The 72,089-nt window shown below is 39.8% G+C and overlaps 3 protein-coding genes across 8 annotated transcripts in view; 2 read left to right on the top strand and 1 right to left on the bottom strand.

Moving 5' to 3' along the window:
- Positions 1 to 17,210, top strand: part of LOC134004383 (ubiquitin carboxyl-terminal hydrolase 15-like) — a 21,958-nt gene extending 4,748 nt beyond the window's left edge. Inside the window, exons 6-22 of one of the 6 annotated variants that reach the window (XM_062443622.1) lie at positions 1,329 to 1,390; positions 1,892 to 1,981; positions 5,779 to 5,926; positions 6,120 to 6,293; positions 6,860 to 7,018; positions 7,725 to 7,949; positions 8,049 to 8,132; positions 8,506 to 8,600; positions 8,888 to 9,076; positions 10,000 to 10,121; positions 10,321 to 10,602; positions 10,911 to 10,981; positions 11,688 to 11,803; positions 12,026 to 12,175; positions 12,680 to 12,783; positions 13,378 to 13,466; positions 14,180 to 17,210. In XM_062443622.1, coding sequence (XP_062299606.1) covers positions 1,329 to 1,390; positions 1,892 to 1,981; positions 5,779 to 5,926; positions 6,120 to 6,293; positions 6,860 to 7,018; positions 7,725 to 7,949; positions 8,049 to 8,132; positions 8,506 to 8,600; positions 8,888 to 9,076; positions 10,000 to 10,121; positions 10,321 to 10,602; positions 10,911 to 10,981; positions 11,688 to 11,803; positions 12,026 to 12,175; positions 12,680 to 12,783; positions 13,378 to 13,466; positions 14,180 to 14,659 — 2,640 coding nt within the window. In that variant the 3' untranslated portion in view covers positions 14,660 to 17,210. Of the gene's footprint in view, positions 1 to 1,280; positions 1,391 to 1,891; positions 1,982 to 4,936; positions 5,443 to 5,778; positions 5,927 to 6,119; positions 6,294 to 6,859; positions 7,019 to 7,724; positions 7,950 to 8,048; positions 8,133 to 8,505; positions 8,601 to 8,887; positions 9,077 to 9,999; positions 10,122 to 10,320; positions 10,603 to 10,910; positions 10,982 to 11,687; positions 11,804 to 12,025; positions 12,176 to 12,679; positions 12,784 to 13,377; positions 13,467 to 14,179 lie in introns of those variants that run through there. The other 5 variants (XM_062443620.1, XM_062443624.1, XM_062443623.1 and 2 more) reach the window with 5 other exon arrangements.
- A 7,683-nt stretch (positions 17,211 to 24,893) lies between these two features.
- Positions 24,894 to 45,515, bottom strand: LOC134004475 (protein phosphatase 1H-like). Its single transcript, XM_062443767.1, has 10 exons — positions 44,993 to 45,515; positions 37,582 to 37,771; positions 35,460 to 35,831; positions 33,409 to 33,521; positions 33,131 to 33,215; positions 32,076 to 32,194; positions 29,069 to 29,132; positions 27,211 to 27,318; positions 25,352 to 25,503; positions 24,894 to 25,277 (listed from the first exon to the last, which is right to left on the bottom strand). Exons 1-10 carry the CDS (start codon positions 45,226 to 45,228, stop codon positions 25,130 to 25,132), a joined length of 1,587 nt encoding a protein of 528 aa, XP_062299751.1. The 5' UTR covers positions 45,229 to 45,515; the 3' UTR covers positions 24,894 to 25,129.
- Positions 45,516 to 50,233: 4,718 nt separating this feature from the next.
- il17rel (interleukin 17 receptor E-like) lies at positions 50,234 to 63,020 on the top strand. The gene is made up of 18 exons (XM_062444219.1): positions 50,234 to 50,543; positions 51,623 to 51,650; positions 52,696 to 52,845; positions 53,947 to 54,053; positions 54,426 to 54,540; positions 54,878 to 54,922; positions 55,295 to 55,434; positions 56,261 to 56,332; positions 56,445 to 56,499; positions 56,602 to 56,765; positions 58,306 to 58,350; positions 58,927 to 58,984; positions 59,100 to 59,245; positions 60,737 to 60,802; positions 60,891 to 60,948; positions 61,740 to 61,868; positions 62,492 to 62,551; positions 62,663 to 63,020. Exons 1-18 carry the CDS (start codon positions 50,433 to 50,435, stop codon positions 62,782 to 62,784), a joined length of 1,671 nt encoding a protein of 556 aa, XP_062300203.1. The 5' UTR covers positions 50,234 to 50,432; the 3' UTR covers positions 62,785 to 63,020.
- Positions 63,021 to 72,089: the final 9,069 nt, after the last annotated feature.

The raw sequence follows: 72,089 nt of genomic DNA, 5'->3' as shown, positions 1-72,089 counted from the left end.
CATATTTGTGTTCTCTGCCAGTCAGGCGTTTTAGGTCACAAGAGGGCAAAACTGCATTAAAATATTTATTTTACTGCTCTGATCATAACCTGCAGAGGGCAGTCTAACTAATCCTACTGTCACCTTACAATAGGCATGAAAGCTGGTTTGAAAATGATCAAGTTTTCATGATGCACCATTAAATTATTTAAATATAATATAAAAATATACATAGATTATTTAAATGACTTGACACACGTAACACTGAGGCTGAGACAATACGGTTAAACTGTGTTGTAATGAGATGGTTACAAAATCTGCTCGTCACCCCACCTCCTCTTTTAAGCTGCTTAAAATGTGCACGCATGTCCTGGCATCCACCTGGCAGCCGACTAGAGAGCAGAATACAAGCCCAGATTAATTCAGACACCTGGACACAAAGAGCCAAAGAGACGGTGGGGCTGTCCTGTTTGTCAGCAGCTGTTCCAGAGTACAAATCCTCACTAAGTGAAGCTGCGGATAAGAGCCATCCAGCTCCCCCTTCCTTACCCATTACAAACCACTACAGGATTTTACTGGCAGTCGCAACAGGTTGTTTGTCCTCTCGGCGGCTTTTGAAAAATCGATTGTGGGTCATCTAAAGTAGGTGGAGAGACACAAAAAGCATCCTGTTGTAATGTCTTTTTTTTTTGTAAGATTGGAGTATAATCTGATATTTTGGTGAAATCTGAATAGCCCCTTCATTGCTTTCCTAAAAATATGTCTCTCAACATTCAATAAATCAGATTTTATTTGTGTAGCACTTTTCTTACATAGCGATGTAACACAAAGTGCTTTATATTATGAAAACACCAAAACATTCCAACCCCCAAACACACCACCCTGAACTGCACACAAACAATAAATAACTATGTTGTCAATAATGAGTCTATAAAACCAGGAACTGCATGAATGCTATCATAATCTCATGAATCTGCAATGAGGAAACACCAGAGGTCGGATTAAAAATGTACAAATCCAGAATAGCCAAATAAAATAAAGGACAACAAGAGATTCATAAAATATAATAGATATATAATGAAATAAAATAAAGTGAGTAAAACCAGAAGTTTAAGATGAGAGAAGTGTCCCTAATTAAAGGGAAAATAAAGACAAAACAACTAAGAGGAAATGTGATGACGTATAACCAGACATAAAATGTAGATTATTATTATTCATCCATCCTAGCATAAAAAAAAATCAAGATATTTGTTCAGAATGCAGATGAGCTAACCCTTCAATGTTTACTATCTTTAAACAAGCAACAGCAGACGGAGCCTCAGTTTCCTTCTTCATGCTGTCTCCTGCAGGTTCTGGTAATAGAGCAGAAGAATGAGGATGGCTCATGGCCCCGAGGCTCCACAGCACCCAAGTGAGTGAACAGCACATGTCCTGGCTTATGTTTCTTTCTTTTTTTTGACTGAAGGAAGGCGTTAGTTGTGTTTTACCACAGAAATAGAGCACAGTTTCCATGCTGTATCCAATCATTACCTTCCACTGACCAAAAAAAAAAGACATACAGGCAGAGTATTATTAATTTGGAAGGGAGTTTGGTTACTGTAATGCTAGATTTCCTCACACAGGAAGCTGTTGGAAACACTTTTCCGTCGCTTCCTCTTTGGAAACTCTAAGCTGTGTAAATCTTAAAGTTTTCCTGCTACAATCACCACAGCACCTCATCATCCTCCAAATGTTCTTCTCTCTATGACTTCTGCCTCAGGCTACCTCTTTTGCTTGACCTTTCGTTGCAGACACATCCCTCACTTTATTCATTTTTTTGATTCATCTCAGTTTGATTTTAATTAGCACCTTTCTGGAACAGCTCTTTATTTCCTCTTCTCTAACTCATGATCTATTCTTTATCTTTTTGAAGGTCATCTGGTGCTTCCAATCTCTCTGCTTTGCCAAAGATCTCGCCTTCATCTCTCACAAACAATCATAACAGCAGCTTCAACAGCAGGAAGTAAGGCTTAGTAGTGGGGTGAATAGCTGAGGGGTGGGTTTGGACACCAGCAGCCAGAGATGGAGCCTGGCTGGGTGCTGCCAGTGGCAACATAACTTATACAATTATAAAAAAAATTATAGCTGAAGTAAGTGACTTGAGTTGGATGAGTTTAAACTTTTTCTCAGCTCCTGTTTTGCTCAATTTATCCTCATTCCTCATTCATTCCCATTGATGCATTTTTAAACTTTCCCCAGTGTGAAGATTGTCAGACTTTGTTTTGCACAGGTCTATCTCTGGCTGTGGTTTGGGGCTTGAAGTTATCTCCCGATGTTGCAGTTTCAGCTGTAAGAGCTGATTGCGGGGAGGGGGATGGGGGCTGATGGGATTGATCTCTGGAATTTTCTTCAGCGACAGCAGTGCTCTCTATTAATGGCCCAATGGTGCCTCTGGGTGTCTTAGTCAGCATTTAATCATGACTGTTAATAGTTTACATCTGATTATACATAAATCCCACTGATTGATAGCTTTGGCTAGGGCTGCATGATTATGTTAAATGTGACCATTATTTTAATCTCATTATGAGCGCTACAAGGTCTTGATCTATCACTCTTAATGTCGATGTAGTTATAACATTAAAATAAAATATCAGCACTTTTTGGGGGGACGAGGCTACAAAGACACTGAAACGATTACAGAAATTCCCTGAGTTCACATCCATATGGATTAGAAGGATAAACAATATATTATAACAGCCACAGAAATAGCAGTAAAATGTTAAATGAAACAAATAACCAATAAACATTTCTGGCAAAGGCGATATACCGCGATTTAAAAAACAACAACAAAAAAGTCAATAACGACAAATAAATAACTACCAATCTGCCAAGAAGGATATACATCAACAATAAAAAAGAGAAATTGTAGAAAAAGGTGAATAAAAATAACAAATAGCGCTCATGTCTACAAATCAACCAAAGCAGGAACAGTGTACAACAACAGCAGACACTTAAAATGATCTAGTGACACAGACCTCTCCAATTTCAATACCACTTGTAATTTGTTCCATTTATTCGGTGCTAAAATATAATCAGCTAATTAAAATACAGTACATTATTCTTAATTTAAAAAAAGAAAATCACAGTGTATGATTAATCATGCAGCCCTATTAATCAGTGTTTTTAGTGACATTTTTTAAGTATCTTAACTCCTAACAAACATAATCTGTATTAAATCTTGGATAAGAGGCAGGTGTGATGTAAGTGAAACCTGCTGTAGCCTAAATAAACGTTTACAGCTGAAGCACCGAGACCTGGAGGCTCCGTCAGCCCTGCGCTAGAGAGCACTGCTCGACTGTGGGTGGAGCTGTCGCCTCTGCTGCCCAGTAGACTTTTTCTGTCCCCTCCTTCTTACTTTATCTGTGTGATTTACTGCATGCCGGTGTGTGTTTGTGTTAGATATAGATTCTCTGCATTAGCATTTCTGAACACTGTTGGTATGCAGAAATAATAGCCTCAAGCGCGGCCACCTGGAAAAAAATCAATATTGATAAAGAAGGAAGGTGTTGAAATAAGCTGAGCCTGATCCTTCCTACACTCAACTAGCCGTCCAGTGAAAGACAACCTTACTGGTTACTGGTTGGTGTCACATTGTTATTCAACAGCTCTGGATTGTACTGTATCTTCTGTACAGTGTCGTTGGGTTGACTTGAGGAAGGAGGGGGGCAGGGGGGGGGGGTGATTGGATCTCAAGTGACAGCAGCTCCTCTGTCCCTGATTCACTGTACTTCCAGTGCCATCGTTTCCTCTGAATTATGCATGGGGCTTCTTTTTCTTCTTCTACTTTTCATATGAAGTGTTCCCACATTACATAACACTCGTCTTTTCGATTATGCGGTTTTGACCTGGTCGGTTTAGCCTTCAGCAGCGGTGAGTGTCGCCGTTTTTACGAGGCGGTGTCCCCTTATTCTGGCAGGTTGTCCCCCCCTCCCCTCTTTACCTCTCCTCCACCCCCCCGAGCTCATTGCGATGCACACGTTCTGCAGTCTAAGTGACCTTCAGAATACATTTCATCTGCTCCCGCTCTTCTCATCGCTCGGCTTCACACGCACGCATATGGGCCAGTGTCTTTAAAAATCGTCGCTCTCTTTGGGTTTTTACCTGATTTTTCGAGAACCCCCCCCTTCTTTTTAAAAAAAGCTCTCATACAAGCGGCCATGGCATATGAAAGATGATGAAAGAGGGGAGTGCCAAAGTGTGTGTGATTACCTCAGGAGGAGTGTGTGTTTTAAAGGGGTGGAGCGGGAATGAGAGCGAGGGTTTGTGTGTTAGTGTGTCGAGATGAAAGAGGAAGCGATACAGTGCGTTACACAAGTGTGAGAAAAGGCGATAAATGGCGTGTCGGCATGAGTGAATGTGTGTGTGTGTGTGTGTGTGTTGAAGATAGTCAGGCCTGTGAATACTGCAGCCTCAGCTGGATGCAGTGGATCAGCTGCTCCCTCCATCCCCATCTCATTTCTCTTCTGTCAGCCCCCCCCCCCCCCCCCCAACCACCACCACCACCTCCACCATCCTGCCACCCCCTTCTACTGTCCGCCCCTCCCCCCTATTCTCTCTGCCTCTTCCTCCCTCTCTCCATATCCCTCTCTCTCTTTCCCTCTTCCTCTCTCTCTCTCTCTCTCTCTCTCTCTCTCTCTCTCTCTCTCTCCCTGTGCACCTCTAGCTTCAGTAGCAGTAGTCTTGAGCATCTTTTGCTGCTGCTGATGCTGCTATAAATATCTGCCGGTAGCCGTAGAGCGGCAGAGAGCAGCAGGCAGGCCAGAGGGAGGAGCAGACGACTAGAGGACAGGATAGGACAGCACAGGACAGGACAGGAGAGGACAGGATAGGACGCAGGGAAGGGATCTGAGGCAGAGTGGATAACAAGATGACAGGCGGTCGAGCCCGAAAAAGAAGAAGGGAGGAGAGGAGAAGAGGGGAGCTGCTTAGTTAGCTCTGAATAGAGTGGAGGAGAGAAAGAGTGTGTTTACTGTGTGTTTGCGTTCTGTGGTTTTGGTTGTTGGCCTGTGCTGGACTTGGAAGTCAAATTTAGGCCTAAACTTGTTCTGGACTGTACTCAAACTGCTAGTTGAGCTGGACTGGGTTGAGTCGGGTTAACATCAGTGGAGACTGGAACTGGACTTTTGTTCCCCACCTCTAAAATCCAAGCTCTGCACGTGACGAACCCGGGCCGAAACTCAACCGGGCTGCTGGTCGTTTGGTTTTGCGCGGACATGTGGGCCGGCATGGGCCGGGGCGGGGCTGAGATGTCATGCTCCTGTGTTGCTGGTGGTGCCTGAGGCCTGAGGCGGTGGAGCTGGACAGCAGGAGGGTCGATCACCGCGTGCTGAACTGCGAGGCCACTGCCTCCACCGCCATCACAGCTGTTTCACTTGACCAGTGGGAGCCAGAAACGACCAACGCTGCCTTGCAGTCCTCTCAGAGGTCTGCTCATTGCTGCAGTTGGGGAAGCCTAGCTTTATACTCTCTCTGGTTGTCTAGGAAGCCTGAGATTGACTTTGCGGGTGGGGGGCAGTGTAAAAGGAGGTAGTGGAAGTGTGTGGTGGTCTTTTTAGTGCTTTGTTGAATGTATTGTGTGTGTATCATAATGGTAAATAGACTATCATGTTAATGCAGTATATTCCTGGTTAACTTCACATATTGTAGATGTAGAAATGTGTTTTTTTTATGTGTGCAAATTGCTGTTCTTGACCTTTTCTTTTGCTTGCAGCAGTTTGACAAACCCTGTATAACCTTTGTGTTTGTGTGTTTCTTGCACAGTGTGAAGAATTCAAGCTATAGTCTGCCATCCTACCATCCTTACAGCAACAGCTATGACTACTCAGACCAGAGCAGGCAGAGTGAGCGCTCAGGCCTCTGTGGACTCTCCAACCTGGGCAACACCTGCTTTATGAACTCTGCTGTGCAGGTAACAGCACGTCTACAGGGATCCCTACACAGTCTATGAAAGCAGAGGAAGCTATTGTCTTTGTTTGCACACATTACGGCGGGTATTTGGCAAATGACTGCGATGGCTCGGATGTTTGAAGTGAAGAACGTGTAAGAAGCTTGAACCTGCTCTTTGCTTATTATCGTCTTCTCCTGTTATTGTGCCCTCTCAGTGTTTAAGCAATATCCGTCCACTGACGGAGTTCTTCCTCAAAGACAAGTACACAGACGAGCTGAATGAGGACAACCCACTGGGCATGAAGGGGGAGATTGCCAGAGCCTACGCGGAGCTCATCAAGCAGCTGTGGTTGGGCAAATATAGCTACGTCACCCCAAGGCCTTTCAAGGTGACTACCTGCAATAAACCTTTAATGGGAAAAACAACCGAAAGCAATTCTGTATATTGAGTTCTCTACAAAAACAGTGTACTGTTGATATATATATTAGGAAAGGAAGGCTTGTAAAAGCGGTATCTGAGCTGTTGCCTTTCAAATCTGTGTACAGGCAGTTTGAGCTGAAAGCCAAAATATGTCTTTGAGATGTAAAGATTTCTATTCTGAAAGATACAAACATGAAAGTAAGAAAGTAGCAGACCAAGAACTGCATAACATACAAGTGTTTATCCCTGTGGACGACCAGAAATGACTTGAATTCCCCAAATCTAAAAGATTTAGCAGTCTGGAAAGATCAGAAGTTTTCGTGAAGGCTTGCATGAAACTGTGGCGGGTAAATCTGCATTTCTGGGACTTAAAAGAGGTTGTGAATTATGTGAAGACTGAACTTTTAAGGCTAAAGACAGACAGATTGCATTGGACAGATGTCTAGTATAGGGGAGAAAATATCTCTGCTTTTCTTTTCCTTGCCCTCCCTCATGTCATTTGTTAACCCATGCGTGTGTTTTTACATATTGCAGACCCAGGTGGGCCGCTTTGCCCCCCAGTTCTCGGGCTACCAGCAGCAGGACTCTCATGAGCTGCTGGCCTTTCTCCTGGATGGCCTTCATGAGGACTTGAACCGCATCAGGAAGAAGCCCTACATACAGCTCAAGGATGCTAATGGCAGGCCTGATAAGGTGAGACCAAGTTTTTGAAGTGCCAGAAATTTATTAAATCAACCCTAGATCCTGGCTGATTATATTAAGACTGATGACAGAACAGTAGTCTGATCAAATACATTATTAAAAATTTTATTAAATAAAAAATTAAATATTGTTGGGCTTGACGATATGGATAAAATCAAATATCGTGATTGTTTTGATCAAATATTTCAATATCAATATTGCAGCAATATTTTAGGAATGACTATTGGTGCTTCCACAAAATTTTTTCACTATGAGATTTTTGGTAAATAATCATCAGTAATGTGGATATAATGACTAAGTGGGTAAAGGTAAATAATTACATTATGTTACTTTAATGCAGCCTTAAAAACCAGTTAAGACAACACTTATGTCTTAGATTTTGAATATCGTAAAATCATGTTATCACAATATTCACAATCTAAGACGGTATCTAGCCTCATATCACAATATCAATATAATATCAATATATTGCCCAGCCCTATGTTATTGTAATTATAGTTTTTTTTTTACCCTTTTTAATAAGTCAATGATTCAAGCTGTCATCACCAATTTCTCTCTCTTGTGTCCCCTTGTTATTTGAATAAAGGCACAAAGGGCCCCCTTAAAAATAAAAATGGAAACAAGTTCGATTGTATTCATGTTTTTGTTATTTTTTTGTACTTTGTTTTCTTAACATTTTGTTTTTTTTGTCTCTCAGGTGGTGGCAGAGGAAGCGTGGGAGAGCCACATCAAGAGGAATGACTCCATCATTGTGGACATCTTCCATGGCCTTTTCAAGTCCACCTTGGTGTGTCCCGTGTGCTCCAAGGTCTCCGTGACATTCGACCCTTTTTGCTACTTGACTCTACCACTACCCATGAAGAAGGAGCGCACACTAGAGGTTTATTTGGTCAGATTGGACCCTATGGCCAAACCCACACAGGTAATACACACACAGCATTGCCTGGAAAAGAACTGGAAGTTCACACTGTGAAGTGATGGTTTCAAGACAGCGGTTAATGGTGATGTGTTTCTCTTTCAGTACAAGCTGACCGTGCCGAAGGTGGGCTACATCTCCGACCTGTGTACCTCCCTCTCCAGCCTGTCTGGGGTGCCTGCTGAGAAGGTAATACCGCTGCAGCCAGTTCTGCTCTGGGCAGTAACCCTGCTCACTTATTATCTTATCACACTATAATGCTGACATTTCCTCAGACAGCACAGACCAAAATAGTCTACTCCCTTTAACACTGCCCATCCAGCCACAGTAGCTAGTAAGAAAAATATAGTATCCATTGCCTTTTGAACAAGCAGACTATAAACAACTAAATATAAAATGCAAAATAAGAGAGGAAAATAAATACTGACAGTATATCACACTTCTTTGAGAACTAACTTTCCATTCAACACCTTTGTTTAATCAGCTTCCAACTCAAATAGTTTTTGTCTCTTTCTATCGTGACTGACTTTGTTTCCCTCCAACACTCATCACCCCCGCCCAGATGATTGTAACTGACATCTACAACCACCGCTTCCACCGGATCTTCGCCACTAACGAGAACCTCAGCAGCATCATGGAGAGAGATGATATCTACGTGTGAGTGTCAAGCTTGGCTGACAGACATGCTGTGTTATCTGTACTCACATTACAACCTCAGTGTTATCTAAATTTGGACTACAACTAGATCGCATCCATGTGACCGACTAAATTCAAGTTTTTTTTTGCCTAATTCGTGTTATAATTTTACAAATGTGGATTTACCTCTGTCTTAATAACAGCTTTTTAATGAACAGTTTCTTCACTGACAGTATTTCTGACATGTGTGATTTAGCTTATCCAGTGTGCTTCCAATCTACTGACCACATTTCTCTCTTTTTCTATAGGTTTGAGGTAGCGGTGAACAGGGTGGAGGACACAGACCACGTAGTGATCCCAGTGCACCTGAGGGAGAAGTACAAGCAGTCAGGCTACAACCACACCAGCACGCCGCTGTTCGGACAGCCCTTCCTCATCGCCGTCCCCAGAACCCTCAGTGAAGACAAACTCTACAACATGCTGCTCCTACGCCTCTGGTAGGCTCGTGTTTCTCACCGTCTGATCACACATTCATCGACACTACAAGCCACTTTAGCTGTATTTCCACTCCGTGGTTCTGGCTCTGCTCTGACTCTACTCTACTTGACTCTTCTGGATTTCATTTTCCACTGCTGATAGTAACTTTTCAGTGGGGGCGGGGTTTGCAGGGATGACTGTCACTGATTTGTCAGCAGCATAGCTTCATTCATAAGAAAGAAGTACTCTTATGTCGATTTAGGAGGAGGAGAGGACATTGCTCTCTAAGTTAGACTTTGCAGGTTCCTGATTCATTTAAAAAAAAGAAAAAAAAGGGACAATGCAGTGGTGGTCGAATGAGGAAACAGATACTTTTATTGTTTAATTTCTCCTTTTCATTCATATATTTTCTACCGCAGAGTGTCTTGTGTTGTACAAGTGGCAATTCTCTCTAACCAATCAGTGGCTTGCAGTGTTTTCACGTCACCTTTTAATATCAGCTCAGCTCACATATAACCTCTGTGGAGGTGATACAAAAAAAGTACCAGATCCTATGTACAACTTTTGCCTGATGGAAGACCATCAAAAAAGGCAAGTTGAGTGGAGCCGAGTCATACCATGTGGTTGACAACATCTTTAGTGGCATTCAGAGAAACAGTGTAACAGAATTGGATTTGACTTGTTTGGAAACGTAAAAGACAATTTGACATTTTCAACCCAGCAGCCATTGTAAGAGAAGGACAGAATGGCTTGTGCCTTTGCTGTTTTAGTCTATGATAGAGCTTCTTATTTCTGACTCATATCCTCTCACACCAGTGTTCCAAGTTAAAGACAAAATTCGTGAACCTGCTGGTGAGCTAAAGGTAAACGATGTGTTTGACAATGCTAAAAAGTGTAAAACAGAAAACAGTTGCTATAAATGAGAACCGTTGTGTGTTTGCAGCCGGTTCGTGCGATGTCCTGTGGAGGAGGATGAGGAGGAGGATTGTGAAGAGACGCAGTCGTCCAAACAGCACACTGTCAACGGCAACGCCACTAATGGACTGATGGAGGAGGGGTCGCCAAGTGAGCGCACAAATACACCCACACACACACACACACACACACACACACACACACACACACACACACACACACACACACACACAAACACACAAACACACACACACACACACACACACACACACACACACACAACACACAAACACATCATAATGAAAGTTGTGACCTTTTGTGATGTCTTTTCTGCTCTCTCTCATTTCAGGTGAGATGGAGACGGATGAGCAGGATGACGAGTCCAGTCAGGATCAGGAGCTGCCGTCTGAGAACGACAACAGCCAGTCAGAGGACTCTGTGGGCGGGGACAATGAACTGGAGAACGGCATGGTCGCTCCGCAGAACTCCACCAAAGTTCAGCAGACGGCCGGGCACAACAGAAAGAGACTTTTTACATTCCAGTTCAATAACATGGGCAAAACTGACTTCTCCCTCATCAAGGAGGACACCAGGCAGATCCGTTTTGATGAGGGACACCTTCGACTCAGTGGTCAGTGGACCCAGAAATCCCAAATTCAAGCAAAATATATTTTTGCAATGATTTTAACCATTCCATACTCCATTATTAATTTATTTGTTTTTATATTTTCTGACATTTATTTGAAGTAGTTTCTAATTTTAATTGGATAATGATTAAATTCCTAATTTAATCAAAGCATAGAAAAATAAACAAATCATTTCAGTGCCTGAATAAATGACCCCGTAGATATATAGATGAAATAATGACAATAAGAGAAGCTGAAATGACAGATGGCTCATCTGATGGGATTTTTCTACATTCTGTCCACCTCCTTCCAGACCGCTCTTATCTCTCTTTGGACTGGGAACCGGAGATGAAGAAGAAGTACTTTGACGAGACCGTTGTCGAGGTAAAGCCAACAACAGAAACTGAAGATGCTCTCTGATACGGATATCACTGTAGCTGAGCAGCTGGTTCACTTAAATGCATGCACACAGACCACGTTATAAAAAATGGCACCGTGACCCAGACAGGAGCATCAGGAAGTCTCAGCGTCAAGCTCGACTGTCTCGTAATCAAAAGGTCACAGGTTTGTTTTCTGCAGCAGCCACTGCATCCTGAAGAAAGGCCTGAAATGTCTGCCAAGATGCAGTGATTCATTTGAAAACAAAAATAACTTAATTGAAAATGTAGCAATGCTCTTACTGATTTTAATCAAATGTTGTATATTCATAATTTTACATTTACACACATTTACACTCCACCAAATCAAATGGAAAGTGTGTAAGTAAACAGTAAGTGTTTGCATTCACGCTCTAATAGGCAGATTTGCTCTTTGTCTGCTCACCAAACCTTAAATTATAGTTTTAATTAGAATGTAATTATAGATAACACAATATCCTACAGTAGCTTGATGACATGTTTGCCTATATATATATAACTTGTGCACAGATATTGTTAGAGCACAATACTCATGTTTAAGCTGCTTCAGAGTAATGTATGATCTGTTTTGTTCTATTTTGGGACGGGGAAGTAATCCTTGTCCAGTGAGACACAGCAGTGCTATGAGAAGTGTTTGTTCAAACAGCTGCGTGTGTGTCTGTGACTGAAAACAGGACTTTGATAAGCACGAGAGCATGGAGTACAAGCCTCAGAAGAAGGCGTTCTTCAAGCTGAACGACTGCATCGAGCTGTTCACCACGAAGGAGAAACTGGGAGCAGAGGACCCTTGGTGAGAAACTGCCCATAGGCCAAACAAACATATAATGAGCAGGTTGCATGCTGCGTTTCCTAACGTGTGTGTGTGTGTGTGTGTGTGTGTGTGTGTGTGTGTGTGTGTGTGTGTGTGTGTGTGTGTGTGTGTGTGTGTGTGTGTGTGTGTGTGTGTGTGTGTGTGTGTGTGTGTGTGTGTGTGTGTGTGTGTGTGTGTGTGTGTGTGTGTGTGTGTGTGTAGGTACTGTCCGAACTGTAAGCAGCACCAACAGGCCACTAAGAAGCTAGACCTGTGGTCTCTGCCGCCGGTGCTGGTGGTCCATCTAAAACGATTCTCCTACAGTCGCTATATGAGGGATAAACTGGACTCCCTGGTTGACTTCCCACTCAGGTATACACACACACACACACATCACACCATGGTCACTTTTGGGGACACATAGATTTATATTAATTACCTGGAGTCTTACCCCAACCCGAAGCATTGCCACACTTGCCTAAAACTAACTCTTAACATTAACCACTGACCCAAAAGTGAACTTTTTCCCAATTGGATAGATGGCTTTTGTCCCTAATTGGACAAGCCACCCCTGATTTACTGGTCTTAAGTCTGAAATTCCCCAATGTCCCCAAAAGTAGCCTCTGACAGATCACATGCACACACAGAGAAAGGGCATTTATCATTGCAGTAGAACACTGATTTCAGCAGTTTTCCCATTGTTTCAGTATGTGCAGACTCAGTAAAATACAAATTTTTTTACTCAATACTTGCACTAAGTCATTTAAATTTAACACTTTGCGCACAATTAATTTTTGATTTTATTTGGTACCTTTTGATCCCATTTAGGCACTTTAAAACTGCTATGAGAATGATTTTCTGTTTTTTCGTCGACAGAGATCTGGACATGTCCGAGTTCCTGATTAACCCCAATGCTGGGCCTTGCCACTATGACCTCATCGCTGTTTCCAACCACTACGGCGGGATGGGTGGAGGCCACTGTAAGACTCGCCGCAACTGTCGCAGAGCCGTTTAATAACCCTCCCCATCGGTTTACTGCTCTACTCATGCAGCTTAATATCGCCATTAAACCCCCAAAACAAGACATGAGTGAGAACTCTGCTCAGCTCCATGTTTAATAGATGAGTTGTCTCTGTCCTCATCCTGTAATAGAGCTGTTAATGTGCTTTGATGAGTGGCAAGCGCTTCCATTTTTATTATAGCTGTGTGTTCCTTTGCAGCATCACCGGGAAATAAGCTGTGCAAATACAGTATTTATCATCACGCCTGAAAAGCAGTGATTGCAGAACGCTAACAAGCTTTATATTTACATCAGTCATGACTTGTGTTTGCTGCTCCTTATCAGCTTTGTTTCACTCTGATGCTCACGACAGGCATTACAGCAGGGTTTGGCTGCATTTCTAAAGACAGATTTACGTATATAAGTGAAATTCTTACGCTCTACCCAATTAAAACTGTGGAAGTTTTGTTAAAGTTTAAGCGCTTTACAACACCAAAACCAGTATGTAGAATGCCTATTAAAAGGAGAACCTGTGTAACACTATAGTTATGTCTCTTAATCTCTTCCTGTCCAGATACTGCTTATGCTAAGAACAAAGATGACGGAAAGTGGTACAACTTTGATGACAGCAGCGTGTCGCCTGCCAACGAAGATCAAATAGTGGTGAGTGTCCTCATTTTGCGAAAGCCAGGCACCAAGTTCTGCTCTTTTATTCATCAGAGGCAGTGTTGCTGGACTCAGACTAGAATGCTTCAGTTGATCAAAGTAATGTACTTCTATTAATTATTACATCCAAACAGCCTGATTTCTCCATGACATCTGGCTGTGCTCATGCTAATTAAGTACTGAGGACTCTTTTCTGGGTTTTAGGGGTATTTTGTTGCGGTTAGATGGTTCAAATGTACAGTAATTGGCAAGTAGAAAAAAGTTAGTGATTCAAGCCAAAGATTCAGCTAATGTTAAGTCTTGTTAAGATGAGTTGACAGTGGGGGGTGTTGGGAAAGTTTGTAAAGGCTTTTAAAACTCAGAAGATAAAAGACACTTGAAGTATCTAGAGGATTGTTGGCAGCACTTAAAATAAAGACTTTGATGTTCATTGAAGGTCACAAATGTTTCTTTCTATTGTTCTGCCTGCATCTGAAGTTTAAAAAGTTAAAGATTAATGAAGAAACATGTGCAATATCAAGCATGAATGTTACCGTTTGATGTATTGTATCAGTGTTAGGTAAAAGCTAACACTAATGTCCGCTGGAGTCTGCTGTAATGAATGCAGCGTGACTCAGTATCATGATCACGTGTGCAGCAAATGATCTGTAAGTGAGCCAGCCGCTGAGTAACTTCGGTGTGTGTGTGTGTGTTTGTGTGTGTGTCTGCAGTCCAAAGCAGGGTACGTGCTGTTCTACCAGCGCCAGGACACCGTGAAAGGCACCGGCTATTTCGCTCTCGACCGCGAGGAAGAGCAGGAGGAGGAGGAGGAGGGAGAAGAGGAGGAGAACGAAAGCGAGGAGAGGAAGGGCGCCTCGTCCGCTTTAGGGGCCTCATCTTCCGCAGCCGCCACCGCCACCGCCTCCGCCACTACCTCCGCCTCTGCCTCTGCTTCTGCTTCTGCCTCTGCTTCTGCTTCTGCCTCTGCCTCTGCCTCCTCTGCTTCCGCTGCCCTGAGTGACGAGGAGGACCTGAACGAGAACCGGCGCAGGAAGAACGACAATGAGCAGGAACAGGAGGAGGAGGAAGAGGAGGAGGAGGAGGAAGAAGAAGAAGAAGAAGAAGAAGAAGAAGAAGAGGAGGAGGAGGAGGAGGAGGAGAAGGAGGAGGAGGAGGTGCCCAATCCAGACGTCACCATGAAAACCAACTGAGGCAAATGAAATAAATGGAGAGAGAGAGATTGGGATCTTTCCATCCAAAGCCATATGGACACACAGCATGGCAGCGGGCGCCACCAGTCCCACCCAGCCGCTCGGATTCGACCTCTCGACAGGCGGAGCCGCTGTGGGGATGAAGGCTGTTTGGTCAGAGTGCTGCCGGGGTACGCAACAACGCTAAAAAAAAAAAAAAAAATCAGGGCCCTCTGTGGTTGGATCACTGTGTGTGTGTGTGTGTGTGTGTGTGTGTGCGCGCGCATGTGTGAGAGTGTGTTGCCACGTCCATCCATTTACTTTGTCTAAAGGATTTCGCTCACCCGCTCTCTGAAAAGAGTCACTGAACGTCACCTGCGGACCGACTCCGAGGCTTCACGCTCCTCCGTGTGGCGCTCCGAGTCTCCCCCTTTTGCTTTTTGTTTTCCTTTGTTGTTCTTTTATATATATATATATAATGTTTTTGAGAGCAATGCATCATTGGCATATCATTTTTAGTATCGTTTAGACCTTGTATATATTTTAAACACTGAATTATATGTGGTTTCATGATGCGCTGAAACATTTTGAACTTGCACAATCGCCAACCATCCACTTTTTTTTTTTAAACTTTATTATTGCCAGACATACTGCAAATGTTCAATGATGACTCAGAGGTTTTTCTCACATTTAAAAAAAAAAAAGGTTTAGGAAGCTGCCTTTAGTAAACCAGTGGTGAGACGCGTCTACCGTCTAGATTCAACATAGAGAAGTGATGCCTGTAGCTGTGTGAGTTTATTAAGTGTCAAACAGCCAAACTGTCCTAGCTCTGTGCTGCTGCTGCTGCTGCTGCAATGATCCTTCATATTTTGACAGACTATCAGTGTATCAGCATGAACCTTAATCTCTCAAGGTCCTGCTTTTCTCGTCTCTCTAGCCTCCTCCGTTGGAAATTACCGTAACCCTAAAATAAAACAGGATCAAGACGTCATCCAGCTAACTCCTGACAGACTCTGTAAGCGCATATCTTGAATTAGGAAAACATAGGGATGTTTCAGAAATCCCTCATGTTCATATCTACAAGCACTCTGTCTTAAATGGTGATAGCGTGCATGAATTGAAAGTTACTCAGAGATCCAAATGTAAAAAAACAACCTTCTCTTCAGCTCTCTCCGTAGGTGTTTTTTAAAAGCTTTCTCCTTCTTCTTCATCATCATATTGGAGGCACTGAGAGATTAGGAACATGGGTGACTTCGCCGACATCAGATGGCACCGTCTTTTGTTTGGATCACCTCGGCCTTAAATTCTTAATCTCAGACCGGTGGCCTTTTTCTTTGCACATCACAATCACGCGCCGTCTTTGTCTCACATCACCCCCTCCCCTCTCCCCCTTCATACACGAACACTCGAATGTCCGTATTATTTGTAAGACACTGCTTTTTATATCGCAGCCATGTTTTTTGTTTTAAATCCACACGAGGGCCAGAATGTATGCTGAATGAAATGAACACTGACCAGATGTATGTGGTTGATGCCTTTTTTTTTTTTTTTATTATTTCTTCATAGGGACAGATTTTTTCCTCTCTTTTTCTCTTTTCATGGCTCCCTTTCTTGGTTTGGTTGAATGTGATGGTAATGGGTTCTTCGCCTTTGATATTAGCCGTATGAATTCATGAGTAATGCTGAATGCGTCCCCCTTTTTTTTTTTCTTCCCAGAGGTGGAAAATGCTTCTTTGTGGTCCTGAGCTTTGAGGATGGGGAGGGAGGGAGACAAAAAACAGAACTTTTTTTTTTCAGGGGGGTGAGTCCGCTTAAAAGGCCTTTCAGCTTTTGGGATCATGATACAGTGAAAATATTTTGTGGCAGATGGTTGCAGGATATTCCTCCATCAGTGCAACTCATGATGAAACTATTCTCCATGGTGGAGTGCGCCTCTTACGTTTTCTTTTTCTACCTGTTCTTTCCATTGTAAACAGCATTAGCGTACCTGTTGTTGCCTCAGAATATTAGACGCGCTCCACGCCTTGATGAGCATCTCCGTGCTTCGACTTGAGTGGGCTTTTACTTCCTCAGCGCTGCCTTGCCTTTTGGGGGGCGACTCACCCCTCCCTCCACCTCCCCCTCTGCCTCCATCCTGACTGAGTGAGATGTGATTGCTACTATAGGCTTATACAATTCTGTACATAAGAGTTCACTCTGTGAGTGCACATTTGATAAAGTTTATTTATTTATATGTAAGCATTTAATAATAAACAGACAATATATTTAAAATCTTGACAAGACCTGAAATGTCGGGGTGGGAGGTGGGGATCTGTGGCTCCAGTCCACACAAACACACTAGTTTGCGAAGTCTTGCCTGTGCTATTGTCAGGGAGGGAATATTTTTTAAAAAACAAAACAAAGGATGGCTCTTGTTGATCTGGGACTTTTTTTGTAAAAAATAATCCAGACATCCTTGCATGATGACATTAAGGGGGTTTCCAGGTTTGGCTGCACTTGAGTTCACTTGGGTTTACATTTGAATTGTGCATGTGTATTTATACACAATCTTCAATAAAGTTGTGTAAAGCTTTCTGCGGGTCCTGCTCTGGTTTTCTTCACTGCGGTGTCTCTATCTGTGGCGTCTCTACAAATCTGCCAATCAAAGCTGCCCCTGATGTGTTCTGTGTACTTTTCATGAATAATAGATTAGATAAGAGAAATGATCTCCCCTAATCAGTCTCAGGAAAACACCAAATTATTGGTATGTAGACTATAATCAATATTTTTAGTACAAGTATAATGACGCAGAAAACCTTAACCTCCTGTTCTGCAGTGATAAATATTCATCGGCACAAGCATGTACTGACCATGCTGCATTCCCTGTTAAGAATATAAAGCTTTCAGCCTTCTGAACCATGTATGAAGTGTTGATTTATTTATTTATTTTAGCAAGAATTGAAATGAGATTTGCCCTCCATTTTATCTTTGCCTCCACCTCAGTGTGAGCAGCAGCAGCTGCAGACTGATCTGTGAGGAGGAACACAGTGTTCTCTCCGGGTTCTGACGGGTTCTCTGCCCGCTCACAGCTGGGAGGTTCCCCCAGCAGCGGCTCCATGCTGCTAGCCAATAGGAGGCAGGAGAGGAGGGAGCGACTGTGCAGAGCAGTGCATCACTCGCTCAGAGGAAACAGGGACCAAATTCCCACCAGTCAGTGGAAGTTATTGTCATTGTCTCTCAAACGTTGTGACGTCAAGGACCCCTAAACTGACACAAATTAGAGCACGGACCCCCACTTGGTAAGATTTTTGCTTTTATATGATTTATTGTGTTAATGTATGAAATGAATGACACCCATGGCCGAAATACCCATGGATACATTTCGCCTTTGTGTTGGAATCAAATAAATGATTCCCCTTTTTGCTGGGGAACCCCTCAGGGACCCCTGGGGGTCCCAGGACCCACTTTGAAAACCACTGTGCTAAACATAGAATAATTTTCTAAGAATTCATAAAAGATTAAGATCATTTTGAAATTTTATTTATGATAGTCCCATTATTCACCTGAACCCACCTACCGGATGTGTAAACTACTCATCCATTCATAAATTGGTTCACCAACATAAAATGAATCGCCAATAAGTTTAATGATCAATAACTAAGATTGAAGCTTTTCATATCTGAGGCTGTGCTGATTCTCTGTTTTGTACTCTGTTAATTAAATGTCTCGAGGTTTTGCAAATCACCTTAGGATCTGTGACAGTGTGAGGGCTGTTTGGAACACTTTTTATAGACATTGTTTTCACGGATTAATTTTCAGAAAGATAGATAATGCAAATAATGAATTGGTGTAAAAAGTTAAGATTTTTTAGAAATCTGTAAAAGCCACAGCAAGTTACTGTTTCAATATACAAAGGTGACTCTACTTAAACAGACATTTCTCATTGATTGGCTGTTGAGAGAAAAATAATAATCCGTCTACAAATAAGTACTATATGTGAGAAAAGTTAAATGTACATGTAGCCTACTGTAACTTGCTAGAATAGAAGTCACAATGTGCTTTACAATAAAATACAATACAAAGAAGCCACAAAACAAAACAGACAGTATAAAAATAAAAGTTAAAACAAGTTACAATTATTATTAGCTACTTTGTAATTAAACAAATTGAATCTACCATATTTAATTTCAACAAGCAAGGCAGGCCCTTTACCATTCTTTTATAGTCACATAAAGCTAAGAAATGCATTACAACAACATTAAAGACCAACAAATAGACAAAAATAGTATACCAGAAATACATTTATGGTGCAGTAAAATGTTGCTCCAAATGAATCCATGTCATAAAAGTGATGATCTGCAGGTACATGTCTATTTATTAATGATTCTCAGTTAAAACTCCTTCTGGATGAGTTCATTGTGATGAGTTGGATGCAGCCAGAGGATGGCGCACTCTGACCGGTTCTGTTTTACTGCTAGTGTTCACCGGTCAGAAAAAAACCCATCAGAGTGGGAGCTCTGTGTTTCCTCTCCTCTCTGGTCGCGCCTACACCCGTCCTGACGTTCCCCGCGAATTTTATCCACGCTGCTCCGACTAATCCACTCATTTTTCCACACCTACCTGACATGCGGCGTTTGTGGAAGAAAAGGGAAGCAACGAAACGCGCATATCGTTCAGATGTGGACTCGTGGACATGTTTGCGGTGGAAATGGAGCGGATCGGATGACGGGACAACTTTCCTTCACGACGCAGAGACTGAAACAGACAACAATAGATTATAAAACAGTCTGCTGCAGTTGAGCTGCAAGGTGAAGGACTGTGGCAGGAACCAATGTGGATTTACTACATTTTTACTTCAGATCCAACAAAATCCTGGTAACATTTATATGGAATGAAAGCTGCGAGTTTATTGTGACTTTTTGGTGATCTAATTCGAATCTGTGGCTCTGTATGCGCACAAGAAGGCTTTAGCATCCCTTGCTTTCCTCCCTGTATTTTAGAAAAATGTCCATTTTATTTCATGTTAGTTAAAATGTGTAAATAATGTGTGCTTTGGCTGATTTTTACACGCGTCATTGAATATTTTGATGTCTTGAGACAATAATATTTTTCGATCAGGCTATAAATCGTTGTATTCGTTCGACTCATTATTATTCATAATAAGTCATTTTAATCTTAATTATGTTTTAAATGAAAATAAATACCACAATCAGTTCTTTGTACTCTGACATTGCTGTAAATATCGTCTCTGCCGCTCAGGAAATCCACGGAGAGCCGCTGCCCTACCTGCCACTCTGTGTGTGACATTTTCACAGAGGTCATCTGAGGAGAACAGCGGGTGCAGGAAACGTGGGGAAGGTACAAGAGGTATTTTCCTCCCCCTTTCCGATTCTTTGGGTGGGGTTTTTGTCTGGCTTTATTGCGGCGGCCACGTTTTACGCGCACGCCATTTTCGTGCGCTTTTACGCACAGCGGCACTGAACTGAAAAAGAAGATTTAATTGAAACTGGAGTGGAGAGATCACGAAGAGGACGAAAGGGAGGCAAAGACACACCCGGGGGCCAAGCGCTGGTTGAGGTAGTAGTTTGTGCTGTTGATCGGGTTGTCATATTACCCCTTCTGGAGATGACTGCGCAATCTACTGCCTTGCCGGCGCTGGTGACTTGCAACGGACGAATCAAACCGGATCAACGTTAAAGACTGAGCTCTCTGTATTGTTTCTAAACATTATAAACTGAATGGAAACGCCACATGCCTTCACAATTATGAAGTATCTATCAAAACGGACGTGCGCAAAGTAACCAACTGTGGGAATGTGGGTGGATATGTTCAACTGTAATGCATGAAAAGCAAAACATATATCTGCTTTTTTTTTATTACTGTTTCTTGAATAAAGTAATCCCAAAAAGCATGCATCACTTATGTTAGTGTTTTTTTTTTCTCTCTCCAGGTTTTGTCTTAATTCATTTTCTTTTCAGGAGTGTCCTCAGGTTAGCCTAAAATAAAGCAGCAATGAGTATCCAAGTAAATTCAGCATCTAGGAGTAAAACTCAATTACGCACACTCACAAGTGCTGAAATTTAGAGAATTTCTTTCATATGTAAATGTTATTCATGGAGATGGAACCAACCCTGGACACGTATAACATAATTAGTAGAACTTATGCCAGTTTAGGGACTGTATGAACATTATTTTCAGGCAGGGGGGTTCACAAACTGAGTTTTGTTTGTTTTTTTGAAGAGAGGTTTGTATCATTTTTTGTGACAGTGAAGGATAATTATTTTAACTCATAAGAGAACACAATATTTGTTAATAAAAGCTCTCATGGCAGAAAACAGTTAAATGTGTCAAAATGACTGCTTGGTTTAAAAATTAAAAATGGGTAAACAGGGCAGATATTTTTTAGAATTACTATGGCAATTCTTTCAAACTAAAACCTGAATGTCCATTCCCTCACATTTTACATACAGTCTCTTAGAGGGAAGTAGAGGGTTTGGAAAAATGCACGAGCTGTTATATAGTTGTACCAGTTTGTATTATACAACAAAATGAGGATTCACCTGTTTCTCTCTGCACCTTCTCTGTAGTCAATGCAGATATAATACAGACAATCAATCTTAGATAATAGCTTTTACCCTGGTTAACCCAATCATCATTAAGAATAGTGTGTACTAGGTCCGCAGTACTGTACTGTATGAATCGACCCTGTTCTGTCAGAGAGGTTCCTGTGAAATGTTCGAGATTCAGTGAGCACTCTGTAGTTCCACTAATGAATCCCTCTGCTGTCTCAACTAGTCTTTGGGAAGCCAGTTGAACCTTTTTGGTAGTTGCTTTCCCTTAAGAACAACCCAGAGAATACAAACAGCAACTGTATTGATTAGCTCCTCATGCTATTCTCCACTTATGTTTCTTTTTTGTTGGACAGATATGGAAAACTATCGATTTTGAGCGCTTGCATATTGAGCTTAAGCTCTACTTTACATTCTTTCTCTTCTTAATGACACACAACTGTACATTTCTTACATTGATCTTGAACATTTATTGTTTTTTTTTTCATTTCTGGAAAAGAAACACTGAAGGTAAACATTGCCTTTTTTCCCCCCCAAAGTCAGAGTTGCACAAGGAAACATTAAAAATATTTCTTTTTGACTTCATTAAGTTATCTTTGTGTTATACAAAATTTACTTTTCACATTCACAGACAGCGAGGTTGAAGGGTAGCACAATGGTCACTTAAAACGTTTCCCCAATGGGCTTCAAACTTCCTCTTGCTACAGAAAAACCTTTTCTCATTGTCCCATATATTGAAGCCAATTAACTAGAGAAAAAAACCCACACAACAGCAGTAACTATATCAAACTACAGCAACTTCAGAAAGGGGAAACCTACAGCCAGAAGCTACACCGCTGAAGGGACAAAGTAAACGTTCAAGTCTAAGAGCATCCTGAACACACACGTATTTACAAATGTAGTGGAACCGATAACACCACTTTAAGGAACTAGTCCACTTTTCTCACACCTCATAATTGAACCTGAGTTGATGTGCAGCTGTTGGGTGGCACAATAAGATGAGAAAATAAATGATGTAGTCACTCTTTCACATTCATCGAAGAGAAAAAGGCTTAATGATGGGTAGAAGGACGAACATTCAACGCATATTCCGACACCCGACGTCGTCTTAATGTGTTCACAGTCCAAAACATCACTCTGTACGGTCAAGTCTGGCTGTTTTGAAATGTTGAACTGTGACTTATGCTAAGACAAAGCTCAGGTGGTGTCAGGATAGTTTGAACTTAAAAAGATCCACAAATAAAATAAAAAAATAAAAAATAAAAAAAACCCAAAAAACAGGCTTTCAATACATAGATAACTAACTGCCAGGTAGCTTATTTGATGGAAAACAGCAACAGGTACATAACAATGACATGTAATATATGAAACATTTCTTTCATGGAATGTACAGGAGGAAAAATGCACCATATGATCTTCAGGTAAATGTAAATGACTGTTGCTTGGAGGAATGTAGATCGACATAATCGTCGACTGCAAAAAAGTAAAGCAAAGATGATAAATATCCAAAGCAACACAATGGCACATACATATCATGTGATCTAACAATGGCTTCCTCGTCCTGGCACTGCACAGTTTCCAAATGGGCATCTTTGTATTCATTCATTCACCTGCTATCCCTGTTTTATGAAAGGAGGAGATTCTCCCTTTGCAGGCAAGTTTTACATTAAAGTAAACCAGTGCTACTCCCAAACTCTACATATCCACTCCAACGGCTTCTACAAAACATGCAGTTTGCAGTGTTAATTTCATGCTGTCAATTGTTCTGACAGAAATTTTTCCTCAACAGGGAAGTCAGATTTTTTCTCTAAAATGAACCTTTTTTTCTACTGAATTGACTCTACCTCTCATCTCCTGCATCTTAACCCAATGCAGCTGGCAGAGCAGCGCAGCCTGTATGGATACAGAATAATAATGTAGGGAAGGGCTGTAAACACACACATGCACATCACTTTCTGAGGTCATGACGGGACTCTTGACTGTCGCTTTTCTATCTGAAATCTGGTGGCTGAACTCAAAACAGATGATTTTTTTTGTTTCATTACCTTCCTTCATAATCACTTTTTAGAATAATTAGCATAAAAGCTATAAGATAAAGGAAAAAAAACCCTCATAACTATATTTATGTGTGGTCTCTGCACATTTACAAACAAATAACATCGTCACTAATTCTTCGATACGTTATGGAAACACAAATTCGGTCCATATCAAAAACAAACAGCAGTGTAAAACATTGCACTGTCACTCATGATCCCAGGCCTACAATATGTCACTGCATGCACCGACACAGTAAATAGCTACATCCAAACACGGTACGTCGTTATTCCCAAATCTGCGGGTCAAGCGTCTTCAGCTAGTACAACATGCGAAACATGTTAAAGCAAAAGAAAGATTTTTTTTTTATTTGAAATATTTGTTCAGCTCATTTTTGATTGTATATCATGATTTTTTTAACTGAATTTAATTCTCCTCCCTGCTGCAGGGAATATTTGCCTCATCACCCCTCCAAATATCGCGGCTCCTCAGTGACTGATGTGGATCAGCCTAAAGTGCATCTACACTGATGTCCAAGTCATTTAATCTAGTGTCGAGTTTTTCACTGAGGAATTTATAGGAGTTAAATATAAATTTTGAATTTCACTGCTTCTACTTCTTTCAGAGTACAAATTAGCATGTATTTTATATTGCCTTAAAGCTGCACTAATTCATGTTTTTATATTAACAATCGATCAAATGGCTATGATACTCATAGTGACAAAAGCAAAGAGAGTTATTATGACATTTTTGTTAGCGCACCATTTTAGCGCTTTGTTTTGGTTTTATGTCCCTGCGACTTTACTGTTTTGGTTGACTCTCACAGCTCTCAACAGCAAAGTAGATCTGACACCTCCAAAATGAACATCTTTGCTGTTCCCCTCAGCTGTATGTAGTTTTTGTTAGTGTCTTTTTAGCTCATTGTTTTGGTTTTTATGGCTTGAAACTTTAATGGTAAAGCTAACAGCAAACAACCTAATTTGCTAATTTGACGTCCAACAGCTGCTGGAGCTATGCACTCAAATTAAAGACGTGACATCAGATTAAATGACTTGACACAGTGAACAAGTTTCATTATCCACATCAAAAAACTTTCCGAAACTTTTTTTTTTGTCAAACTACATCCCTGGAATTGATAGAGGGATGCTCAGATTTCTCACTCAACAGTAAAAACTGATTTGTGAAACAGATGAAATACGCCCCTCGACTTTTCATGTGATGTACCATTTCAGCCACTCTGGGCTCTTGCTGACCAAAGGCCTCCCAAAATGATGAACAGCAATGCAGGTTCCAGCCAAAATCTCAGCGCTGCAATCAGTTTGTAATCTGTAAAGCAATCTGGAAGCAGTTCTTCAGCGAGTGAATCCTTTCGAAGCCACACTGTGGCGAAACAGAAAACGCAGCTGACCTGTCAGCTCAGTCCATGGGCACAAGACGAAGGAGGTAATATTTTTTTTATAAACAAGTTGACTGTACAGCATAAGGGAAGAAAAGAGGACTAAAAGAGAGGAGAGAAAGAGAAACAGACAAGTTTACAGCACTGCAAGAGAGGGAAGGAGAAGAAAGCAATATGTCTTTTCTTCACTTTGGAAGAGCATTCAACCATTTCAGCTTTCGTATGTCTGCAGAAGTTCAGGAACAGTCAACCTCCATCATCCTATTAAACTCGAAAGATTGTTCCTCCATCATCGACTGCAGTTCCCCAGAGCAACCACATTTGGTAGCTGACCAATCCTGAACTCCTACAGAGACATGAAATATCATCTAAATGTTCTACTTGACTTCAGTCCAAGTAAGAAAACAACTGTGCAAACAGCACCTGGGGAACTGAAAGGGGGGTACTGAGTTCAGGATCGATCCTGTTGGTTGAAGAGCCGAACAGGCCCTTCTAGTCCTCATGGGCTCATCTTCAGGGCTGACGGTTGCCGTACATCAGCGGTATGATGAAGACCGAGATGTCGTCTCCGGAGCCCAGGCGCTCGTTGCTGATCCTCCAGCCTCTATCCCTCAGGACACCGCGAGCTCGCATCACCAGGTCCTGTGCTGCCATCGTATACCTGGTCAACAGAGGGAACAGCAATGAAGCATTCAATTCACATAGAGAGAGAAAGAAAGGAAGAAAGCATCCCACCTGTGCAAGTCATCGGGGTCGCAGTTGGCCAGGAAGCTGGTGACGGCTTCGGCCACTTCTTGGTTGGAGAGGACGTCCCACAAGCCGTCGGTTCCCATCACCAGAACATCGTCAGCCCCATGCTCATACTGTGTTAAGTTATACACCTTCACCTGCAGGCCGAAACACAAAGCATGAAGGATATAAGGCCCTCTTCCAAGCATGTACCTACAGTGGCAATGAAACTCATGAAAAACCAGTGTTTGGTTTGTCTGTAGAAACAAGGTACAATATGGCTCTGTGGAATATATATAATTCAATATGTAGATATAAAGGGCTCATTCTAAGGTAACGAAAACACAACAATTCTTATTTTCAGGGCATTATACACTTTTTAAAGAATATATACAAGTTTATTCTGCTAGATGCCACAAAATTCTACACACTGTTGGAATTTTTGTATTTTTAATATATAATCTATGTTCTTTGGGTGCGAGTATTTAACAGTTAACAAGTGCGTTATTTATTCAAGTATATCAAAGGTATTTTGTGACATGTTTGCTTTTCTGTGCAGGAAGTCCTTCAATCCAAAACAATCTTCCAGAGGAAAATAAAATAATGCTTGACCTTAGCCTAATTTGCAATATATAACTAAATAAAAAATCAATAAAATGAACTGCTACTAAATTAAATCTGTTTAATGATGTTTATGTCAACAACAACCAATCAGAACATGAAATTATAACTTTACACCAAAGTGTAAAATTTCTGTGAGTAGCTGCAAAGTACATCAGTGTAAGTGGCTTAAGTTTCGCAACCATACTGATGCATTCAATACTCAATACAGCTTTTATTCACTGAGAGCATCTTGAGAAACCGCTCGAGTCTTTGGCGAGAGGTGAGAGTAATGTTTGGGAGAAAAAGACAGACACAGACGGAGAAACAGTGCTGAGAGCCGTTAAGTCTTCAGCGTGAACCCGCTATGAACCCTGGTATTAATGAATAAAAGATCAAGCAGCAGAGCTCCGGGAGGGAAAAAAAAAGCAAAACTTTATAAGACAAACTACATCAGGAGATGAAAGCGCTTTGAAACCAGCTCCAGACAGACAGGCAGACAGGCAGATAGGTGAGCTCAAGTTCCTCTGCTGCCGATGACCTTGTTCAGCCGGAGAAGCTGCAAAATGCTATTTCCCTGAGACTGTAGTGCAGTTATGATCGCAGGAAAAGAAGGATAAGTCAAATAAGGGACACGTTTCCTCCCATTTAGGACAGAAAATGAGAAAATAAGTTGACCTAAGAGGTAGAGGAAAGACAGAAGAAGGAAAGACAGATTGAACTTCTGATTTGAATAATTAAGAAATCGATTCATTGAGATTGTAACTGTACCAGCTACAGGAAACAACCCCAGTGAGTTAATGGGTTTAAGGATATATATGCTGACACGTTAGCCCACAATCCTTCATGCTTGCAAATCCTTGGATGAAAAAATAAGGAAAAGTCTAACTGCTGATGAAAGTAATACACCATGTGCTTTTACATGGTTCGAGCACCAGAAAAAGAGGACATTTTTGTGATATTCAGCTGAAACGACAGAGAATGGAATCAGACTTTTGCTGCCAAAATGTATGAACTGTTAGGGTAACAGAGCGTTAAAAGGATGTCTAATAAGACAAGGTGCTCATGAGTGCATGTCAGTTTCTTTTAAAAGGCATGGTTGATTTGTAGCTAGGTGAACCTGAAATGACCCATTTGCAAAAAAAAAAGGAAGTTACATTTAAAAAGTGCACCCTTTTCAAAAAAAAAAGTCAACTGAAGTTTACTTTTCAAGTCTTCAAATACTGGAAGTTTGTCAGAAGGTAATACGCAGTGCTAGCTCTTACCTCAGGGCAACAGGAAAGGAACGGCTTGATGTAAATGTTGGAGTCATGAACTTTGAGGTCATGATCGCCGAGCCCGCGGGTCACGCCGATGGTTGCCAACACCCGAGCCTGGAAAACATGCAGTTAGATTTCTTTTAGTTAGTTAGATTAAAGGAGCCACATCATACTTTTTGTGATTTTCTGTCAAATGCTGTTATACTGTTGTACTTCAATGTTAAACATAGTCCAAGCTCAAATACTTTAGGTTAACACGTTAAATGGTCCCTGAAAGACAAAAGCCCTGGCCCCATTTGCAAAGTTAACCTCTACTTCCCCATCTACTTCCACTGCATTTGTTGCTAAGGTTGTTGCTAAGGTTTTTCCACAGGTTGTTTGCATCGTCAACTTGCGTATTTCGGATTAAATTTGGGTTCAAACATGCACAGATGTATACGAGAAGTTTTCATTTCGAGTAAAGAACAACAAAAAGAAGAACAATCTGACTACTACTACTAGTTTATGTGGGAGAGTAGGGAGGAACCTTAAAGAGACAGGAGCTAAAACGGCCTGTTTCTGACAGAGGCTGAAATGAGAGACTGCATAAAGGGCCACTCAAAAGATAAATAGGGAGTTTTTTGTACTGTTAATCATAAAAACACATTCTAGTAGTGCCCCAGAATAAAAATATAGAACTGGAAATGTGCATCATATGTCCTCTTTAAAAAGAAACGTTTGGTATTTAGTACCATTATTTAACTTTAAATACTTTCAAATAGTAGATGCTTACTGTACTACTGCCCCCTTCACTGTCAATGAACATATTGATGTAAACATGGTGTATGACAGTCTGACAGTAGCCACAATGGCAGTGTCTGTCAACTGTCAACCTGTCGATGTACGACACTGGGTGGGCGGTGGAGCTGGCGCTAACTGCTCACAGTACAGTGTGTTGACATATAGCTACAGCTACAGTATGTGTTTTGGGTGGAATTTTACTACTGGCACATTAGTCTTATTCCAGATACATTGGGAAATGTAGATGTCTCAATATTAAGATGAGATTTTGCCGGTGCAGTCTGACAGAATGAAAGTCAACAAACACATTAGCACTAAATTAGGTTAGGTTAGGTCTGCCATAAAACTCAAATAGCTCAACAAATTTTACAATATATGAGACTGTTCAGAAATTTAAAAAAAAAAAGCAACAAGCCCAGAGACATACACGGTTTTTCAATTCCTTTAATTATCAAATTCCTTGTCAGTATTTTTCCACTCTTTCATGCCTGTGTGAAAATCCTTTGCTTTTGCTCCCCCTTTGAATTCAACGGCTATTCATCAGACAACAATGGCGCTGTGCGGTTGACAGATGCTGCGCTCCTTTCTGATAGACTCTCTCGTTATGTCTCTCGTTGCATCAAACTGAATTGATTGAAAATATGAGACAAACTGACATGGCTGAGAGTTTTGAAGTGTGTTGTGCAATTGATTTGGTGGAGTGTGTTTCCAGTTTCGGTCTCTTCTCTCTCATCACTCCCCTGCTGTCCCAGTGGGGATTAACTTCACTTCTCAGAGAGACGACTGTCATCTCCCGACTGGTGTGTGTCTGTCTGAATCTCTGTGTGTGTGTGTGTTAGATGTAACTACTGGAGTGAAACCGATGGACCGCCTCCTTTCTCAAGTGTGTGTGCGCGCATTGACACACATGCACATGCACAATGTGTTACTCGCACATCAGAGACCAAGTGTTCGCCCACTGTCTGGGTGGCTGGCAGGCATGTAGTGTGTTGGTGCGTGTGTGTGTCTGACACTGATCTTAGAGCAAGTGATTTACTGTTTCCTCTGTAGTTGTGAATTCCAGAGCAGATACAGACTCTCTTACCTTTTTCCCTTCGCCATATACTAGCGGAAATTTGAGATCTTCATCCTCAAGTGTCTTATAGGCCCTGTGTTTGAGGAGAGAAAAGAAAAACCAACAAAAAAAGCAGTTAACGTATATTTTCTCTCTCGTCTTTCTTTCTGTCTGACACGCAAGTATATACACGCTATTAAAAATAACTACATAAGAGGAGTGAGATTAACAAAAGGAAAATTTGGAGATCTCTTTTAATAACAGTTTTTAAAATATTTTCCCTGTGGCACGCTGGACCCGGGAGCCATTTTGGGTTTATAACAAATCCACAGTCATTTTCTCTCTTACTGGTAGAGACACCTACGGGGGGAAATTCAAACATAATTATGTAAACATAATTTTTCTAATCTCATTCTAGCTCATGATTATTCTCATATTGATATTTTGATGAGAATATTCAATGTAGCTGCACTAAACAACATATTTTTTCAATTCATCAAACTATTATGTGTAATTTTGTACACATAACATTTAGGCAGGCGGAGCATTTTAGCATCTTTTAGCTTTAATGTTTTGGTTGCCTTCACCACTCTCGTCCTTTTTCAGCTAAAAAAAACAGTAATAGAGCCACTGTACTCTACCTATCCATCACTCAGTGCTAAAAAGACAAAGTTAGCAATTAGCTAGTGAACACAGTGGAGCATTCAGCAGCTCAAGAGACAGATCTTTTTCTCTGAAGTTGGTGGAGACCAAAACAGAGTTGACAGGAGAATGAATATTGGACTTACTTTCTTGCTTTGCTAACATGTTTACACATATTCACTTTATAATTGGTTTTATAGTAAATTGGTTTCAGAATGGCCAGCTAAAAATTAGCTAGCTAGCTAACACTGTCACATTTAGAGAGATGCTAATTTAAAAAGTTGACAACACTGTACTGAACTATTAGTCTTGTGTTTACAGCTTGTTCTGCTACCCCTAAATGGCATAAAACAAAACAAAAAAAATAACTTAATAACATGACTATGTGTATATGCATATTTTTTTTAGTGCTGTCATCATTATTACAAGGTTATCCTACAATTTATTGTCACACTTTCATATAATTTGGGCACTTTCCAGAGAAAAATGAAAAGAACAGACCGAAATATCCACACGTTTAGCCCCTAGTGTGAGGTGAGCTCCAATTATAAAGAATCCCACACTATCTGTAATACAACTTCACAGCACACAGGGCTGTGTTATGTTTTGAGACATTAAAAAGCTCCAGAGCCACAAAAGACATTACCCAACTGTTGTTCTTCCTCTAATTTTCCCACAGTTTTTAATTTTGCTTGTGTCTTGTTACAAATGATTCTCTCCAGAGTGCAATAACAAGTGCTTTTGCTGCTAAAAAAATGTAGTCAGAGAAAGCAAAGCGAGGGTTGGGATCTTAGAATACACAAGCAAACAACAGAAGGTTCACAAGTGCACAAATGGAGGCAGAAGATCTGAAAAGGCACTTAGAAATGGAGCTTTGATCTCAGACTCAAAGACTCCATCGCCAACACTGATGTACTTAAACTTGCTAGATTAGACTTGGCAGAGAATATCAACAGCTTCAAAAGGCTTCAAATCTGACCACGTTTTTCTCTGTCTGTCAGGCCGTGTCTCTCTCTTTTGCCATTTGTCTGTCTCACAACTGAGACGTGTACTTTTCCTGACCCAAAAACATAAAACTCTGTCTGAGGAGAGGTAGAGATACAACTTCTTTAACCACCGCACACCCTGCAGTCTCATCAAACTTTACAACTCTGATAAACCACAGTCAGTCACACACTGCACTCATTTATCATACCACTATTTCATAGGGTTGCTCAAGTGCATGCTCTTTTTCAGTATTGCAGAGTTTGAATGATCTGTTTAGAGATGAGAAAAATTAACCGACAGAAAATTAATTTGCAACTATTTTGATCATTTGCAAATAAGAGACTATGTAAGACAACAACTGCAACCTATAGAGGCTCCAGTCTCGATGGATGTCTCCGACTTTCATCACGCCCCCCAGAAAATCAATTTCTTCTATTAGTCAAATTGATTCTACTCTAATAAATACAAAGTGGGAAAAAGAATTGGACAGTGAGCTCTCGGACATTCTCTGGGAAGGAAGCTTGAAGCACGTCTATCAAAATTAGCTTGCTCACGTTTCTAAAATGTGAGAATTTGCTGCTTTTCTCTGTTTTATATTCATGTAAATTGTGCATCTTTTAGTTTTGGACTGCTAGGAGGACAAAAGCGATCTACAAAATGTCTCGTTAGACTGTTGGAACATGTGTTTGGCATTTTGTCCTATTTCAAAAACTAAATGATTAAAATTACACATTTAATTTAGTCCTCTGAGGAGCTCCTGTATTTTTTGGTACCATCCATTTCCAACTTTTGAAATGATACCCAGTCCTGCTGAGAAACTGCTCCGAACTCCAAACTACATCCTGAGAAATGTAACAGTAGTCCGTACTGTACAGTGGCACATATCTGCTCCTGAAGGGCGGTCTTATGGTGAAATATACATCACACACCAGAATGCACACAAAGTATGCGCCTGTTTGTGTGTGTGCGTGTGTGTGTGTGTGTGTGTGTGTGTGTGTGTGTGTGTGTGTCAGTGTGACTGAGTGAGAAAGTCAGTAAAAGCACATCTCATTACTGGCTTCTACTGCAGCCACATTAAAACAGCATGGTGTCTTGCTAACCCACATAGCACTGCACACACTGTCTGGTACCATCTCTGCTGTATCATTATATCATATCAGGTTAGGCTGCTCCCTCATTAGCTCTCTGCTGGTCTCTTTAAAGTGTGAGTGTGAGCAGCAGTTAAAAAGAGGGGGAAGAAGATGTAGAAGTAGAGATACAGACCACACTGCGACCAACAAATTCAAATTTTGTTGATTTCGTTTGCCTTTTCATTCAAGTTTTCATGAAACGTCGAGTGACAGCACGCATTTTCATTTTTATTGGTGTGGAAAAGAGAGAAAATGAAAGAGACAGAGGGGAGTCCTACCAGCCGTTCATGGTGAAGTCTCTGTAGAGCATTCTCTTGCCCACCTCCTTCCTCTGAACTCTCCTGGGAAATTCCAGGTGCGTGAACTCGTTTCCTAACAGGTGAGGCTGCATGAAACCCTGCAGGGCAGACAACGATGACCTTCATATCAGTCAACAGGGGAATAAGCATGTGGCTGATTTGCATAAAACAGTCTTTACTTAGGGAGATTTGAGCACAGTAAAGATTTGAATTTGAGCCTTAAAAATCTGATAATATAACTGCTAATATTAAACAAAACACATACAATAAACATGCACTTCATCAGAATTTGGTTATTGAAGAATTGTGACCAAACTGTGTAGCAAGTGGTCTATTTTACAGGTTTCAAAACTTTGTGATGGAAAAAAGCACTGTTTCTACATAAGCAATAACATGTTTTTGGCATTGGCACTGGTTTATCTGAGATATATATAGATATATATATATGTACTGCATAATGTACATATATATCAGTGGACATAAAGCAACTAAATTCTAACACTCCTCCACAGCTACTGTTGAGAGCCAGTTGAAGAAGAGTGGAATTCAGCACTGAGCTTTTCGTCGCTAAAGAGGCAACAACCTTGAGACATTTATTTATGAAATCAAAAGGAAACATTGAACTGCAGAATTCTTGTTTACTGCCACTGACTATAAAAAGGTCAATCACAGTCAGTTATTCTTGGCTGACGAGCATGGCGAGTGTTGGCTGATTTAGTGTCGTACATCTCTAAAGGACGTTGGTTGATTTTCTGATTGTGTTGTTTAAAGTGTGAACACAGTGAAAAACAGTGGCTGACAGTAATCGACAATAACCAGTTCGGGTGAGTGAGGTCTCAAGAGTTTGTACTTTCAGGTAGAATGGTATGGATTTGTGTGACGAACCTTATTACATATGCTTAATACTTGTCAAGATTCAGATTACACTCAATGCTATTATGCAACAACGCTGTACTTTTGAGTGAAGAGACTCAGATAATTTCTTGCATAGAAAATAGGTTTTCTATATAAAAATCAATATAGAATTTTCTTACCAGGAACTGGAGTCGCTGCCGTTCTGACTCTGGTGTGAACTCTGTCGAGACGGCAATGATCTCATTGCTTCTAATAATGATAGCCCTGTAGAGAGAGAGAGGAAAAATGTAGAAATGTACTGTAAATCCACCCTTACATTTAACATAACAGGCAGCTCCATCTGACTCTGCCCCGGCATGTTGATGTGCTGACATCATATATCACCAGCTCCCTAGGGGGCCTTCCAGCTTAATATAACTACATCCTTCACAGAGCTTTTAACAAGGAACATACACACCTGCTGTCACCTGCGTTCCCAACATATAGTTTCCCAAGCAGGTACACCACCGTGAGAGCGGTGCATCCTCCTGTGACGTTATAGCCGTGCTTGTCCCGCTCAATCTGGGCATCCTGGGAGAGACAGAGACAGAGAAAGAGGCCAATTTAAATACTGTATATAGTCTGACCCTTTTCTGTTCAATACCTCTTATAAATATTCATTAATATGACTGCTAGACCCAGAAGAAAAGGATAGAAAAAAACTAAAGGAAAGTGAGCAAAAGGCGCAAAGTAAGCAAACTTTTCAGAGGGCGGTGTGGGCATCGTTGTAGACTATTGATCGGTTTAACCTGAACCTTTTGTTGACCGCATGTCAGTAAACAAGAATGTGTGTTGTGCATAAATAATGTAGTCGGTGATATGTGAGAAGGTTTGTGACTCGACTTTGCATGTCCAGCGCATTCTGCCTAGTGGATTTTTCTGTCCATGTCAAAAGGTGTATTCATGTATTGGTTTCCTTTTATCCTTTTTTCTGTCTCAAACCTACTACATCATGAATATAACGACATTATATTTTTCCACATTTTCACACGGAGTTGCAGGTTTGTACAGAAACCCTGCAGACAAAGCTCTCTGCGGACCAGCTTTCTCCCGCAGCCTTTACATGGTTGACATCTTCCTACAGGGGCCGCAGCTTTAACTGATGCAGCGATAATCTTCTACAAAGGATGTCCAATCAAGTGTAAGAGTGCTTCCTTTCACTTGGTGAAGGGGTGGCTGGGTTGATCTGAGAAGAGCTTTCTTTGTGGTTTTTTTTTTTTTTTTTTTAAGTCTCAGTGCCACATGGTGCAGCTTGACTGTTTACCATTGCCATCTAGTGGTGATACTGCACAGACTTGTAAAAGCATCTCTTCTTAACGCACATTAGAAGAAATGTACAATACAATATAGTGACAAGGAAATGCACAGCTGGACAGAATGAGAAAATCTTAATTATGACAGGAAAATATTTTTCTTTGGTTTTGAATGAAACATTTTAGGCTCATCTTTCACAGATGCATATTTTCCTCTATAATAAACTAAATATTCAGCTACATGCCTTTAATTCAACAGAAACTAATTAGAGATGTATTTAGCCAGACAGCGCTTCTGTACTAAACAGAGCAGCAGAAATCTGCAGTATAATGGGTATGTGTATAGTTCATTGACGAGTAGCCAGGGGCCGTGATTTCAGGCCAGACGCTTCCAATCCGTCTAAATAAACTCTAAAATGAGAAAGCATAATGCTGTGGTCTGAAAATAATCTGTGTATGCTTATTTTTTTCAGTGTGTGAGCCTTCTTGTCCTCGGGACAGTGTATCATTGTGTGGGTAAGTAAACCATAGGTCATGTTACCACAGCAAACACAGCACATTAAACAGATACAGCTTGTCTTTATCTGCACTTGTTTGTATTTGCTGCATTTCCCTTTATGAGCTACATTTCCATGTCTGCCTGGTTTCCATGTGAATACTCGTTGATACTGCTAAAACATATAATTTGACATATTGTCTATTCTAGTGCTTTTTTCCCTTCAAATAAAAATAAACTAGTTATAAAAGTTGTTCTATACTACAAGTGTTATTAGAGCTTTGAACTGTTTCCCCTTAGGTGTGCCAGAAACCTCCACCTTGTTTCTACAATAAAAATAAACTAGAAAATATGAAAGTATTATTTTTGAAGTTTGATCTCAATTCATCACCAAAGTTGTTTTTGTACTGAGAGTAATATGTGAAAATTCATTTTATAGCTGTCTGCTACAGCTGCCAACATACAAATCACAAACTGTGGGGTGGAAACATGCGGATAGTGAATACATGATTCATTCATTATTGAAACAACTCAAGAACTGAAGGCGTTCCTGAGATATCGTTTACATGAGATTGGGGCAGAAAGAAGGGCGGACGGACACCCTGAAAACATAATGCCTCTGGCCACAGCTGTCGTTGACGCATAGCCATAAAATTGTTCAGTAATGACGCAGGACCATGTGACTTCCAAATCAATCCTGACTTTGCACCTATCTCTCACCATCTCTTTGAAGGCGTTCTCTATGGCTCCTATCACCAGGCTCTCATGCTGGATCTTCTTCTCAGTGAAGAAGCGAGGAGGAGGCGGGGTGCTGCACGGTGAGCCTGGCGCACCTGCCGCGCCCCGCAGCGAGGCGGCCCGAGTCAGTGAGCGGTGAGGGCCTGGGGTGTTTCCCTGGAGGTAGGGGTTGTTGTCGGGCTCCTCTCCCATGATGGTAGGAGGCAGGGAACCCAGGTTGCGCAGGATCTCGATGACGGACTGGAGCTGACAGGCGATGTGGTGCTGCAGCAGGCGGGAGGCCACAACTGCAGCGCCTGAGCCGGCGTGGCCGTCAAACAACGCCCAGTAGTGAAACACCAGCCCCTCACTGTCCTGCAGACACACATATACAAAATATGCATATGTTGATCAAGTGGCAACAGTACACAACAACAAAGAAAATTAAAACTTGATCACATTTAAACACAATCCTGACCAAAACGATAAAGGGGTTATAATTTTTGAGTTGATCTAAAAAAAAAAAAAAGATCAGCAATCACAACCATTATTTATTTTAAAGCCAAATTCACCAGTTCAACTGTATCTTTTAAGACACGTACCCATTTCACACTTTTTCGGACACACACGATCACATATGTGTCTAAACCTCAAACACACCCGTACAATGCAGAATAGACTATAAACCTAAATCTTTGATTGTGTAATGATTTGGAACAGTTTGGTCACTTATGGGTGGAGTCCCTTTCCCATGTCTTAACAAGATAGCAGCCATTGTTCTTAACGTCAAAACAGATTTTACAGTGGAAAAACGTCATTATTTATCAAACAGTCAAAAGTGATTCAATTTTCCATCCTCACTGTTACAAACTGGCAGTAATTTTTTATTTTCCATGAAGAGCAGGGGCGTAGCTGGAAAAAAAGAGCCCCACCCCTCCTTGGACAAATGTATGACTAAAAATGTTAAAATGTTTTATGACAAAATTGTCCTAAAAATGTTTTCATTTGTTGAGAATAGTAAAATTTGAAGAAAAACAAAAGATAAATGACTATGGCTCTGGGATGAACTTGTAGTAAGTGTGAGTCATGACTGAGACTCAGGAGAACTCATCATGAGTCATGTGTGTGGAAGCTGTAGGGGTCTGTAGGGCGGTACACCACAGGGTCTCTCACACATCTGTACTTAGTACACTCTGCTCTCGTTGAAATACACATTCGTTGTCAACTAAAATTCTGTTTTTCCCTGCTGTATTTTCTGCTGAAACCTTTACAAAACTGGTCTGAAGCAAAGCAGAATAGTTCATGTCAGATTATATAATATTTCATTTTTTTCTAGATGCGCTCTGTTCTGTATAAACAGCAAAAGTAGGACTTATTAACTGAAATCACATCAACTCACAATTAGGGATGCAGTGATTTGACTTTTTCAGTCCCAATACCGATATTGATACCTGGGCTTTGAACCAAACCAGTACCAGTGTTTAATGAATAAGATGTAGGCCTCCCTGTTATTTAATAAAATAATGGTATCTGATACACGATTGGCCCACTATCAGTGATATCTGATCCAGTTCTTTGATTAAGTATTGGTATCAGTGTGTCTCTACTCAAAAAAATATCTGGACCTTCCAAATCCATGAATAATGTCAGCTCTTTCCTGTCCAGTGTGGGTGGTGTAACCATGATTTCTTTGAATGAACTCATACCCTTAGTCACAAATGACCCAAGAGTTGAGGTTTGTCTGCCCCAATTTATTTCCCCCAGAAATAAAACTTCTGGAAGATGTTCTAGTTGGGAGAGAATGATCATTTCAGTTGCTGGAATTCCCCCTTAAATGAAGTGTTGCGTAGGTATCTGTGTCCTCATCAGTGTTGACCTAGCAACAAGTGAAAAGTAGAGGACGCGATGATACATGATTAGTTTGCTTGCAGTGTGTGTTCACCATAAGAGAGCGACTCTAAAAGTTTTAAAGGTCTTGGCAGCTTTGATTGAATCCCTTATCTTTGTAAGTAGTTACATCACTGCTCGCTGGTTTTGCCTGTGAGCAAGGCTGTTTCTAAATGCATCATGTATGTGCACTGTATAGCCTCTGTGATCAAGTGTGTACATGTGTACTCTCTCTTACCTCCCCCAGCTTGCCGTACTCCATGCGCAGCCCCATGCCCTCTCCGTTGGGCAGGGAGTTGCGTCTCTTGGCGGTGGGGGTCTTGCTGGGCGTGGAGGGGGGGCAGTAGCTCATTGGCCTCCTTCTCGCCACCACCACCTCGCAGCATGCCTGGTCCTCATTCAATGCGCTCTTACCAGCATTAATCACCCTGCAGGAGGAAAGAAAGAGTAATGGAGCGTTAGGTGGGTATGATAAATACAGGCTGAGTCCTAATTTAAGCTTTGCTTAGCTTATTTACAGCTATTAATAAGCACTTTTTTCCAGTATGGTGAGTTAAAATTTCTCTACAAGCCACAGATAAATCACTTGCTGGGATTTCTCAGTCGGACAGCTATGGTTGGGAACGAGCGGTTGAATGAAAGTCGATATCAGATGCTTTTTGTTGGATGAAACAGTAATGGAGTGTTTCATAGTTATTTTAGCTCACTGCAGGATCACAGCAATTAGTCAGAGTCACAGCCTGAGGTTTGTGTCTGTGCACACAGCAAAGCAGCTGGCTTTGTATGTTTCCTGTTCCTGATGGAGATCAAACAGAGGAACTCATTTGTGGTACTGCTCTGCTAGTAGTGTCCTGATACATCGGGACAGTCGCTTCTAGGTGAACTAGGTGTTTCTGTTTGACTGTATATAAATGCCCACAAATGTGTGTGTGTGTGTGTGTGTGTAGCCTTACTCTGCTTTACTTGTGCATTATTTAACAAGGCAGACCATACAGAGAGACAGTACCCAGATATGTAACCCACTAACAATTGGGGAGAGCCACACATACCATGTGTTACATGACTGTAGACTTATTTTTATTATATATTTTTATTATTACTATTAAGGGAGCAATGCACACTTAAAATCAAATGAAAGGCACTGTTTACTTGTAGTGCTGTCCCAGAAAATGCACATATACACAAATGATACAGACAAAACAACACAAAAAACAACACATTCATAGGGAGAAATTCAGAAATGAATAGTGAAAGAGTATGCCTGGTAAGTACAATAATATCAATCTACTCCATAGTATTGCAGTAGATTGATATTATTGATATTATTGGAGAAACACAGTTTGGTATCCGACATGCTGAGAAAACCAAGCTTGTTGCTGTGACGCCAGATGGTGAACACAGACTTGCAGTGAAGATCTTAAAATGATCATGTAACTGAAGATTTTTGTTTCAACAGAAGTGATTTGAAGAATATGATTCAGTTTCTACTTGTTGAGAAAAAGTTATACATTCTAAATAAGACACAAAGGAAACAAACACTTAATCTGCAGCGCTTACTTCTACTGGCCCTCTTAAAGGTCAATACAAACCCACTCAAAAGCTAATGATAGCTAATGTTACCGAGATACCAATAAATGGTGAAGAAAAAAAGTGAGATTGTGGAGACAGCTCAAAGTCTGACAGACGTCTCTGGAGGGTGTCGTGAGTGTGAGAGTTGAGAAAATGGCATGACTATTTATAGACAGACTGTGGGTTGTTTGCTGCTAGGCCACATCGTTGTTGGTTCTCAGCCTTAAATGCTTGTTAACCTCAGATGGAAAGAGAAAGAGGGACAATCATGGAGAGAAAAAAAACGCTAAAGAGACTAAGCAATGTATATGAATTATTATAGCATCTACACAGCATGAGTGTGAAGTATGTTAAAGTACATAAATAGAAGTTTATATTTTATTCATTATGTATGTGCCTATTTTCTTTGTCGCAAAGACTGCAACTAATTTCATTTTCGATTAATCTGACAATCCAATTAAATGTCAATACATCTGGAAATTGTTAAATTGCTAAAATGTTGATCACTGTTACCCAATGCCAAAGTTGACATCCTCAAATGTCTTCTTTTGCCCAGGCCAACAAAGATATTCAGTTTACTGTCATAAACCAGAGGCTATTCATATTTGACAAACTGGAGTTAGAGAATTTGCCCTTAAAACGATCAATCGGCTATCAAAATAGTTGTTGCGGTTTGGCCAATACCCATGGCCAATACACATTTAATATTTCAATTTGAATGGCAGAGAAAGAAAAATGATCACATGGTGACTTAGACAAAGAGAAAGCCTTGCATAGATGTCTGTTGCACCTGTCCTTGATACTACCTGGGTTTCAATAAAAGAGAAGGACTTTGTATTTGAAAGTTTAAAGCGGTCAAAAGCCCTTTCAAGCTGACTTTCCTTTCAATTTCATTCGTGTCCAATGCAAGACATTTACATTACATGTTGATGGATGAGCTTTTAAACCTCGAGCTGTGTCCTCCCCGAAGACAATATAAAAAATAAAATCACTGGAGCCTCCAAAAACATGAACCTGTGTCCTACACATACAGTATTGAGGGAGCTGCTGAGCTAAGACAGTCACTACTTTGGTTGAAACTTGTCATTTACCATACATGCATTATATAAAAGGGGCCAGGGGCTTGATAGTCACTGTGATTACTCAGCTGTTTTCAAACCTAATGCGTTACCACTGCACCCATAATTACGGTAGAAAAATGCCCTCTGAGTTATTACGGCCATAAAACACTCTGATGCATCGACCGCTTTTGAGCTTGTTGATACGCATACGTCCAGGAAGGAAGCCTTTATCTGCTTTTTCTAATCCGCTGTCAACAAACACAGTATTGTGATGACCTGTGTAAGTGGCATCAATATGTGCTACTGATTTTACACACTTATGTGAACAGAAATACAGGTTTACATGCACTTTTGAACCCTGAATGTAAAACTATCAGCCAAATCAATATTCATCCTTCATGAATACAATGCATTCAGCTCAATAATCGTATTAGGTTACGGTGTTTCATGGAAGGCACAGGTGGTGCTATTGTGTGTGTCTATGTGTGACTGAAAGTACCCCTACAACTAATCATCTAGTCATTACATTTCCCTGCCAATTAAATTTTTGTTTCATTCCGAACAATTACCTTTCCTCCCATTAGGCACAAAACCTAATTTTCCCCTCCATTGTCAGACATCTAATGCCCTCTTTGTTTCACTACCCTCTGCAACAGATTCTGGGCCAGACATCGGCCCTGAGGATGTAATTACTATTTGGTGAGGCACAATGGTTGAAAGCTTTGCCTCTGTTTAACTCTGTACAGTTACAAGTTATACTGAAACAATCCAAATGAAGTACTTTTTCCTGAAGGTTTCAGTCAGCATAGCACCTGACTGTGAGTAAATATAAGGGCAAAATGGGAGAGTTTGAATGGGATGGATGGTTTAGATAACAAATATATGTAGTCCTAATGGGACTGTGAGGCACTCAAAATCCCTAAAAATCTGTCTCCCGGAGCAGCAAAACACATTCAGTCTTCAATTACACAAGTAATAAAAGCTCAAAGCACTTCTGGCGCAATTATGACCTTTTTGGCAAGCATTACAACAAAAGATTTGACTTAATGATTTTGATTTATCTTGGCTTTTTCTTTATTCCAAAGCAAGAGTCAGCAACCTTGCTAGTGGCTCTATGAGGCTGTAAATGAAAAAATACTGGCACTGGCAAGATAACATGGTCACAATTTGGGGTGTCATTTTTGAGGGGAAAAAGTTTCACATTAATCTTAACAACAAACCAAGCAGTTAGCAGTAATTATCTGCTTTGGCTTATGTGTCTATGATCTAACTGTCCCCCAATATTGAACAAGAAAATGTCAGCTTAAAGGCTTTAAACTCAGAGCTAACGCTAGCTAACCAATGTTGATTATTTAATGTTAAGTAAAGCGAGATCACAAACATGTAGCTAACGTTTTACTTAGCTACATGAGAACTAATTAGCTCTTGACTCTTCGTAAAAAATGTCCTTATTTCCATCCTGTTTTTGTAAGGTGCATTTCTATGCTGTAAATTTGTTTTTACAAAAACAATAATTTAGCTGCTAGTAATAGCCAAGGACAACAAATTAACACTGATGTTAATGTGGGGTATAGTGAAAACCTCTGATGCTAAAGTCAGTGTGTGTAGCATGCAGAGTTATATACTATATTATAAACATTCATTAAAACAGAATGGAAGAATTTCTAATGCTTTTCAATCTTAAATATTTAAGGAGGCACAACGCCTTTGGTCAAACTTGCTAACATGCTGAATTTTATCAGGTATAATGATCACCATATTTGCCATCTAATTAGTTTAGTGTGTTAGCTAATATTTGCTAATGAGCATTAAGCAGCTGAGGCTGAAGGAAATGTCATTAGTTTTGCAAGTATTTGGTCATGAAACAAAGAATTGGATAAATTGGAACATCTGACATGATGATGGTCTTCGCTGAGAAGTTTAAGTACCCCCTCAGCTCACAAATGTGTTTGGCTTCTTGTTCCTGCAGTTGGATGTTTGAGCTTCACCATACACAATAATGTATGTGCAGAGTTTGCTATCTGTAGAGCTGCTATCCTGTTTTTGCTGTAAGAGGTGAAGAGTGAGGCTAGGTGTGAGGTGAGAGCCAAAGCGGTTGCTGTAATGACAACACTGGAAGCTTTAATTACAGATAAATGCTGATTGGAGTTGTACTCATTAACCACACTGGTCCCACAGAGATAGTTCCTGCCTGCTCTGAGTGTCTGTTCGTGAATGTGTATGTGAGTGTGAGACTGAAAGAAAAGTGGGCTTGCAGACATAGGTATTGAGAAATATCCCGACCTCGGAATATTTTCCAAATCTTAACTTTCTCAGTAATATAATGACCCAGTGGAAGAACGTCGAGCGAGAACAACCCCTGAGGGGTCTGTAAATCTTGTGCAAAAATGGCAACAAACATGCTTAATTTTCCCTCATAAAAAAACAAGTACGATGATGATGATAATGTTTTTCATGAACTGTTGGTGCATTTTTCAGGTTTAAAGTAGGGGGATTCATTATTTAAAGGAATTTAACTTAACTTATAATGAAAGCACAGAACTGATTAAAAAAAAATCTAAAAATAATAAGAATCTGTCAGATACAATTTGGGAGGCTGTTTGCTGATATTTGTGGGAGGACTTCCTGTTAGAGCTGTTAAGTCTTGCAGTTGTCATACAAGAAAATGTCCAATGATTTACTTGGCGATGATGAGACACAGTAGCAACTTTTAAATGGACAGTTAAAGAGCTCATGAAGTCTGGGAAATTGCCTCCAAGCATACAGGGCTGATGAGATAATTATAGGTATTGTTTAAAACTGTGGAAAACAAGATGTGCTGTGGTAATACAACATACTGCAATCTACAGTGACACCATAACCAAGCAGACACTTGATGACCTCAGGAAGAGGAGAAGAGTGGAAAAATCTCAGTGCTTCCCCTTGAACATACTGGACTTATGAACTGATTGCACTTTATACAAGATTACTAGACTTTTGTGCAATAGGAAAAACAATCATGATAAAATAGAGAAAGCCAGTATGTAGTTTGACAGATACAGTGGCGGAAATAAGTATTGAATGCGTCAATATTTTTTTCAGTAAATTAAAAAGGAGGCTATTCACATGAAAGTTTCATCAGACTTGGAAATATATTTACCAAAAAAAATATTGACGCCTTCAATACTTATTCCCTCCACTGTATCTAGTAACTAACTTAGATAATGGTATCTACACACACATCACTCAGATCCTGTTCTTATCCATATCTACTTGAATAATACAGTATGATGATTTGTTGTTACAAGAAAATGTTAGGCAAAAGATAAAGTGATTGCATAGCAAAAGGACACTCGGGTTGCTGATTATTCTGATTACTTTTCCTCAACATAATAAACAAGAGAAGAAAGATATTCCAAAATATATTCATATCATGTAGCTACAGTCTAGAGGGATGGCTGTGGTGTGGGTATTATGTGTCTGTCATGTATTGTTTTCGGGTTATTGTCAAACCACAAAGATCATGGACAATGCTGGGGAATTTTTTAAGTGGCTGATGACGTAAATTGGCATTCAGAGCGACCTTGTTGCATTGTAGCATTCCACTGTTTACCGAGCAACTATGGAGATGGAAAAGAAACTGCTTGCCGATAAAAGAGCTGTACAACCCTGTCAGAAGGGAGTACAATGATTTGCACTTGCTTGGAGCTGTATTGTGCTTCAAGTTGGGATTTCTGGTTAGTATTTCTGCTTGTGCTACTATCAGCGTGGCAGCACAATGGAGACAACACAATGGAGAGGGATGATAAGATTCACATGTATCATCTCACTTAATTTGGCGTTGTGCGTCAACCACCAGATTAGAACACACCGTAATTTAGGTCTTGCATCCTGGTTATTATTATCATTATTATAGTTCACAACATGATGTCACACAAATGGGTCATGTAGTGACACGCCCGCTCCTCCGCACAACCATATGGGGTAGTGCCGCTTGGCCGGATTTGGCGTGAATGCAGCCTAAACCATTAGGGGTACAATGCTGTATGGATATGCAGTTACAGTTAGTACACTGTAAGGCTTGTCAACTTACTAGATAGCAATTAATTCACCACATAGTACACCAACGGTGCTATTCTGATTACATCATTCCACTTTAAAATATGTTGCATTTTCTCTTTTTATCTACTTAATATTGCATCTTTTTTTTAAATACTAATCATGTCACAACTCTTGACACTTTTCTGTACACTCAACAAGGCAGATTTGAAGACCACAGTGTGGAAAGCTGCTATACTGCACTTGTAAATGAGTTATTTGTGGAATAGCGTATCTCTTGTGTTCTGGATTTTCGGTATACTTTTATGCCAAGATTTATACCAGATTTGTGGATTTGTGGATCTGATCATAAGAGCGCATATGTCTCTTTGCTATGTCGATACTGTCAAACCCTGCAATGAAATGCATACAGTTAAGTAGATTTCATTTCATTCCCTTTAACAAACAGCAGCAAACTTTCAGACCTGCAACCGGTGTCAAAGACTATTCAGGAAAGCAGAGCCAGAATATAAGCTTGGATCTTTTTGAACTGGATTTAGAAGCTGTTGACATCTCACACTGAGACCCAGCTAGCTATAAATAGAGCCCATTTATAGACTAATGATCAGATGCTGCTGGTAGAAGGGGCATCACCCTCTCACATGAAACCCAACTTAGGTTCTGTGAGTGCGATTTCAAACCAGGCAATTTGAATGTGAATCAGAGATTGGAGGGGAGGATGTAAAAGCCATGTTGGAGATGGTTGGATGCAGCTCACAACAGGTGCAGCTTTTGCTTCAAGTCTTTTCATGCAAGTGGGACCCAATAAGTGTGCATGTGTAACGCCCTTCTGTCAAGCTGAGGATAGCAAATCAATGAAATAAACTGTTGTGATGAACACCTGCAAGTGCTTGGGCCTCCGTGAGACTGAACGCGGATGCTTCACATGTAATGCCACTGTGATGGCACAGCAGTCGCTTTGAGAGCTGCTACGTTACTTACTCAGCGTATCCGGTGGCCCACGGTAATCTCCTGGTTTCCTTCAGGATGAGGATGGGCCGAGCTATGTGGTCAGCCGAGCACTCGATCTCATCTGGGGACAGTCCCAGGAACTCGGGTCTCATATATGGGAATTTCAGCGGCAGCTCCGAGCCGGGGTTGCCCCCTCCGGCGGAGCTGCCACCGGCCATGATCCCACCCATGAACCCGGCCACAGCGGACTTGACCCGTGTGAGCATGTTGTTGGCGCGTCTCGGCGGGGTGTCCGTCGGCCGGTGTGTAGCGCCGCGGCTCCCTTTCCCTGGATTCCCCCCCAGCTCGGCCCCGCTGATCGACGACAGGCTCGCTGGAGAACAGGGGGTGGCGGAGGAGGATGAGGAGGAGGAGGAGGAGACCCTCAGATGATTATGGTTTCATTCATGCACAGCGGATACGGCGGCCGCAGAAGGAGGGGAGGATGATGAAAACAAGCAATGATGCTTTAGGTAAAACCCAGCACATCCCCATGGAGAGTCATTGATAACAGATCGGCCGTCGGGGAAGCGGAAATACACGGGCGATTAACGGGTCATGTGACGCATCCGTGGACGCACACTGCAAAAAGTGTTCGCTCTACGCATGGTTTCCATATCTAGCAATTCAACTTTTAAACAATGAAAAGACAGAATATATTAAAACATCCAGTCATATGAGATATCATTTTTCGTTTTTTCTATTTAAATCCTTCCCAATATGTTTTTCATCTCACTCGTCTAATAGGAGTCTACAGGAGTCATGCTTGAAATAATTATCCAATAAATGCTTTTCTCACCTTTTCTGAAACATGCACGTAACTTTATTGGACGTAACTATATTTGTATTTGTAATAACAGATTTAAGAAAATTTACGCAAAAAAATGTTTTAAAAAAATTCAAGGCTCATTTTTTTTGCAGTGCAAGATGAGGAGCGATGGATAATTCTCACAGTGCAGGATGAGCAGAGATGGATAATTTTCACAGTGCAGGATGAGCAGCTTACCAGGGCTGACAGCAGGTTAAAGGTAAGTCCGGCCTATAGCAGTTAAAGGCTGTAGAGACCCACTGGGGGCATTATGCCGTGTCAGCACTTTCACCTAGAATAAGCGCTGTAAGGCAGCCTATACTAATCTTATTGTGCCATCTCTTAAATGAAAAAAAATCTTAAACGACCCTTTAACTTTCTGAAACTGAGCCCAGCAGGCGCAATAGACATGAGTAATTGTCTGTCTGTTGGCATAGAACAGATATAAATGCGGAGTCAGGACAGAATTATTTGGAGGAAAACCAAACACAAAATGGGAGTTACTGGCAATCATAGATGCAGGCAATCAATCTGGTATTCATACAAAAAAAAACACGGTAGTATGTATGTTAAATACAGGCATAATTTAAAATCAAGTGAAAGGGAAGGGTCTCAGTCATTGACATGCAGCTGCGGAGGACTTAAACGGTAAGAAAAAATAACACACACATATAACTTTATTATAAAAAAAACTTTATTTCGTTATGTTTGAAGGTAAAGACAAAAATGTAGAATAGTGATTGCGTTTTGAGAAATCATCATAAGAATGTTTTTAGCGCTTTTAAATGACACATAAACCTACTTTACTGAGGGGAAAGTATGTTTATTATTTGTTGATAACAATTTGTAAATGCATTACATTACATTAGTTTGTCTATGACTTCATACTTTTTTTTAACTGATCTATATGCCCCAAAACTGTACAATGACTCTCACACTATTGTGTTAAAAGTTGAACTCAAACTGGAATTTCGATTTTACAGTCGATACAATTACTTAATAAACAAGAGCTTAGGGGACTCTTCAACAAAATCAATTATTATCACCACTGTCATATCATTCAGATATATCATTTATTTAGTATGGAAGGTTTTATATGTAAATTGAATGCAGAATCTTTCAAATCAAACTTAAAATAGGGTTAATATAGACACATTTTTATTGATTAACTTGTTTTTGCTGTTTTATACCTATCTGATTGTATTGTTTGTGAAAGATTGTGAGGTCAAAGAGTTGTGATATTCAACAGTTTTTCCCTCTTATTTTGATTGTAATTCTGCATGTAATTTGCAAAGGTTTTAGGCACTAAAGCTAAAGTGAGGATATTCATATCTTTGCCTTTATAAAAGCAGCAGTTCTCCTCGGTGCCCCTGCACACAGTTTTTTAAAGGTATTTGGCAGGTAGGTTGTTCCAAATATCTTTGAAAAGTTGGTACAGCGCTTCAGTGGATTTGGACATGTCATAAGCTGTTGAGTCAAACCCAATGCATTTACATAGATTTAGTTAAACTGTCTATGTTTATTAATGTGCACTGTCCCGTATACATAGACAAATAGATAAATAAATCAAGACTAATCTCCAGGATAGTTTGTGTTGTTATTCTTATTTTATTTTTGGCTTGCTGTTGAATTAATCAGGAAAAAAGATCATCAGAGCATCCAGACAAAAATCAGTTCATTAACAACTTATTAACATGTCGAACTGCTGACATGACAGATTATTCCACTTGAAGAATGACCTTTTTAATGACTTACATTAAAAACTGCAGATTTGATGACTTATTATAAAATAATGAACCCTCGATTTTATAAAAGAATTCATGGGTTACCTAAAGTTATACTGTAACTGCAGATTTAATGGCTCAACATAAATTAAAACCTAGTTACAAATAGCCCACTAATATGTATGACCTAAAAAAAAGCACATATTGTAATACACACTAAATCCCAGCAGATAGAGCCATTGCACAAAAGTGGACGGACACGCTCAACACACTATGTTAAAGGAGCATACACACCAGATCCAAAATGATTTTTTATAGTTTTTTAAGGAAATACTTTAACCTTCTTACATGTGATCTTCTGTGAAATACGAGCTGTAAAGAGATACTACAGTGAACAGGTCCAATGACTGTCAATGACTCTTTAATTGATCTTCACTTTAGGCTTTGGGTCATGAAAGTATTATGTTACCTGTTCTCACATTTTCACTGATGCAAGAAGTCTATGGGAAAAAGTTCCAGACATGCAAACTGTTTAACCTGTCTATCCCTAACCTTTTCAAAACCTGCCTGTTTTGTCTGAGTGATACCATTTTTTTCAGATGTGTGTCTATTATAAGTATGAATCAACAATGAAAACATAGCTGAATAATTGCTATTCTTTTATTAGACACAAAGTATTGGGTCATGTGTTTTCTTTCTAAAGGCACATCTTGAAGTTTGAAAGCTTTTGTGTTTATGTAGTGAATTAACAGATAAGGTCCGTCTTACAGGTCATGCTTTGTTTGGGGTGAACCCAAGCCTGCTGTCATTCAGCTTACACTCATCCCATTGTCTCATCATTTGCATGCGTTGCACTTTGATGTTATTGCGCAATACTACATTTCAAAGAACAGCTGTCCCTTATTGTAAACCATCACAGACACTATTAGTAGTTAAGTACACGTGTTTATCTGCGCTGACCCAGAGATCACTTTAGTGATTAACGGTTATCAATACGATCAAATGACCTGAGATTATTATGGTACATGGGAAACAAGGGGAAGTGTTACTTCAAGGTATTCCCAGCATAAGGTTGTTTAGGAAATTCAGGTGTTGAAATTCCTCTAAGTGGTTTTGTGGTAACTCCTCTGTGACAACACTTTCTGCCCTTGGTAGTGTCAGCTTATCTTATGATCTTATGTTGTCAGGGCTGCTGTGAGAAATGTGCATGTTTGATGTACTTAATGCTGCATATTACTCAGTATAATGTTACTAAATTACATGTTGCTGAGTATACAAGATTTTTGATGAGTATAAATGAAATGTGAAAAAGAGTGATGCACAAGGGCAAAAAAGTAGGTTAAACACTGTAAAACATGAGCAATTTAGCAAAATGATGTTTTTGAGCCAGACTGGGACAAGATAATGATATACTACTGTCACATTTTTAAGAATGCTCTGAAAACTCTTCTATGCTTCCTGCCCAGCACCAAAAAGTGGATAGACAGACTAAGTTAGTGCACCTATTGTAGCATTTAGCTGCCTAGGGGCCAGTTATTTCCCTCAGAAGTTGTTAGAGATCAGAAAACACAGCTAAAAGGACAATAAATACTGGACCACTGCAAGTTACACTATATTGGTGCTAATATGTCAGTGTTGTGTTTAGAGTTGTTTCCACTACCCCCAAGTAGTCAGACAATATTTATTATTACTTCTAAAATATATAACTCTTCACGGTCAAGGATAATACACCTCCCTTCAGATAGCAGAAACCACATTACAGCCCTGTTGACTATGTTAGGGCATACAGTTATAACATGAATACCAGGAGGAAGTTCAAAGCAGTACATCATTTGGGAGTTAAATGTCAGTGGATGCTATTATGATTTAGATACCCTTGGTGAAAGCATTTGTTCTTGTTGACTCACCAGCCAAAAGTTAGAAAACACGTTCATTAAAAGCACCTCCAACTCATTTTTATCTTGTGCTGATGCTTAAAATTCAACCAGCAATTACGTCTTTTGCCTGTAATGTTCCTACTCTGCGCCCCTTGGAAGAAGATGATACAGGGTGAACTCGACCCAGATCACATTCTACCCAGTGTGTCTCCGTATACGTATGTGACTGATTGAACTGGATTTCATTTCAGGGTTGTTTAGAGTAAATTTACAGTGCTGTCTTTCAGGGAAATGCTGTGCCAGGTTCAGTTTTTTCCTGAATGAAAGATTTATGAGTTGCAGCAATATTTAAGACGAAACAAAGTTGCTGTGTGGTGTGTCTCTTTCCAGTAAATACAGACACACACCTACCACTTATTCTATTCTTGTACATACGTGTGCGCATGGGTGGCAGGCTAGGATTCAATACCACTTCCACAAAAGTGTGGTTCATTGCTATGACAATCACATTTTTGGAAATGGAGGTGGGAAAAGTCCAGATATTTATTTCTGTGTACCCCACCACCACCACCAACAACACACACACACACACACACACACACACACACACACACACACACACACACACACACACACACACACACACACACACACACACACACACACACACACACACACACACACACTCACTCTTACTACCAGTAATAGATATACTCTCTGAGGCCCCGCCTCTAGTGGGAAGATATATAAATCTTCTAATTTCAGCAGCTCATCTTTCACTCTGTGTGCTTGTCTTCCCCATCACTCCCCAGCTGGATATCACCAAAATTAACCAGAAAATTCCTCAGCATCTGACTTATTATCATACCAAGTGGTCTCCCAGTCAGGATTCATCAGAACCTGCCTCTCAGCCCTGCTGGGAAAAAAAGAGGAGGAGGAATATAAAGAGCTCAAGAGTAATTTACAGATTAGAGGACCTGGAGAAAGGAGAGGAGTAGAAGCAGTGTGACTGACTGGTGAAAATGATTCTCTTCATTACCTTGATGATGACGTCTCACTGTTTTTTGAATGGAGCCTCAGCAGAAAACATGGGATTGGAGAGGATAAAGAAATGTAGCACCAAGTGTTCTCAGGTAAAACTACATCCTCAATAGCATTAACATTAGCACTACATACTCACAGATTGTCATTGTGCTGCTAAATAGGGTCTTCAGTATTAAATCCTACTGCTGATGGCCTCATTTACTACTATTAGTTCAGTCTAGTCCTGAAAGATACTTTTTAAAATGCCATACATGACTTAAGGCTTTGGTGGAGACTAGATAGGAAACTCTTACCATGTTTACGTTGTCTCAGTGAACAGACTTTGATCTTATAAACTCTGAAGAAATTGGCTGCATCTATGTTTCTCATTATTCCAAGTACAAGATAAAGACCTGAAAAGTCACTAACCTTTCCTTCTCGATAACTGGAACTATTTTAACAACCGTGAACTGTGTTGACTTTGTGTTGAACTCACATCCTGTATTCACACCTACTATTGCAGAATGATAGGTCTTACAACAAAATCATGTATACTTCAGAACAATGTTAAAACCGCACAAATATTGCAAAAACAACTGGCATCTCTTGAGATTTTTTTTTTTTTTTGGTAAACTCTCTCAATGATATATTTTGGTAAATCCTGCAAATGATATATTTTATGTCATACCTGAAAGGAAAACGTACGTTCACATGTGCTGCAGGAAAAGCAGCAGATGTAAATAAATGAAATAGTTTTCGGTGGGTACACTTCCTGGATCATGAATAAACAAAGTTTGGGAATTCAGCCAACTAAAGTAATGCTTAACGACCTTGGTGATGCATGTTGTTGCATTATTTGCACGTGTCAAATGTTGTTGTGTTCTATCTGCTTGATAATAATTTTGCCTACTGCACCAATTTTTTTTTTTAACAACTCAAAATACAATAAGTGTCAAACTGAAGCACAAAGCATAACACAGCATAAAAAGCCCAACCCTGGCCTTAAACAACCTTCATCACAAAAACAAAACTGGTCGGGTTTCACATGAAGGAGCAATGAGGATGTAAAGTGCTGCTTATTGTCGGGGAATCCCCTGTTCTGGTGTTACCTTTGATCTTTTAACTTTATTAATGTAGCGGTTCCTACTATAAAAGATTCAAAAAGACTCTTTCTCTTCTGTCCTTGCAGGGCCTTGGCTGCAAGACCAAACCAGATCGTGAGTATAGCCAAACATCTGAACCACATCTGCACTCATGCATGCCCACATGACAAAACCCACACAGTACTGTGTGTGCCTAGAGACAATATTACATTGTGTCTTTATATTGTGCCATTCACTGTAAAAGTCTATAAAAAACACGTTTAGAACTGTGATGTGACACCGAAACCATCTGTTACAATTTCTTAACATTTCTTAACCTTTACATACTGTTCACGGTCAAATTTGACCCATTTGTTGCATAAATGTGACCCATAGTACACAAATTGGAAATATAATGCATCTTTTTTTGTTCAGCTGATACACATTTTTATATATGCAAAAGTGCAGGTTTGACCTGTGTTTATTTTAAAAAGATAATAATAATCCAAAATCAGCATTCAAACATGTTGTATTCATCATATTCTATAAAAAGTTGGACCATAAAATAGTGATTGTGAATTTTTTTTTATCCACAAGATTAATCAAACTGAAAGATTAATCAAATATGTATTAATGGCTGATGGGGAATTACTGAATGTGATTTGGTGTAGAGACTAATTATGAGTCAGTATATGAACAGTAAGTGTTAATAAAAGCAGGGTGCCCCACCTATCATAAGGTATCAGAAACTTTACCTGATATGCCATGAAGAGAAATCTAACTCTGGCAGGTGTGTGGGCCTCAAATTCAAATTGTGATATTTAAGTTGAGCAGAATACACCCGTAATGTGTATTTGAAGAACATGAAGCTGTGCATACTGTGTTTTCTTCCTCTCAATTAACAATAGTGGAAGAAAAAAGAATGCATGTTTTCACTAGTGGTATGTTTGCACTGCACACTGACTACTGCTTTCCATGGAAGCACACAAACGACTCAGTGACTTCCAATGCACTCACATCGCATTACTTTACTGGCAAGGAAGCAGAGACACTCCAATAGATGTTTTGTTTGTCAGCAGTGTTTTTTCTAATCGATTGCATGCTCTTGCATCTACTAGTACTTGTCAGTGTATATACTGGAAATATATATGTGCACTTGTTTTTTTTCTGTCCTTTGTAGAATTGTTCCCTCCTCCGTGTCAGAACCCTGCTGCAGATCTCAACGCATCCCCCGTGTTTCACAACGTCAGCCTCTCCACAGTCATGAGTTGTGAAGGGAGGCAGAAGTGCTCGCTTCACCTCAGAATCAAAACTGTATTACAACTCACTGGTAAGTACATGTGCTGGCTTGAAATAGACACAAAATTTACTGGTTGCTTTTATTAAAAAAGCTGCAAAGCTTTGTCTGATATCCATTAAAAAGTTCAATTACCTTGTTCTGCTAAAGTGATCAATGTATATGACTCATTCATCATTAAGGCTTGGTATGACTTAAACTCAGATTTTCTGTGAGCTCAGAGAAACTTTCCATTTTCAGTAGATGAATGTAAGAACAGCCTTCTAGTGTCAAATTCTGCACACACACCCTTTTGCACAGTGTAGCTCAACATTTCCAATAAAGGAACAAGAAGAAAAACACATTTTTAAGTGAAAGGCGTATTTCATAAAAAAAACACTACAGGGCAACTTTAAGGACAATGTTTGGCTTTTTATCATTATTTGTTCTTGAGATGCTGTTGTATAGATAATCTCATCTTCAGTCAAGCAAACAGAGTCACCCAAACATTTGGGCTGCTACACTTTTAATATTAATAATTCTGGTGGGTAAGAATAACGTCCTAATCAGGAAGGTGGTGCTATCTTCTTAAAATCAGGATATTGTGTACATATTGTCCACAACATTTTTATTCTGCAGAATTACTGTTTGTTCTCTAGAACTGACCTTCACACTTACAGAAGTTGTGACTCCATTTATTTAACTTTGTGTTGATGAGGAAGAATCACACGACTTTTCGATTGTAGTCAAGTCATCATGGTTAAAGATGCTTATCAAAGATGACATATTTAGGAGCATGGAAAGCAGAAAAATGCAGATTAACAGGGAAGGAAGTTGCATTTACGTAGTCAAACACTTTCCATTATCAAGCTTCTGCTTTTTGATCATGAATATGTGACATTTTCTGTTCCTGATTCCTGATCTGATAAGGTGTCGGCGAAACAAACACATGCTGGCACACACATATACACTCGTCTGTATCAACAGCACTCTATAATAACCTCTATGGATATTTTTACTCTCCAGGCTGGCATGGGGAAATCCCTTGGATTATGTCAATCTTTAGTCCACTCTGTCAACAAAATGTAAAACAGTAGTTTTGATTATGAATGAATTGCTGGTTGGCTTAACGCTGCTGTCACTGTTTTTCTCCAGAATCTATCCATGGTATGACCATCTGCACAGAAACAGCAGGGATGTTTACCCACTGCCGAATCCTCAGTTTTCAAAAAGCATCTAGAGAGAGCATGTCTGGACAGCAGGTACTGTTAACGTCACTGCTGGCATCACCCAAATATCGATTCCGTTTTACTCGACAGTATTGAGTATAGGAAATAGGAGTTTAAGGGAGTAAATTACATCACTAAAAGAGCAATTAATGAAGAGTAACATCTGGATTATTTTGCTTCATGTAGGTTTTGCATCATTTCACAATGAAATCTTAAGAAAACTTAATCTGTTGTGCATTTTTTATATTATAAATAAGCAATGAACTCTCAGAACAGCTAATTTATCACCAAAACATCAGGTAGGTATTGATATGGGTCCAAACACATTAAGAGTTTTCCATGAAGATATTGCTGTTCTGTGGCAGATGTGTGACAGTTTATGTATTATTTTCCCTTTTCCTGAAGGTGGAGGTTGAGGATGATTGTACTGACATTGCGCCGAACCAACAAGTACAAATAATATTGAAAACGTTTCCGGACTACTGTGACATAACATGGACTGGCACCTATGATGCTCCAAGTATGAAGATGTTCTTATTTGTACATGCACATACTCACATACACATACACATTTATGAGTAAACGGGAAGCTGTATCAGAGGAAGGATCTTTTTTGGCATAGTCAGTAGTTTAAGTCAATGTGTAAACACCCAAGTGTTTCCTTATAATTGATAGAAACAATCACTATTGTAAAAACTTTGACCCCACCTATGTTGAGATAAGGGTAGATAATTAACACTGTTAAGAAAAGTGTAGCGATAGTAATTATGTAAGAGTTGAGAAAGTTGTGTCACATTTTACTTGCAGTCATTTCTTCCCCATGCTGACTTTTTAAAAGTTGTTACTTTTCACCACAGAATGCAACAATGAAGATTTGAGAAGACATGTCTCACAATGCATCAGTAAGTAAAATTGTTTCTTAAATAAATAAAGCAATACATCTCACATATAACCCTTTTGGTCCATTAGAAGTTTTTTTGTCCGCTTGGCTTGTTTTGTTTGAATACTTTTTAGGTTAAATTCAACATGCAAAGAGGGTTAAACTGTAAGGCATTTGAGAAAAATGCAAAGATGAGGGAAAAAGCAAAGTATACAACCAATTTAGTATTATGTGTCTTTTTCTTTCCTGTTAATCATTGTGTTAAGCCTCAAATTCAAATTGTGGCCACATATCTCAGTTTGAATACCACTGCAATAGGAGAGATGTAAGCCCTCACATCTACTGATGAGTGAGTTGAAAATCTTTTACTAATATTGGACTCTTTCTGTTTCAGCTGGAAGGCTTTCATATGATGTAAACCCAGAGAAGAAGGAGCTGAGTGTCAATGTGACAGACATGCTTGAAAATCACGACTACCACCTCCGCCTGTGCCATAAGCATTTCATCTGTGCTGGCACAGGGGCCAATGCCCTGGTTAGTCCCTCTAATAATAGGAAATGAGAATCAGAATAGATTTTTTGTGTTGTAAAATACTGACTAACTCTAACCCATTGGGATCTTGAATTTAGTACTACAGAGCAGTGCAAGAAAATATAAATACGCAACATTTAATGTCAATATCAGATTCAGGGTTCAAATCCACTGACTCACTTGGGAGTTTTCTGTTTTTGTTCTCCTTGTGCCTGTGGGAGATATTCTAGTTGATCTTTTGTACTCCCACAATCCAGAGGTATGCAGACAAGGTGTATTGGAAACTTTAAATTGAATGTGAATGGTTGTTTGTGTGTATTTGTTAGCTGTGATAAGGTTGGAGACAGTGGTGGAAGAAGTACTCAGATTTTTTACAGCAATAGCACAAAGAAAAATAAAACCTTACCTAAGTAAAAGTTTTGTCAGCAAAATGTACTTAATGTATCAAAAGTATAAGTACTCATTATGCAATATAGCCCCATTTACAGTATTACATATATACATATTACATACACAGTGCATATAAGCAACATTTTGATGTTAATTTAGAACTAATTTTAACAACTTACACTGTTGGTGGCACATTTAATGAACTGATGTTTTAAGCTTTGAAAAAGGTGCCTTATGTTAAGATATGTTGTCAATTGTTCAATGACAACTTTTTCTGCCTACCTTTGAGAGTAGTTTCAGTATCGCTTTGAGACAGCCTGCAGATTTTAAAAAATTGCAGAGGAACCCCCATCAATCATAAAACACCTAGTCATCGGCACACAACGTCACATGTCAAAGAAATGTGAATACATTTTTATAAAGGTTTGTTTACACTCAGATAAAGAAGGAGGAACTTGTGAAGAGAGCCACCCTCCCGTATTCCAGACCTTTGCCCTGCCTCTGCATTGAGGTAAGAGTTCCTGTCAACACCTGTTTTTCACCACATAGGATTAGTTTCTATTCATATTAGTCAACTGTGTACAGGGGTTAATCTTTGCCTTTCACTTACAAATTCCTCACAGGGATGGTCTGCTATGATCGATGCCCACAGAGTCCGAGTGTGCCCGTTCAAAGACCGTGAGTCACCTCATCGTGTTTAGTTACGGGGGATTCCGTGCTGTAAAAACTGACGACATATCATTTGACGAGATTGTGACATCACCTGTGTTAACCCTGCAGGTCTGGAGGAGCTGTGGCTTGGAATTAATTTTGACCCACTGGAGGAGGTGCTATCATGGGAGCCTGCTTGTCCAGTTGCTGCTGCAGTGGCTTTGTGTCAAAAAAGAGAAGATGGCATCTGTGAAGATCTGCCCCTATCCTCACAGAATGTTAGCAGAGAGAAGGTACAAGCCTTTGACATGTTCAGTAGCTTCAGTGCAAAAAATTTGAGATCACGAGTCACTCATGATCTCAATCCTACAGTATCTATCATCAGGGTATCACAGATTAGTCACTGATCTTTTTGACACATCATAACAAGGTGTCTGGAGTTTGAACCAGTCATGGTTTCACTGGAGGAAAATGTATGTCAGAGGTGGAAGCAGTGCTCAGATCCTTTTATATTGGTAAAAGTAAAAAGTACCAATACAACTATGTAGAAATACTCCATTACAAATAAAAGTCCTGCATGAAAAATTCTACTAACCTAACCCTAACCCTACTTAAGAACATAAGTATTAACAACAAAATGTAACTACAGTGTTATAGTAGAAGTAGTGGTTTGGTCCTTCTGACTGACATTATATATGACATCATCAGATTATTAATACTGTAGCATCAGTGTTAGAGGAGAATTTTACTGTTGTAGAAGCTGGAGATGGAGTTATTTTCAACTACTTTATATACAGTGAGCAAGTTTAGTTCACTGGTTCCCAAACTAGACTAACACTCCAAAGTGTCAGAAGATAAATCTGAGTGGCCATGATATGATTAATGGGGAAAGAAAGAAGAAACAAAGCTCTGATACATACATCTGTCTTCAGTTTTCAGAGTTTTTCTTCAATCTTTGATTATTGGTGAAATTTATTGAAATGAAACCATGTGAGAAGGATTACTATTTGATGGAGCTCATATGCATGAATGTGACCAAGACTACACACTGCTTTTTGTAAGATTTCAAAAGGTTATAAAGCACTAGTTTCATCTTTAACAATGTGGGGGTATTTTAAAGCTTGTTATATTGTTATATTATCCATTGTGTTAAATCTTCATCTGAAAAGTAACTAAAGCTGTCAAATAAATGTAGTGGAGTAGAAAGTACAATATTTCCCTCTGAAATGTGGAGAGTGGAAGTATAAAGTAGCATCAAAAGAAAATAAGTAAAGTAATTTAACAGTACTTTAGCAAATTTAATTATTTACTTTCCACTACTGACTGTCTAATTTACCAGCTGGTTTGAATATGGGCCAACATCTTCCTGAATTACTCTTCAAATGAGTAAATGATACTGCGTACGTCTATGTTACTCAGAAGATGTCAATGAAAAGTGTTTACACATCAAAGTAAACAGTGGGATGCGTCACTTGAGTTTTCCTTCAGCTACATAGTGTTGAGTTATGTTGTTGTTATACGTCAAACTAACCTTATGCATATCCAACCAGCTGCTTATATAACACACCTGGGAAGAATGTCATTGGATAAACCCTGAAGCCATGTCACTTGAGCAGGGAATTCTTTGTTGATATAACAATAGCCACCAGTGACGCAGGAAGTCTCTCATCTGATCCAAAGGGCAATTAAGTCTGAACCCAAACAAAACATGACTCATGTAGTAAATATGACCTAAGCTAAATACTTACACATCCACTTAAGTATTTACAACACTGTTAGTGTGTAAAGATTGTTAATAAATGTATAACTAATTCATCAAACTTTGCTTGGCAGGTAACATTTACCAAAGTGGATCCACACCCTCAACTCTGCATGAAGGTAATGATAACTTTCCCTCTTTGGTGCTTTAGGAGTTTCACTGTAAAGAAATAATACAGCTGACATAATAATGGTAGTACAATACCATTGTGTTAGTTAACAAAATGTTTTTGTGGTTTTCTGTCATTTACATATTGTCACAATATCAGATGTCCATGTTAAACATAGTCAGAGATCCACAACTTGCAGGAAAAACAGGGTGGGGCCCTAAAGAGACAGGAGCTAAAACCATCTGTTTCCGACAGAGGATGAACTAAGGGGCTTCATTAATGGCCAGTATAAGATAAATTAGGAGTCTTTTGAGCTGGAAAACAAACAAGCAAGGATATTCCAGTAAAGCCTCAGAATATAAATATTGACTTGGAGTTGTGCTTGATATGTCCTCTTTCAAGTGTAAAGCTATGGTTATTGTGCAACTGTTGTTCTTATTAAGGCTTGAATAGCATAAGTTAGTGTTAAAACATAGCTGTGATAAAGGAAAAGTTCAAGAGTTGAGGGGTAAACACCTAGATTGGCTCAATTAACAGAGGTAACAAAATCCACTTTATTAAATCTAACTGTAATTTTCTTCTTTAGTTCACTGCAGGCTCTCAGTCCTGGATCAGGTGCCCCTTTGTTGATGGGAGATTTCAAGGTACCAATTTTTGTCACATTGGCACGATAATCATGTCACATCTGATTATGCTACTGTACTTCTGATTATGCTGCAGAATTTGACATTATAATAACAGCATTTCAATCATTTCCAGCACTGGAGGTGGCCGTGAAAATACAACAGGGTCACAGAGAGGTGAAGATGTTGTCACAGATCAATGCGACTTTCTCTGTGGGCCTGTGTGTGAAGTCTGCAACGTCTCCCATGTGCCAGACTACTGAGACACACTACCTGCGTTTGGTAGGTGTTGTGCACTCACCATGGGAACCTAAGTCCCCTAAGAGTTCAGAGTAGGGCAGATTGGAAAAACATAATCCCTTATTTGTTAGTGTTTTGATAATGGTGGGAGATTGCAATCTTACACGTATCGCTGAAATCAGTTTAGTTGTCCTCTAAACATTCTTATTTGTTAGTTTGTTGTATGTTTCCTTTTTGTTGCTAGGAAACACTCTCTGTGATTCCAAAACTTTTTTCAACCGTATACACCCTCTTTTAAAGGAATTTTTTGTAATTCATGTATCGAGCACCAACTCCTGCATAAGAGGCTTATCAGTTTTACCAATATTATTTTGTTTGTTAGCGTTGAGTTTTGTGTTAGTTTTGGCGGTCGTCACAGATTCAGTCAGGTCCATGTCATTTCTTTGAGTAAAGCACACATAGTTCCACAAAGTCCGGGTAAATTACTGGGATAACCTCTCCGGCACAGCTAGTGATTTTCACTATTCACACAAGCAGCTACATTCAAGAACATTTCCGACTTGCACCTTTTCACACATGCCATGGTAATGCCGGAAAAGATGGTGCAAGGGACAATTCAAGTAGATGGCGGTAATGCAGCACTTACGGATGCTAACCAAAATAAAGGCGGCCCTGATCAAATATGAATCAAGATAGTGTGATAGTGTGTCTCACCTCAAATGTAACCGGAAACATATTTTACTGTTTAACCGTAATATGAGAACGTTTATATTGAAAACAGATGAGCCAAAACCAAGCTCTACCCATCTCACAGAACTTCACCCATAAGTCAAGTTTTGTGACCCATGTGAAAGCCCTTTATGTACCATACCCTGCGAGGTTACTATTTTCATTCACAACAGAGACTTACTGGCATTTTCCCAGAAATATTACTCGATCTTGAGGTGGGATATGTACAGATTTCCCACAACATCTTTACCTGCTCCCATTCACACATGACCCCATGCAGGAAATGTTCCTGAACAACGTGAAAGGAGCTTAACAATCCCTTTTTACAGTATTGGATATGATGTTTTTAATATTTGTTTGAAAACATAAACACAAAGTGTAGTTAATCTGTGTTTAATTAATGTGGTAAATCATTAATAAAAACCCACAATAAATAAACAATGATAGGCTACCATTAATCCCATTTGAAACCACCGCTAGCATAAACTAGCATTTGGACATTCGCCAAAAACTAGCATTTGGACATTCTCCAAATGTCCAACAATTAAAGGTAATTGCACCTTTATAATAAGAAAAAGATAAAATTTGCCAAGACATCAACAACTTGACATGTTCAGAATTGTCGTTACAGGATCATGTGTGTTTTTGTACTCTGAGATTAAATAGCATGCTTCAACAACCATCTCTTTCCTCTTTCCTGAATTACTACTGTAGAACCAAAGAACAAAAAAAAACAGAAACCGTGGCAACCACCACAACACATGAAATGTTAAAAGTTTCATGTTTCTTTTGTCTCTTTCCTAGGAGAAACATAAATCTGTTGGCCTAAACCTGACAGGGGAACTATGCAAAGGCAACGCTTGCCTCCGGGTAGGTTTCTGTAATAATTCCTGTGAGTTTAACTCGCATGTTCTTTGAATAGACAATGACACGGAATATATATTTTGTATTTGAACAGATAAAGAGGGTCGATGTGAAGTATGCTGCCACAGACATGCATTGTTTTGACAAATGCGGTAAGTACGTTTCTCTTCACTGGTTCCTTGGCATCATTATGAAAATGAAATTCTTTGCAGCAGCAAAATTTACACCGCAATGCAATGATATGTAAAGTAACTGTGTAAACTTATGGGTTCAGTGGAAAGTAACAAATACAGTCTTTGATGCGCCCACTTGTCATTTGCGTTCCAGTAAGTTAACATAAGGCATTATTGTGAAATTCAAAGATTTCAAAACTGTGGGAAAGATAAACAAACTGTATGAGTTTTTCTGATAAACTCTTAAATGTGCTTCTTCATTCTCAGGAGATGTTGCATCAAAGGAAGAGCTTGACATTTCAGGAGATATGCTCGATCACTCACTTCAATAGAAATAGATGTGTAGATTAATACCATGTCCTGTCTGTACACTAAATATGAAACTGGTGCCTGGAGATGCTTAGATTAGCTTTGCATAAAGAATGTAATCAAGGGAAAGTTTTTTTTTTCTCACAAACTTGATATAACATGTCAACAAGTGAGCTTTGCAGGTACTGGTAGACAGATTTTGTTACCTTTGGACAGAGTTAGGCTAGCTGTTGCTCCCTTTTTCCAGTCTTTTGCTAAGCTAAGCTAACAGTCTCCTGGTGCCAGCTTCATATTGAACAGTCAGATATAAAAGTGGTAGTGATCTTATCAAATTGTCGGCAAGAAAGTGAATAAGCATATTTCTCCAAATGTCCAAACTGTTCCTTTAAAACATAAGAATTCTGTGTGACAACCAGGTGCCATGTGTCCATCAGTCTTAATCCTGTCGATTCTCTTTACAGATCAATCATTTCTCATGCTTCCTGCCACCAAACAAGGCACTTGGGCCTTGACCTGGGTCATTGTGCCTATTGGTATTTGCCTGTCTGCCATAATAACTGTCGCCCTGGTGCTGCACGTAATGTTAACCGGTATGTAAATCAAACTCAGGGCTGCAGTTATCTCTGGCGACATACAGGCGTCCAACACTTATACCAAAATTGATTTAGGCCCAATTCCAATGTCCACCCTTCAAACTCACAGACTTTGTTGCACGTCCCTGATAAGTCTGCATTCCATTGCTTGAGGGTTTACCAAAACTAATAGAGGTCTACTATAACCATATTGCTTGCTTTCCCTCTCCTTGATGCCTGATTAAAGTCTATTAAGTAATCATTTCTAATATAATTGTGGTTGTAATCAGGCACAAATCACAACACGTCAGCAAGCAAACAAGATTATTCTGTTTTAACACATCACAGTGCATATCATATACCAGCATTAACAAAGTGGAAATTGCTCAAACTTGTGGCATCTCAGGACGATTTGTGTTTGTAAAACATTCATTGTTTAATTTTTACAAAGATGTATCATTGGATGTATTGAATATGAACTTGAAGCCAGACTTCCCCTGTGAAATTAAGTGTTTACAGCTACTTGATAAAAAATAACAAGTACCAATTATGTGTTGGGCAGTGCTAAACAACTCATTTGAATTAATTTGTCATTATATTGGTCTATGTCTTCATCTAATTCCCTGTTTATTCTGTTTCAGTGTATCAGAGGAGGAAGGAAAGGGGAAATGGAGGCTACTGTACCTCTGAAAAGCAAACAGGTAAGATAATGATCAAAATCAACTGCTTTTATTGATTTAGTTTTTACTTTTGATGATAATATAGCCTATAGACGTCACCTGAAACCTGAACCTGATTCTGTGTTTTGTCAGATTCGGCTCTTATCTGTGTGGTCCCTACAATACAAACTCATCCTGCTCATCTCGGAGGGGTCATCAGCGCTCATTCACCCCAGCATGGACATACAGAGAAAGCCAACTTACTCTCTCATTGACCAAAAGAATAGTGCTCTGGTCAAAGGCATTACCACCAAAGTGCATTGTAAAACTGTGCAGTGTAAAATGTTACACAAACCAAATAGAGTTCTCTGCTGAATAGAGTATGAGATGTTGTCACAGATATTTCAAATTGTATGTTTGTTACTGTTGCTGTTTATGTATTCTTTGTGAAAACTAACATTTATACTGTCATTTTTGTATGTTAAAATATTAGCTTCTGTCCTGAAAAGTCATTTGCTGTCCTTATTTAAATATATATTTTAAATAAAAATACAAAATATGTAACAAAATGTTTTACAGTTTTCTTTCCTAATAATTTCCTAAACTGCAGGAGAGCAACAATTAAGAGTTTTAGGTCTTAGTTTTCTGATATATTGTAAGCTCACACTAACCTTAATTTCCTTAAATGCAGCACATATCACAGCGTTACGTAATATGATAACAGAAAAAGTCAGAAAATGGGACAAACATAAGAAAACTGTACTAGAAAATAGAGGCAGTGAGTTATAACAACATCTCTGACGAAACAGCTTTACCAAACTGGTATTTACTGGTTGTACTAAATTGCAAAGAGCATTAGTTCACAACCTCATGGGGTTTCCCAAGAACCCCTATCCCCTACAGTTCTACTTTGAAACTGAAACAAAACAGTTTCCCAGAAATGAATTTTCATAACACAACATCTCACAAAACTTTGTTTGTAGAGCTGTTCAGTTCTCCTCTGTTTACTGTTTTTGATTTACTCTCACCGCCCTCATCAAACTTATTTCTAGCCGCTCTGATCTAAATGGTGATGGATTAAACTGGTGAACATAGTGGAGCATTTAGCAGCTAAAGGGGCCAGATATTTCCCTCAGGAGGTATTTAACACAGAGCTAGAAGGAGAGTGAATATTGGACTTAAATCCCTGCGGTGTACATAAACACAACTCCAAGTGAAGGCTGATGTTATGAAGGCTAAAGGCTATGTTTGCTGGATGTGTAAATAAGTAGCTACAGAGTTTTCCTTAAGCACCAGCTGTCAGACATTAAAACAGTTTCAGTCAATTACTTCCTTAATGCCATCTCAAGTCCAAATTGTTTTGTGTTTCTTTATGGCAAACAAAATGGGCGTCTTTTTGGTAATGTGAGCTTTTAACCGATGTCACTGTAACAAGTAGTTACATTTGCACCAAACACTAAGTTCAGCTGAGGCTGATAGGAATGTCATTAGTCTTGCATGTATTTGGTCACAAAACAAGTCGCCAGTCAATCACAGCTGACCACATAAAATAGAGACAGACAATCATTAACACCCACATTCACACCTACGGGCAATTTAGAGGCACCAGTTAACCTAACCTGCATTTTTTGGTCTGAGGGAGGAAGACAGAGTGCCTGGAGGGAACCCACGCAGGCATGGGGAGAACATACAAACTCCCCATCTGGCCGGTGGGTTCAAACCCAGAACCCTCGTGCTGTGAGGGGAGAGTGATAACTGTACCACTGTGCCACCTATCCATGCTTATAGCATAGTTGAAACATCCACAATACATATTTTAGGTCATCTGAAGTGGATTTGAACATGATTCTATGATGGAGTTGAGTCCAGAAAGTTGGCAGTACATTTTGTTAGATCATCACTTATTACATACTGTGGGTCCAGAGCTCCATTAGCAACTTATAGTTTTCTTTATGGTTCTGGTCAATTTGTTCCTTGATTCTGGTCAAGTGTTCTTCCTTGGAGATGCTCAATGTGAGGAGTGACTCAGTGTTAGTCTGCATTGATGACTGGAAACCTTCACCTCCAGACAATGGTGCTTACATCTCTCCTATCCTGCCTTAATCACTTCCTCTTATACTTAATGTCACCCACACTTTTTCTGGGAATGATTTCCACTTGGTTTGCATAGTCAAATGATGTTTGTCAAAACAGGACTGTGCACTTGTAAGAGAACATAGGACTCTTTGTGCACATACTTACAGTACACAGACGGCCTGAATGCATGAGCAAACACACAATCCACCCTATGACCAATTTCTACATATGAGGAACTTGTTACTGTAAAACTACTAGTGTGTCTGGCTTTTTGCCTTGGTGAGATGCAGGACATTTCCTTGTTAGATTGATGGACAATGCACAGTAAGCGAACATGTAAAACATCTGATGACTCATACACAAAACAAGACAGGAAAATAATGACCTTTCTGAAATGAAAGTTATCCCCTCACAGGAATTAGTAAAATGAAGAGATTTGTGTATTTTAATCACAGAGCAAAAACACACGCAAGGGCTTAAAAACATATTGAATGACAAATGATCATCTTGGTGTTGACATTTCCTATAACCTGTGTACACAGCAAACACTTCCTCATAGTAGACAGTAATTGGATGGTGTTGTGCAAACCATACAGGATATCCACATCCATATTAAATAATGATTTCCTTTACTTCGTTTTATATCAGCCAAGTCATTACAAGTTGCAAGTCACATTCTTGTTCATGGTGACCAAGCAAAACAAACTCCACAGCATCCCACAAGTCATGATTGGCACTGATACAAGGGTTTGTGAAATGTTCAAAACTTCATGACTACCTTCTCACTCACTCAGGGTATTTCCAACAAATTCCTTCATTTCCTTTGTTTGATATCACATTAATTTTTCTTCTCCCGTCTCACATTTTGGGATGCCTATCTCAGAGATTTCTGAATTGATGCCATCCAAAGAATTTCATAATAGACATTTGACAAACTAGGTATACAATGTACATACAGGGAATAAAAATTGTATTAAATCATTTAACCATATCTAATTATCTTAATTTATCCAACTACATAACCCCCTAAATTTGTTGGACTATAATGTATTAAAATTGCTCTGATCCATACTCATTTCACCTGATCTGAAAGTACAGTAAGTACCTTTGAACAAGTACCTTTGAACTTAAGATAAGACAACTCTTTACTGGAACTCTTCGCCTGCTTTGCATTTCAAATCCAATGAGCCTGAATATACTGAACTACACAACTGATGCCATCGCTCACATTTCAAGTGACACTTTCACTACTTAAACATATTGGAAGCTGTAACTTCTTACATACAACTGGCATGTCAAATATTTAAAGTGCACATACTTCCGTGAAATCTGGCGCTTTAACTTGTAACAGAAAATGAAATGTCAAGTATTTTTATATGCTGTTCTTCAAATGACCATTCAGCTGTTTTTAGTATTGACATTTCAGTTCCTTCCTACTATTATGTTGCATTCAGCTCTTCCTCTTTAACTGGGTTCATCTACATTTGGCATTAGCAAACAATTCAGTTCAATTGCCTACAGAGTTCAAACTTGAAACTAACATTTCATATGCTTTCAGTTCTGTCAGTGGGAACCTTACTCATTGATACAGGAATCATACCCTTACAGACCCACTCCTTTTTTTCACCCACTCAAAACAACCAATACCAAGAACGAAAGACAGCTGCTGAACATTGATCACACCTAAACTGACTTCAGCTGTGCTTCAAATGATACCTTCATTCCTTTATTTGCTTTCAGTGCTTCAGTTTGAAGTCACACCCTAACTGCTTTATGTGCTTGAACTTTAAATGTGACTTACACATAGCCTGCCACATACAAAACACACGTTAACCTGTTTAAAGTGGTCACACCTGCGATTAAGAGCATCTTATTACAAAACGCAACCAAACAGATTCAATTGCTAAAACTAAAAAAAATGTACAAACAAGAAATCTCACCACAGGATTAGTCAGTTTCTCCCTGAATTTTAGAAGAGAAAACATCTGAATAGTAAAAAATTAACTATTGAAGAATATTCCACTTATTATCATATGAATCTGGCTCTCATCAACACTTGGAAAGGTATTCATGTGGATGCTGTGAATGGCGCAATTCTACCTTATCGACAACAAAATGATGTGCTTTCATGATGAAAAACAGAAGGAAAGAAAGGAGGAAAGAAAGAAAAAAGCAAATCAAAACAAGAATCAAGGACACACCTACACTTAATAGACAAAACAGTACAAACCCAACTTTAACAAATGACTTAATACTAGAGTGAGTAAAAGGAATACTATGGGGAAAAAACCCTTGAGGCAGAAGCACTTAATGAAATAGTGGCAGCATGAGAGGAAGTTGTGATTCGCTTTGCTCTTGTGTTTTTTTTCCAGGTAATAGCTCCAACTGTATGTAATCACGCTTCTTTGTGATTAATCAGAAAAGAGACGCGGGTTTTTCCTTAATTTTTCTGTTCTCTGCCAGAGATCTGACATCAACAGGAAGTTGTTTGTAACATGATGTATCATAAGCACTGCATCCTTGGAAAACGTCCATCACTGAGCACCCTCAGTCAAAAAAAAGGGTGAATGTTGGTACCTGGCAGCGTGTGAGGTGGAATTACTGGCCTACCACACTATAAAAAATACCACTTGAATCAAAAAGCTGAAAACTAGCACTGTGCAGTGAGTTATATATTTTATAAGACAATAAATGGATTGTATTTATATAGCACTTTTCTAGTCATTATGACCACTCTTACACTACATCTCATTCACCCATTCACACACATATGGTAAGGGCTACCATACTTGGTGCCAAGCCAACCTGCTCATCAGAGGGAAACTAGCCATTCATACACCGTTGGCACAGCAACAATTTGGCCGGGAATCGAAACGCCAATCTTCTGATTAGTGGACGACCGCTCCACCTCCTGAGCCACAGCCACATATTTATATGAAGAAAATGTCACTATTTGATCCATTTTAAAAAGGTGGGTGATTTTTAAGAACAGGTATCTCAGGTCTGTGTCTAACAAAAAGATCAAACATTTACACAAGATTTACAAAATAAATGTTCCATAAATATAAATATAAAATAAATAAAAATCAAACAGATTTTGCATTCATAATCACCACATATTTAAAAACAGAATTCCTCTGTTGAAGTAACTAAAATATATTTAAAATCTGCAAAAATAATTATTTAGTATTTGCATTACTAAAATGGTAAACTGCGATAATGATGATAAATAATAACAGACATTAATATGGAGGCCTTAGTTGTCAAAAACTTGTGGACAGTGCCATCTTCAGGCAACAGAGCAGACTTCTTAATCTTGAAAAGCTCTCATTGTGATTCTTATAAGACATGTATGTCATATTGATTTCCCTTTTCACATAATTCAAATGTTTATTAACTTTCCCAACATATATATATATATATATATATATATATATATATATATATATATATATATATATATATATATATATATATATATATATATATATATATATATATATATCTATATATATAAAACATAGAGTAAGATCACACATTACAATAAATCAATGAATAAAGAGTGACAAATTGAAATAATTAAATAATATAAGTATAATAAGATGAAGTAATAAACTGAGGAGACTAAAATAAATTAATTAAGGGGCGCAAAGTACCAATAATTATCACAGCACAAGTGGGATATTTTCTTTTTTTGTTTTTATTGTATGATATTTGCTTCCAATGCCAGATTTATTTCTTGTAATTTATCGCGTCTCAAACTGTTGGAAGTGGGGGAAAAAAATTTGCTGGAAGCTCACACTTCGTCAATTCCCAGAACGCAACAGGAAATGTCACTTAACTTCTGCCTTTTGACATTCTTCCTGAGAAGTAGAGATGCACAAATAGAGTGTGATTGTAATGTTGCTGCTACTGTTAAATAGCTAATAATCAGTCATCAGACAATGATATAACATGCTCCAGATATTATGTCCTTGACATTTACTTCCTCTGAATTGTTATGAGGTCATATTACTAAAACATTCTGTTTTTGAGCAGTCAACCACACCAGTTTCATTTCCTGCATATTGTTCTACAATACTTGCCAGCAGATGGCGGTGTTCACCAAGGCTTAACGTGGAGGGAAAACGCACACAGGGATACACAAGACATTGAATGGCTACAGCTCATGGTGCACATCAGTGGAAAATATTACAGTTACACTGATGAGAGCAAGGATTTAGGATCGCTGAATGGGAGGCACCAACACAACAACTATCATTAAATATTGTGTGAAAGGTGGCTGAGAGGCTGACTGAAGTGGAGTTGCTACTAAATAAACTGTACCGACCAAAAAGTGCATTTGAGCAAAGCATTAAACCTTAGAGCACACAAAAGAGGCATAAAAGCATCCAAACAATAATGCTGAAGGTAAAAACCAATCTGTGATATATCATCAGTCTGTTTGTTTATTGCTGTTTTATTTCAATGACAGTGTGACAACTTTTTTTTAACCTTCCTGATCTGGTACAGCTTAGCTTAGTGGGTTCCTAGTCTTCACAGAATGCCTTTTGTTAACCTCCAGACAACTTAATACATTCGGCTGTGGGTTTTACATGAAGTGGATAAAAAAACCAGTAGATCCTCTAGTCTATTTGTCTATTTTTTAAATGTGTGTAGGTTTTTCTGCTTTATTAACTGATTCCGAGAGTTCTACAAAGACAATCTTATCTTTCATGTTTTTGATTGTTGAAAGAATTCCTGATATCAATCATCCATTGTTGTTGTGCTGGAAATATCTGAACATGATGTCATGCTGTCTGAGCTTGGCCGGTTATCCACTGGGATAAAAATGCCAGGTACGGTGCCAGCAGCTGTTTTTGGTGAAATTATCCTTCAAAACAATTAGAAACTTAGCAAGAACAAGGAACAATTCAAGTATTTTTCAGATCAGATCAGAATTTGCACACAGGATGATGCTTAAGGCCTTCAGGTAACACTCTACCACTACTATTCCACTTTCTTTCTATTTATCAGTCTGTCCATCTAAGCCCATGGAGTGAAAGAATGACAAACACGGAGGCCAGAGACAACAGACAGGGATGAGCTAATCCTTGTTGTGTAGAATTCCAGACATTCCGATGGGGTGTTGTTCCCGTGCGGGCTAATCGGTGAGCGCCAACGCAGCGCTCGCGCCGGGGCTTTGCTCTAAACAAACAAACACAGCCCTTTAGAGCCAACGAGGTTGGAAATTTGATGTCAAACAGGCAAGTATACACACACAGAGGTGCACACACCCTCAGGTATGCATGGAAAGACACATATCCGGAAACACATACATACAGGCAGGAGGAGAGCAGGGTAACTGGGACAAGGGTGAAAGGTTCAAGGGTGGAAGAGAGAAAGAGAATGAGTGAGGGAGGGGGGGGGTGATGAGGAGATGAGAGATTTTAATGAGAAATTTCATATTGATAAGAGAAAACGGTTGTCATTATGGCCTTCAAAGCACACGGAAGAAATATATTCTTCTTATAGGGGCGAAGGGATTGAAACTGTACCTGTAAGTTCGGGGGCTACTGTGTTTACAGGATAAGTGGTGAAAGAACTGACCCTTTAATGACCATCCTTAGTTGCTTGTCTGAGTAAAGAAAAAAGAGGGATAAAGAGATAAGCAGATGAGGAGAGGATGAGTCTAAAAAGTCCTGTGGGGTCAACTTGATGATGGATGACAAGGTAAAGAACCTCCTGTAGATGAAAAGATGAAAGGCAGGGATTGTCAAGCTGAAGGGATGAGCAGACAGGGAACCCGGAGAGAAGACGACAAGCTTATCAGGGGAGGAGAGACGGGAGGGCTTTCGAAGAAAAGTACAGCGCACATCGCCGGTAAGGTCCTGTTGACGAGAATAGGAAAAGCTCTCTTGCACACAGAGGCCTCTTTGTTCCTTTGTGAGTCATTCTAGAAAAGGGCACAGCTGTAAACAGTCGAGATCAGTCCATTAGGCCCCGAGGTGCCGGAGCTCCAGTGTTGACTGTGTATCCGGAAAGAAACGGCAAGCTTGAGTCATCAATAAACAGAACAGTCAGATGAGTGTGTAAGTGTGTGTGAGTGTGTGCGTATTGGGGGGGGGGGGGGGGGGGGGGGGGATAATAGGAGGCAGAGACAGGAGGAGTGCAGGGTTTAGGGGGATAATGGCGCAGAGTAGCACGGGGCAATGATCTCATGCCTCTCCCAGCTGGCAAACAAGGCCTTTTCCATGGGCTCCTATCTCTCTGTTTCTCTTTCACCCCTCCACTGTTTCTCCAAATCCCTCCTTTTCTCTCTCACACTGGCAACTCCTGATTCTCTCTCTTTCTTTCTCTCTCTCTCTGTGTTTATACTGGAGAGAAATATTTTGTGGCGGTGGTGGCAATTTTTTTTCCATCCTTCGCCTCTCTGTGAATGCCTCAATTCAAAAGAAGTGGATATGTGTCCCTCCTACCCCACACACACACATACTGTATTTACCACACACACATATCATCAAACCTAACCTTTGGATTTACTTCCTGCCTTTTAATTAGCAGCCACCCCGCACCTTTTTGACGGGACTGGGGTCAATCTTTAGGAATCGCACCGTTAAATGTCAGGTCACTGGTAGCGCGGCAATAAAAGGCTGTGAATGGCCAAAAAGAAGGTGTGGGGGCGAGTGACCTCAGTGGAGCTGCTGGCCTTTGTCAGTTTCATTGACCTCTGACCTGTCAAGACCCCGGCACACGCCAGGCCTGCTCCACACTCCCACCCATTCGTTGGGTTGTGTTTGTTGTCAGCTTAAAGCCATGCGAGTACACACCGAAAAGCAGCCCTTACCAACCCCCGACACACCCACACACACACACACACACACACACACACACACACACACACACACACACACACACACACACACACACACACACACACACACACACACACACACACACACACACACACACACACACACACAGTCCATCTGTTGGAAGGCAACCTGTGACCCTTGACATATCAATAGTTGAGGTCAGGCCACGTGCCGATCAGCCAGCTGTGGAGGTTCCACGCTCATCTCTGTGTGTGTGTGTGTGTGTTTGTGTGTGTGTGTGTGTGTGTGTCTGTGTGTGTGTGTGTGTGTGTGTGTGTGTGCGCGTGTGTGTGTGTATGAGACATGGACAGGTGGACTGGAGTACCAATACAGTTCTATAAAGACAACAAAACAATGGCAAAGGCAGCAGAGGGACACAATGAGCTCACTCAGCAACATCATTGTTGGAAAAAGAGAGGGCAAAGTGCAGGGTGACAATATGGCTGACAGAGATTCAAATTTTTACCAGAAGAAGAGGCCAGAGGAAGAAGAAATTCTTATGCATTTTGCTTGTTAAGCAATCAGAAATGTTACGCTTATTCCTTCAAGCTTGCAAGCAATATGCTCATTTGCTGCCTTACAGAGCTGTGGTGCCTAGACTAGCTCAAAAACTGGAAAAGGGGGAAGTAAGAAGCCTAACTGTAGTTCTT

The sequence above is a fragment of the Scomber scombrus genome, chromosome 22 (assembly GCF_963691925.1).
Source record: "Scomber scombrus chromosome 22, fScoSco1.1, whole genome shotgun sequence".
In the NCBI taxonomy this organism is placed as follows: domain Eukaryota; kingdom Metazoa; phylum Chordata; class Actinopteri; order Scombriformes; family Scombridae; genus Scomber; species Scomber scombrus.
This window is presented reverse-complemented; position numbering and strand designations above follow the sequence as displayed.

Bases quoted from the DNA above. Each gene is read 5' to 3' on its own strand.
- LOC134004475 (XM_062443767.1), bottom strand. From the start codon at position 45,228: ATGCTCACACGGGTCAAGTCCGCTGTGGCCGGGTTCATGGGTGGGATC. The intron at 37,772-44,992 runs GTAAGTAACGTA...TTCCTCCTGCAG, and splicing joins TGGGCCACCGGATACGCTGA to GGTGATTAATGCTGGTAAGA. The intron at 25,278-25,351 runs GTGGGATGCTTT...TCTGTTGACCAG, and splicing joins GACCCCGATGACTTGCACAG to GTATACGATGGCAGCACAGG.
- il17rel (XM_062444219.1), top strand. From the start codon at position 50,433: ATGATTCTCTTCATTACCTTGATGATGACGTCTCACTGTTTTTTGAAT. The intron at 50,544-51,622 runs GTAAAACTACAT...CTGTCCTTGCAG, and splicing joins GTAGCACCAAGTGTTCTCAG to GGCCTTGGCTGCAAGACCAA. The intron at 58,985-59,099 runs GTACCAATTTTT...AATCATTTCCAG, and splicing joins TGTTGATGGGAGATTTCAAG to CACTGGAGGTGGCCGTGAAA.